Below are 72,089 nucleotides of genomic sequence, written 5' to 3'. Positions count from 1 at the left end.
TTATTGATTTTTCATAATTTTTTTCAAAATTTTTTTTTTAATTTACTTAAAAGAATTTTTTTTTTTTTTTTTTAATTCAGGGTATGTAGGTTTATAGCCCATTAAATTATTACGCAATAAAGTACAATTCTGATGTCGCTCAAAAATCGCGTTGATTTTTGATCATTTTTTTTCAAAATTAGTTTAAATTGTCATCAAAATTTAAAACTTGTTTTTAAACATTTTTAGAAAAATACAGGGTACTTAGCTTTGTAAGCAATAAAGTACAATTCTAATGTCGCTCAATAATCGTATTGACTCTGATAATTTTTTCAAAATTTTAAACTTTTTTGTAAAAATTCAGTGCATGTAGTTTTGTAGCCCATGAAAATTGATGCAATAAAGTGCAATTTTGATGTCGCTGTAACCCATTTTCTTCCAACGAGTGCTCAAATATTTTTTATATGGAGAGAATGCACAAGACCGCAGGTAAAAAAACAATGCCAAAAATCATCGCGATTTCCAAGCCACTTGAAACTTACACTTTTTGTTTTAGGCAAAATTCAGTTAGTTATTGTATAAAATTGCTTATTTCAACTTTTTTATAAGACGCTGATTAAAAAGTAAATTTTTTTTAATTTTATACAAAGTTTGAATCTTTAAATTCATTTTTATAATTCTCGATGTAGTATTGCATAAAATATATTTTTATAAAAAAATATAAATGTTTATTATATTTGTGTACTGCTATTATTGTGAACACAGCTGTATAAAAATTTCTGCAAATTAATTATTATTATATCTATGTAGGCAACAAGAGAAAGAAAGCACGGAGAATGCTGTATGCTTGTATTCACGGCTTCATGCACACGCACATACATGCATCCTCACTCACATAGTAACAGCACTGTATTAGTAATACATATTTAATAATCAGAGACGCTGTACTTTACTCAAAGTTTCCCAACGTAGCAGATCCTACTTGTCTAGACTGATCGATTCAGGCACTTTTCCTTGGCACAAATGAATTGTTTGCCTTTCGTTGGCCTGCAGAGGGCTGCAAGCAGAGAATCGCATTGCCAGCTCTGTGTTGGTGTTGTAAATTACAAGTAACCGCTGTATTGGTTCTAGTTTGAACTGCAAATCTGAGAAAAAGAGAATAAAAAAGGGAATAAATGGAAGGCATCCTCATAATCTCATCAAAGGATAAATGATTCCCTATTGAATATTAAGCGCATTTTAAGACTCGTCAGTATAAGTGGTTGGGCAAACGCTTGAGCAAATAAGGCACTCGGGTAGTTAGTGCGATAAATTAATCAATGAATATTCAATGAATGCAATGTAGCAGTGATCTGTGGATAAAGTAATTACTTGACAGCCTTGAAATGAATAGATGGAGTTGAAATGTAGCAGTTGTTTTAGAGGTAACTAGAGAGTTTTCATTTAAAATACAGAAACATTTTTTCTTAGACGTATTAGTTTGCGAATTCTATGTCATTAGTTAATCATGCCATTAATAAAGCAAAGTGTTTTATTCTAACGCCTCAGAATACGCTATAGATTGTTATTATTTTCTCCCATCTATGGAAAAAATAAATAAATTTTTTGGGTTTTCCATTCAAGAGCAAGCGATATGAATTGATCGCACGGAAAGTGCGGAAGGATTTCTAATAATGAGCGCCCAAGCCAGTGACAAACTTCCGAGTGTATTTTTGTCATAAAAAAGCTCTTCAATATAAACGATTTGTCGTTCGGAGTCGGCTTAAAACTGTAGGTTATTCCATTTGTAGAACAACATCAAGACACACACACTTCAAATGTCAAAAGTCAATTGTAGGCTTGAGTGCAACAGGAAGTGCTGAAGTACCTATACATCACAGGGGCTATGAGAACTACCCCAACAGCTGGCATGGAAGCACTCCTTAATCTCTCACGACTTCATATAGCAATCCAAGAGGAAGCAGCTACGCAAGCACTCATGCTACACATGAAAGAAAATTTCAAATTAGGCAACCTCACCGGTCACCTAAGTATCCTAAATAAAGTCAAAAACACCATAAGCATGGCTCAAGTTTCAGACCCTCTGTTTCACAAAAGGATACATAGTTACCTTTCCTGAGAGGAACGAGTGGAAAACAAACCCAAAATGGATGAATGATGATTCACAAAAATGGTACACTGATGGATCAAAAACACCTTATGGTGTAGGAGCAGGAGTAGTGAGGCCCAGAATCCACAAATCATTCACTCTCTCGAGGGACACCACCATCTTCTAAGCGGAATTATACGCAATAATGGAAGCAGCAAACATCATGCAACGTAGAAACCACAAGAGAGTAAAGATTACAATACTCTCGGACAGCTAATCAGTTCTAAAAGCTTTAGATAGCTATACCTACAACTCAAAAACTCTCTTAGAATGCCACAAGGCACTCAATAACCTGGCATCCAAAAACAATGTCTCATTAATTTAGGTACCAGCACATGAGGGATATGACGGCAACGAAAAGGTAGACTTTCAAGCCAAAAAAGGGGAAGACGTAAATTTCATCGGGCCTAGTCCCATGTTTGGATTTAACAAAAACAGCCTAAAACAAAAAGTAAAATAATGCGCCAAAACTCTAATAAATCAGCATTGGAACAACGTAGATGGTCTTAGACACTCCAAAAAGTTCTTAAGTTTCAATGCTAAAAGAGCTAACGTGGCCCTCACGTTAAACAAAAAGAGCATTCCCCCTCTCGCAGGCGCCCTCACGGGTCACTTCACCTGCAACAAACACTTACATAATTTAGGCATAACTAGCACCAGCACTAGCAGATTCTGCTGCGAAGATGAGGAGTCTATAGAACATCTCATCATCGAATGTCTGGGGTTGACGCATAGAAGGAAAAGGTTTTTAAACAAGTTCATGCTTATAGATGAAGACCTACAATCACTCCCTCAGAAGGAGCTGGTACAATTCATAAGCATATTTAATAGTCAATAGACAGCATAGGGTGCACAATAGATCAATATGGTCGCAGTCCTAAAGGCCCATACCTTAACCCTTTACTACCATTAACAATTAACCATTACATAATTTCAGATTAAAAAAAAAAAAGTTTTTGAAAAATGTCTTGGGACACATATGTACCAGCAGTAGTTTAATAATGGGATAAATATATCCCAGCAGTAAATAATCAGAACACAAATTTAGGTATTCAAGAGTAAAAAATATTTATTTTTATCGAAACTGTTACAGTATGTATGGAATGGTGTGAAATAATCAATACATAAAGCTACTTGACATTGTTGGCAAATGATTTTAGTCCGTTTTTCCTAGACTGGCATCTCACGCATCTATTTCGGCCACCTTTTTCAACTGGAAGTTGATCTCCAACATTTGCGAAAATTGTGATATTCCTACCCTGTCTTCTGGTTCATTTGTACAAAGATTCTGATCGTCCTTGACTAATCAACTCTTCAGCTAAATGTACTACTCGTATGAAATCGATAAGTGGAATTTTTTTTACGAGTGACTTCTTGATACAAAATATACGAATTATAAACACTGGTCATCTATATATATAATTGGCGCGTACACCCTTTTTGGGTATTTGGACGAGCTCCTCCTCCTATTTGTGGTGTGCGTCTTGAAGTTGTTCCACAAATGGAGGGACCTACAGTTTCAAGCCGACTCCGAACGGCAAATATTTTTATGAGGAGCTTTTTCATGGCAGAAATACTCTCGGAGGTTTGCCATTGTCTGCCGAGGGGCGACCGTTATTAGAAACTTTTTCTTGATTTTGTTGCTTCACCGAGATTCTATCATTAGCAATCTAAAAATGATCTACGCCACCCATATATTTGTTGTAGAAAATCATAGCTTCAGGACACTCTATATTAGCAGTACCATCTTTCATTTTTCGAAATGTGGCATCGATAGTGGCATTGTGGCAGTTGCTCATAAGTAGCATGTCTTTTGTGTCTTTCCACTTGATGGCTTCATCACCTTCATCACATACTGCTATTTCACATTCATCTCTTTCTTTTAGTTTAACTTGAAACTTAGATGTTTCGTAATTGTTTCTGCCAATTTTAGAACCACACGCTCTCAAGGTTCCACCAGTAACTTCAGTTTCCCGTCCACTATATATGTTTGTGTCATAAACATACCCGGCTTCTGCATCGCATCTTGTCCAAAGTTTGATTCCTCTTTAGACGGGTTTCAGAGGGAGATACTGCTTCAGACTGGACCTCCTTTTGAACTTCGTCATTGACTCGTCAATGGATTGAAATGTGCTGTCAGTTCTCGCTTTCAAAAATGTATATTTCAAGCAGGATAAAACTTCTTTAATGTAATACGTTTTTGATGCATCTGGAGGTTTTTCGGAGTCACAGAAATACAATTTTGATATCAGTAGCGTACCATAAAACGATCTCGGGAAATGCAATCTGATATTGCTGCGTTCCGGAGGGATTTGTTGCGAGACCAATACTGATGCATTCGTGGTACACGATTATATGACATTATCAATGAACAACCCAGAATAATTTCTATTTCTCCTGGTGATATCACCTTTGCATTATTGAGCTTCTGTAGACGCATATTTGTATAATGACTTATCTGCATTATGAGACTCATTGGAAAAAGTTTATAAAAACAATCAAGCTTGATGGAACCGCTGGTTAGGTTAACCATTATAATTGACTGGCCCTCTTGAGGCAGTAACATTTTTGGGGAAAAATTATCAATACCGCCATGCCAAATAAACTTACTATTGCTTGTTGATTGTGCAGGAGCAGTATCAGTGAAATTTACATCTGCAGAGTTGTTATCACTATCTTCATTTACCGTTTGTACATTTTAATGCATCTGTATATCTTCATCATCTGAAGAATCCGTGCTATCTACTTCAGAAGATATGGAGGCATCAGAGCCTTTATAATCTGTGTCACTGCTATCGTCACTGTCGTGGTAAGTATCCACCTCCATATCAGATGAATTATCAAGCTCGTCCTCAATTTTTTCGTTAGTCAGTGTTCGATTCATCCTAAAATTATTTCAGTAACAAAAACTAAATTCGTTTGATAGACAATTGCTGGGACAATTACATCCCACACTACAGCACAGCACTGCCGGGGTGCATCTGTCCCAATGCAACAAAACAAGGTAAATATGCATACAGATCAATTTATTTATTACCTTTTCCTTTCACTAAAATACGTAGAGAAAACTAAAAATATTGCTTACACGTGTATGCATGAAGAACACTCTTAGGGGGCATCCATAAATTACGTGAGATGTTTAAGGGGGGGAGGGGGTCGAGTCAAATCTCATCTAATCTTACGTTGGAGAGAGGGGGGGTCTCGGCAAATATCACGCAATTTTTTTCTGATTGAAACAAAAAAATTGTATATGCTTAAGATTTAATCTCAAGCGTAATCGTAGTATGATTAAGATCATTCACTAATTCGTTCGAAAGAAAATAATTTCATTCATACTTCGACGTTATACATTGCTACTGTCAAACCACCATATTTGTTTCATACCAAATAGCTCAATTTAATCTGAATTTGCGGTACAGTGTAGCCCGTCGGTTGTTTTCGCGCCACTATGAGCCGAACGCCCTATCACTCAGGTTGACGTTTGACAATTCCGGACTTTAAAGAACATGACGGAAAATCATTTGCTCCATTTCTAATACGCGTACCGATTCAACCGCTGAATGCCTTCATCAGCACGCGGCTTAGAGTGGCTAGATTAGAACGAAGTTGAAGGAACACATGATTTTACTGAAAATCATATGGACATGTTGGTCCCAATAGTCTCTCTTGAAACCGCGCATGATTCTCCATGGACTGAATTAGAGTAGATATTCTTTTTTTAATCGCAGTAGTTACGATTTAAGTCTTCTATTGTTAAATTTTTATTACACTTATAACTCTCAGCAATATTGATGACTAGTCTTAACTAGTCGTAAATAAAAGCACGAAGCAATTTTTTTTTCTTTTTACAATAACAATCCAACGCGTTTACATAAGAAACCCACATTTTGAAAAATCTCACGTGAGATTGGGGGATGGGGGAGAGGGTTGAATAAAATCTCACGACATCTAACCAGGGGGGGAGGGAGGGTCAGAAAATTGAAAAAAACACCTCACGTAATTTATGGACGCCTCCTTACCCTTATGACCGTATATCAAGTACAAATTAGTTGGGTTATGTTAACCGAAGCACGCGTTGTGAAGTACTGTCTGCAATCTACGGTTTAATCCCATCCCAGCGCTTTTAAAGCAAATATTTTTCGCTCCAGTAATTTAATTTTAATTTAATTTAATTTAATTTATTTTATTTAATTTAATTTATTTAATTTAATTTAATTCAATTAATAGTCTAAAAACACAGTATTTTTACAGACTATGAAAACAGATTAATGCTAAATCATTAATCAAAGTAAAACTAGCTTCAATTGTAATAAGTAAAAGAAAAAGATAACATTTCTTATAACTTAAAGAGGAGGATTATTCATTTTAGTAAGACAAGAAATACAAAGGTTCTTACAGACTACATAGAACTAAGAGTATTTATAGAAGTAATTAACAAAATTAAAGCTTAGGAAACTAAATTAACAAAATATACTTGGTAATTATTTAGAATTCTTACAAAGGAAGAAATTTTTTAATTGGGTATTAAATACATGTTTCGCCCTGGAAAAGTCTAGATCCAAAAGGGAGGCGAGATAGTTAATGTCAGACAGCGTTCTAACAAGAGGCGCTTTGGAACTATATAATGTCCTCCTAACGCCAACATGAAAAATTTTGACACGGCGAAAGTTCCTGCAAGGAACATTAAAATGTATTCTTTCTAGAAGAAACGGGCAGTCAATTAGTCCATTAACGAGATCGAAGATAAAAGAAACTGCCTGAAACGTACCTCTGTCACTTAATGGACAGAGACTAATCAAACGACAGCGTGAGACGAACATTCTTGAACATTCGCTGGGACTTATATAGGGTGGGCCATGTAAAATTTGCTTTTTGAATCAGCTATAAAAAAAAAAACTAATCAATATTTTTTCAAACTTTTTTTTTTATTTTGAAGATTGAACATTGTCATTTATGAATGAAAAATAATATCGTTCAAATGATTGCCACGACTGGCTTTACAGTAGGCCATTCGATCAACCCAATTTTTAAGCACAATTTCGATTGTTTGGGCTCCAATTTCATTGATGGCAACTTCGATTTCGTGTTTTAAAGCATCAATCGTCTCTGGATGGTTCGCATAGCATTTGTCCTTAACGGCTCCCCACAAAAAATAGTCCAACGGGCTTAAATCACAGCTCCGAGGCGGCCAATTGATATCGGAATTCAAAAACGGTAGCCAAAAGTTCGAGTGTATTTTTGGCAGTGTGACAAGTGGCACCGTCCTGTTGAAACCAAATGTCGTCCATGTCATCCTCTTTAATTTTTGGAAACAAAAACTCGTTGAGCATGTCACGGTAATGCTCGCCATTTACTGTAACCGCGGAAGAAGAAGAAGACTCACCACTTTGGAAATAGATTTTCAATATTTCCCAATTTTGTTCAAGCGTATAGCGTCCCATTTCCTAAATGTCAAACCTTTAAGTAAATTATGAACACATTTGACATGTCATTTGTGTTACCATTCTCAAAAAAATAGGTGGTTCAAAAAGCAAACGCTATATGGCCCACCCGTATATCCCCGCAGTATTGAAAGGGTTAAAGCAAAATATCTTCGGTTATTTTATACATTTTTATAAATTTTTTAGATTTTTAGAAATATTCCTTTTATAAAATTTGTTTGCCAAAAAATTGTAATTTTTCTTTGTCAAAATTTTTGAAAAAAAAAAAATATAAATATATTAATATAAATTTTTGAAAAACAATAAATGCGAAATTGTAAAAATACTTTTAAAAATTACTTGAATGAAGCAAATCCTTACATGTTCGGATTGTTTTTAATTGATATATATTTGATTGATAAAAAATAGAAAAATAGCAAAACCAAATATTTAAAAAAAATTTTTAAAAGTGAAAATAAATTATAAATAAATAAATAAAAGTAATTTAAAATAACCTCAAAACTGGTTAAGCTTAGACATCATTTCACAAGACCAAATTAATCAGATATTACCTAAGTCTTAAGACCTTAAGTCTTTTCAGCTAACTCAAATCGAATATTTCACAAAAGCTTACACACGAAATAATTAAAAAACTTCTTTTCAACTGGTTACCAGAAATATCTTGGCAGGTGTTTTATAGATAATTGAAAATCCCATATTTGTATTAATAAAAATCTATAACTCACCCTAAACACTCGCACACTGCCTCGTAAGCCTAATACAAAGTTACACTGGTGTGAAATACTCAAAAAATACTGATTTATAAAACAGCATTTAAACTCTCGCCAGTTGACATTTACATCTCACATTTACAAGCACATAAAGACCTACAAAAATTCACATCTTTAGCAGCAAATTCCACATAATTTTCACACGCCAATACAAAGCAATAGTCAAACCGCTAGAGCTCACATATACCCGTACACTATCAAAATTGTATTACACACCTAAAAGCATGCAAATTGTATTGGCAACGTGACGTCACGTTTTGTACCAGATTTATAGAGGAAATTGAGTTTTTAAGCCATACATATTTATGTGGTGTTCTCATAACATCAACGCCAAACTGAAAAAAATAAAAAATTGCAAAACGCAGAAGGTGAAAATTGGGCGTCATCAAACTGGTTTAACCAAATCCATGGATATATTTTCTGTATTGAAAATAAAATAAAATAAAACAAATTTAAACTAAAATGATATTTTAGCTCCGTGAACGTATGAAGAATAACAAATACATACTATATATTCAGGAAGTCCCAAAACTAGAAAATTGGATTTTATTCTATTTGGTGTGTGTGTGGACCAACACCGATTGGACTTTGATCGGTGGCCCTTTAATCATGCCGGCCACAAACTCAATCCTCCTGTACGGCAGCGAAGTATGTGAAGATGCGCTAAACTGTAAGCCAAGTGTAAAGCACTGGAAGCTTTGTATACCAAAACATACAAACTAGCATTTATAGCCAGCTGTTTTATTTCCACTTTTGCCACAGTGCTAAACTCTGAGTGCCGCTCTTCGTTGCGTCAGCCTACCACTCTGTCTCTGGCGCTGCAGTCTTTGTGATCAGTAGAGAGATACCCGTCGACCTCATGGCCCGGGAATGAATGGATGCGTTGTATTCCAAAAAGAAAGACGTCAGACGTAGCGTGTCACGGACCGGAGATGTCAAACCACGCTGCAGTGGTAAAGCCGATGGGACAATGAACTGAGTGTCAGATGGATGGTGAAACTCATTCCATCAATAGGCAAATGGGTCCAAAAGAAGAAGAAAAGAAGAGATACTTATACCGTGTGGGCAAGGAAAGCGATCCCAAGTGCAGAAAGTGGTAAAGAGATACATCGAGGTCGTACAACGGGAATGAAGATAGACCCAGTTCAATAACGCGATTTGCACAGATAATGTCACAAGAAGACAAACCCATAGCAAGAAACCTGGCTACAAGTACTGTGGACCCAGACGTGGATGAATAGAATTGGTCCTTTATGGATGCCGTTCTGGGCCCTCCCGAAGTAATGCAGAAAGTAGCCCCGGTAAGGGTGTATTCGCAGAAGGAGAGGCCACTCCGCTCGCCACAGTAGACGACAGTCGCTGTAAGTGCGAAAGCATTTTAAACCCTACATCACCCAGCCTACCCAAAAAAACATTCCTCATATTTGTATCGTTAATAGTTTGTGTTATCGAATAGTAATCGATCCGAGTAGTTTTGGTCAAGTAAAGAGTTTTCCAATAAGAGATGTTATTTTGATATTCAAAGAAAAATGCTATTTTTTAATATAAATGATTGGATGTTTATTTCCTTATGAAGAGGTAGGTATGTCGTTAATAGTGGAAAATAGCATCAGACAAATGGCCACCACGACCACGCTTGCAGGACAATATCCTTTTCATGAAATTTTCCATAACCGAATTGCAAAGTGGCTGCCCTATGTCCTCAATAGCCTCACGAATTCCATCTTTGAGGTATTGAATCGACCCTGGGCTGATGGCGTAGACCTTCTTTTTCACGTGCCCCAAAGAAAAAAACACTCATAAGGTGTTAAATCACAAGATCTCAATGGCCAATTGTGATCACCTTTTCGAAAGATATCACGGTCCGGAAACTTTTCCCGTAAAAGATCAATAGTTTCGTTGCTTGTGTGGCACGTAGCGCCGTCTTGTTGAAAATAAACGTTGTCCAGATCAATACCATCCAATTCCGGCCATAAAAAATCGTTAATCATCTCTCGATAGCGCAATGCATTCACCTGTAACACCTGTTATTGGAAAACCCTATATATCCTGATGTCACACACCGAAAGCTTGAGTGTAAAAATGTGTAATCAGTAGTGATGACAACTTTTCTCTTGATGGCAGTCGCAGTGGACGAAGTAAACGTAATGAGTTGAGTTCCAGTAATATTGAGGCAATTTCTTCTGTTCAACTTTGAGATTACCTTATGAAAGAGTGCGAATCGAGTTTATTATGTGACAAATGTCACGATTTTTTTTTTTTTTCTTGCAGTCATGTTCAAATTGCATAACATTAGCGTGATTGGGGTACATCTATATGTTTCTAAAGGCTGCAAATCCTATGGAAGTGAAAGAATACTTAAGCATGTATGTGGGTTTTGACGTTCACCTCCTATTCATTGACTTCAAACGAACTTCGACAGCATCCATAGATAATCCATTGCCAATTCAACGCATGAATTAGGAGTTCCATCAAAGCTGGTTTGTTTGACGATACTTAAGCTGAAGAGCACGAAAGGAAGAGTTTCTATGCAACAAAATATAATTAGCTCGAGCAGATGAGCAGGTCACATCATCCGCATGGATGACGGTAGGCCACAAAAACCTCTACAATCGTTTATGCTCAAGACCACGTGGCAGACCAAAAACAACTTGGCTACATAACGGCAGCGAGAACCTAAATTAGGCGTTAAACACTGAACATCATTAGCGCTGGGTCGTGTTGAATGGAGGGATATTGCTGAGGCAGCTAAGTCCCACCCGGGCGGTAACGCTAATAGATTAAGATAATGATGTGTGTGGAAAGAGTACCTAGGCCTGGTGTTTTAGTAGTTCACCGATCTCCACCAGCACGGTGTAGTCACCAACCGTCATCGCCTATCTCATCTAACAGTAAGCCTAGGAAATACGCTGTTTCGACGTGTTGGATTAATTGTGTTGGAGTAGCATGCTACAATAACCAGTACGTAATTGAGCCAGTACGCTCCGGCTTTGAAAATATTCGATGCGGTACCAGCTGGTGGTAGCAGAGGAAGAGGACGGTCTCCTCTGCGTTGGAAAGATCAGGTGGAGAAGGACTTGTCTTCACTTGGTGTGTCCAATTGGCGCCGGTTAGCACGAGAAAGAAACGACTGGCGCGCTTTGTTAAACTCGGCCAAAATCGCGTAAGCGATTATCGAGCCAATTAAGAAGAAGAATTGAGCCAAAGTTATGCGAGTCTCACAAGGTAGCTGAAACGCTTCGTCGACGTTGGGTAGTAGTTGAACTCCGATGATGGCATTTGGGGGTCTGGAGTTTACTAAGGTGGTAAAAGACTCTCGATGAAAGTCGTTTAATGTCTGTTTGTACTGTCCCGTAGTTAAAGTCATGTTTGATCCTGGATTTCGTCAATATAGTATGACGACTCGCCTGACTCGCCTGAGAGGTGGATCAGCCTATAGATAGTGCCTACAGAGGTGACTCCTGCGGTAACACTGAAGCAAGAATTGTTTGCTGAGCATCTTACTGTGCTCTTTAACAGGGGGCATAGAATAATCGTTGTGGAGATGTTGCAGAAGGCATCCCGTGGCTGTTCAGATGACAGTTTTCTGGCAGATCTGAGGCTTCTTCCACTGCGAATCACTAGTGCCAGGTAACTAGACTGGTGCAGCGTAATTTAGACCGTTCACTTGCTTCAAATGTCGCCACCAACATTTCTTTGTCTTTGCCCCATGCACCGCCAACCTTGTTGCGGCTTTGGATCTTAGTGGCGAATGCGGTTGGGTGCTCCGAGAAGCAGAGCAAACTTTCGTAGGTGACCCACAAAATTTTGTGGTTGTTTACGGTCAGTATTGGTGTGGCGTCGACTTTCACCTTTAACTGCTATTTGGCCTCCTTCGTCCAGGTGGAAAAGAAGGTCGCTGTTGATTTAGTGGGGTATTCGGCGCAGTGAAAAAGCAAAAAGACATGCGAGATAATCATTGACTTTGGAACACAAACCATCTATGACATTGCCGGATGCCATTATCGAGCAATTGTCAGCATAGAAGGTCATATTCCTCGATTAAGCGACTTCTCCGAGGCCTAGGTATTCTTTCTTTAAAAGGCTTAGATGTGATCGTCATAAGATTAGCACACCTGCCCCTAAGGTAAGTAGTATTAGATTTGAGAAAATATTTTTTCCGTACACGTCTCACCCTCTTTATGAGCCAGCCGTCTAACCCTAATCAAGCGCAGCTCTTAAAATATAATAAATTTTATAGTTCCGTTGGATGTTTGGCCGAGCTCCTCCTCCTATTTGTGGTGTGTGTCTTGGTGCTGTTTCACAAATTGAGGGACGTACAGTTTTTAGATGTTTCATGCACAGGGATTCGATCCTACGTACTCCGAATAGTAGTCACTCGTCAACCTATTCGGTTACAGCGGCTGCCAACTGTGTATATTACGGAGAAATTAAGGCACGCCTTTCAAAATCAGCATATTTCCGTTTTATTTTCAGTATTTGAATTTCGTAACTACAGCCCATGAAGGTCTCATGCCGATCTCCGATCCCAACGAAAAAAATCTGACGGCCATAAATTCCTTTTTCGTATGCAGGCTGCACACTTTGGAAAAAAAACGAAATAAAAACGAACAAGCTGACAAATTCAGAATCAAATAAAACGTTACAAATTTTATTCTATTGCATTTTATTTGGACAATAAAAATGTCGACAAGCGAGCACGTGCTGCACCAGAACAGCGGAGCACACACACATTTACAAAGTCATGCATTCATTTGAACATAAATTTATATATTTTTGCGAAGAAACATTGAACGAAAATAAAGAGGCAGTGAAGAGTTAGGAAAATTGACAAATCAAGAGCGATTGACAAAAAGAGTGCACATTTTAGCGCTGGGCGCAAGGGGGCAAATATTCTAGCACAAAATAACAATGAATGAATTGAAGCACGGCGAAAACAATCACGTACAAAAATTTAGAGTGCCGAAAAAATGGGAGAAATAGCTGCATTTTGTTGCAAATTTAAACTTTACTCACAGCCATACATTGCAAAAATTTGGCTCTTTTCTTTTTGATTTTTGCTTTGTATATTGACTGCGCGCTTTTGAGCAACGCAAGCCATGACACGCAGCCACCTGACCTATAGTTTTTAAAACAAATTGCACAAATTCACTTTTTTCATTTGCTTGCGCTATTTTCAATCGAAATAAAAAAAATCTGTACATTTTCGGAACGTTTGGAAGTGTCGATTAATTTACTGTAATATTTTTTCAAACATTTAGTTACACTATGGTGCAAAATTGTATGCATTTTCTGTTATGCAATAATCTAATAATATTTAATATTTTATTTTTGTGTAGGACTAGTATCTGGACAAAGCTGCACTCATGCCGTTCTACAGCCCTTCGGTTCTGCCACTCCCTTCTACAGCCAACAAAGCCGCGGTTAGCAAACAGTAACCCGTTCCCGTCAACCTTCAAGCGAACATCTGGACAGACAGCTATGGTGATGGCGACACTGATGCAAAAAACATGCGCGGAGAAGGCGGAAATAGTTTTTAGACTAAGCGCCCTTAGAGCTGCCTGTGCTGACAGTGTCCTATGAAGCGGTGTGTGTCATATTGCGTATCATGCCAGCAGAGATAGTGGCCTCCGAACTGAGTAGAGTGTACGACAAAGTCAAAAGCCTAAACAGCCGACTAATGGGGGAAGGGCGCAAGGAGGAAAGGCAGGGGAGCTAAGACCTAGCGACTAAAGAGAGGTGGACACAGAAATTCATCAAAAGTGTGCATTCATGGTGACACGGATTACTACCTGACACAATTCCTGATGAAACCTGAATGATACAAAGAGTATCTTCAAAGACTCGGTCACGGCGTCGCTGCAGACTGCTCGTTCTGCGGCAGCAGTGATGAGAACGCGGAACATATTTTATTCTCCTGCCCAAGATACATATCTGAAAGAACGTCGATCGAAGGAATAATAAAAAAGAGAGTAGCTCCATGCAACATTGTAAATCACATGCTGCAATCGAAGTTGGTGTGAGCCAAAATGAGAGACTGGTCCGCGAATGCGTTACAGGAACTACGGAAAAAATAATGGCGACGCAGTAAAGAAAAAAGAAAAACAAGTAACGAAGAGTAGATAGAGACAGAAACATATATGAAGAGCCAGTAGCCAGCTTGGTACTGTGATGCAATCTTTAAACGGCGGTACCGCAGGGTACGTAGGTGCACTGTTTCGCAAGTCCAGTTTAGTAAGACTGTGCGTGGTCCCGAATGAGGTGCACCTTTATCGAAAAATATGAATCGTGCATGCCGTCTATGTTGCCGGCATGGGCGCGTTCGAGCTTCAATCACAACCGCAGTGTTGCACGAATTGTGAAAGTATCACGTTCGATGTAAAATTCTAGCAACGTTGTCAAAAGCATCACGTTCGAATTGTCAAAAATTCGGCAAATGTTGCGCGCGAATACAAATAAATCGGCATCAAACATTTTTTGTTTGCCGAACATCAGAAAAGTATCAGTTAAGCAATTGCAACAGTGTTGCAAATTGTCATCAGTGTAGCAATATTGCCGCTTTTATTGCATGCCTCGAACAAGCCCTATCTATGTAAGATACCCCCTTCGGCTAAAATATAAAAATAAAAAAACACAATCGAACTTGGCAGGCTGTGAGAGATTGCAGATGGATAATGTTACCTGTCATGTCCAAGCGACTGTCGCAGATATTCTTATCATTAAGCAGAAGGGGCTGTAGGCAGTTGGTTGGACTGATAACGGGCCACTTTCTCCGACAGTGCACTCTGCCCATTATGTGAAGAGAAGAATGAGATGGCAGACCACTCTCTACGCGTTTCCCCGGCCTTCGCTCGAATCAGGCTTCAGGTCTTTGGCCCCGATCTCAGCAAAATGAAAGTCAGAAATCTTCTGAAGTTTTTGGTCACTTCATATTGGTTCAAGAACAGATCGGCGCAATTTCCTTATGTGGCATCACAATGTAGCATAAACCTGAATGTATCCCATAGTGCACAAGCGCTACAACTTAACCTCAGGTACCGTTGCACTGTGATATTCGGTGACTCTGTAAGCTTTCGAAGTCTGAATGCTCTTATTTACTATACTGTGCAACAATTTGAGCGTCATTTTCTGGGGGCAGAATTATTCGAACTATCGACGAAGGCTGAGGAAAAAATTTTTAGACTAATCTTCGGTGCAGTCAAAGGCAACGGCGACGGCAACGAAAAATAATTGACGCTAAGCAAGAGGCATACCAAGATCAAACGGCATGTGGAAACTCAAGGTCAACAACTGGAAGGAATCAACCAAGGATCGGGGCAAATAGAGACATTTTGCGCAGCAGGCCAAAGCTCGCACAGAGCTATAGCTCCAAATGATGATGATAATGGATGACAGGCGTACACCCCTATACAGTAAAATCTGAAATTTTGCATTCTTTAGTCAAATTTCTTTTCCATGGGTATTTTAAATGTGCAATATTTTGCCAGTACAATATTTTTTGCACAAAGATTTCGTCTGAGGGGATCCCAAGTGAAATTTTATGCCAAATAATTTTCTGGAACATTTTAAACCTCTAGCGATCTTCAAAATACCATTTTATTCCCATTCTCTAAAAACGAGCCCAAAACGACCCTTTGGTGGGAGAGCTAATGGGTTAAAATATTGTACGAAATTATTCCTTGCAAAATATTAGGTACTATATGCACGTTAACAAAAGATTTCTCCTCGTTAACAAAATATTTCTCCTGGGCTAAAATAGCCCTTTTTTCATTTAAACTAAAAACAAAATATTGCAAATTTAAAATGGTCATGGCAAAGAAATTTGACGAAAGAACGCAAAACGGTTTCGAGATTTTACTATATGGATCTAGGTTTTTCACCCTGTTTTGGTGTTACAGTGCCCTTAAAAATGCTGTTGCACAGTGTTATTTTTCTTTCATAAAATGTTTAACGAACTCTCAATTGCTAAATCGATGCTTACGTATCGCAGGTGGCGCAAAATTAATGATCCAATATGGTTTTTTTAATATATTTTTTAAAAATAAAAAAAACTTTTGTACGCGCCCCATTTGTATACTGCTCACAAGTGTCAAATGTGGTTAACGAACGACGCCATTTGCAAGAATTATAAATCGTCCAATAGGGTGATTAATTTTGTACCACCTGGTATCGAGTGTTTTTTAGCTGCATCGATATCGATAACTATGGTTTGACAGCTGAGAATGGACCACTGTTCAGGTAAGTTTGGTAAGTCATCATGAATCGTTTAACACCAGAACAACGCTTCCAAACTATGGAAATTACTTTGAAAAAAACTAAATCTGTTCGCGAAGTTCATAGAGCGAAGTGTTGAAGAAGACTACGAGATGCTGATTCCTCGTAGGTCAACTTGTTGGCCTTTATCCTTCGACTACGTGGAAAATTTTACGTAAGAATCTTGACTTCCGTGTCTATAGAATACAACACTTTCAAGAATTGAAGCGAAATCACCATCGTTTGCGTCGCATTTCTTCTAATTGAGCTCAGGAACTAATCCAAACACCTAACAGAAGTGTACGCGTCAAATATTTATTTTTTTATAATAAAAAAAAAAATAGCTTCAAACAATATTTCTGTTTTGTATTATCATTTTAAATTCTCAAGCTCTTAAACAAAACACCCTTTATATCCCTAATTTATCCCTGGAGCTTAACTTGAGATATTTCCACAGTTGAGCATGCAAACCTGAATGCAGCGGGGCTTCAAGCAGATGTTCGAATTTAAGTTTGTGATGTTTACTCTTTTTATAAAAATTGTATAAAATTATTTTAAAACCCAATTTTTTAATTTAAAAAACTAATGTCTTGACATTTACGATCTCCATCTTGCTCAACATATTCACGCTGAATTTGAGAGGAAATATTAAAAAATTATTGAAATTCCCGTATATATTATATTATATTATTACTCTTGGATAATTCTTTTGCATATATTTTGAATATAAAGGAAAATATCAAAAATATTCACTGGGTTTAGCATTTTTCTTTTCTAAACAAAACTCCCTTTTTCAGGGCGCTATTACTCCCCTTAGAAGTTATGTCAGAGGTAAACTTCCTAAATTTCATGGCGACTTACTTTTTTATCTGATTAAAAATATAATTAATTAATATATAAACTCTTCCAAAATTCCAAATATGCAATTTCTATTTACATTTCTTTCTTAAATATTTGATTTGAAAACAGTTCAAAAATTTTAGAAATACTTAGTACCATTATGATAAGTCGAGCACGATATTCAGAACTTTATACTGGTTTTCGTTTAAATGAAGTCGTAAAATTTACGTAGGGTTAAGGATGTTGATCGAATGCAATGTTTTCAACAGAGGTATAGCTTTTCTAGATATTCCAGTAATTTTTGTTCGTCATTAACTCATCCAGAAGAAAACAGTATATTGTGAAAACATAATATCTAACTTGAATTGAATTCTGAAATTCTCTGGTATGATTTTGTACAAATTTCTCCTAAAAGCCATTTACCGTTCTACCCTCCATTTGTGGGGCAACATTCTGAAATACTCACCCTTTAAGAAAACGTTTATTTACGATTGTAGTGAAACCATCGCTTATACGATGCTCGATACTGTACATATTTGCCTCGCTTAAATGCTAAAAAGTATCATTTTTTTTTGCCAATTCACTCCTCGAAAATACTCAATTTAATTGACAACAGAATGTCGAAGGTCAGGCAACTGCATCATAAAATAAATTTAAATCGAAGTCTTTGTCTGCATGAAATTTATTTCCCAACAGAGAGAAGAGTTTTTTTCGAAACTGCAGCTTCAGGTCGTTAAAAAAAACAATATTTTAATTCGAAAACAAACTAATGTAAATGGTTATTTTCCAAGGTAGTATATAACTACATATGTACAAACAAATACAAATAAAGTGCAGGTTCTGCAGCAAAAAAATATTAAAGCGAACTGAAAGAATTTTTCGTATTTTAATTTTGTACGCTCCTGGTCGGCTTAACTTTTTTAGTTTTAACTATTGAACTTAAAATATAGAATTTAAAAATCTCTAAAATTCTTGAATTAACAAACTGTTAGTAAATAAAGAGGTAGTAGGAGCACATTAGGAATGAACACTTTAATAAATGTAGCCTACCAAGAGTGAAAAAATGCAATCGGAGATATTGGCGAAGTATTCCAAAAACCAAATTCTATATTAACTAATAAAAGTATATAGCGGCGCTTCAATCGACTTACAAATGGGTGTAACATACGAATTATAGATGGTGAATTTTCACTGGTCTGCTGGTCTACAATTTGTGGGAATCTTACTGTGAATCCTGCAGAGATTACTGGAAGTAAAAATAAGGAAAAAGTCTTACGGCGTAGAGTTTTTCAAAAATAACCAAAAAACATTTCACAAAATTTTCAACAAAAATAAAAAATTAAAAATAAAAATAGAAAAAAATCTTAGAGGTAGAATTTTTCAAAAATAACCTTAAAACCGTTCCCAAAAATAACGGGTGGTTTTTTAGCTATTATCTTTCGAAACAGTTGGTTTAAACAGCTGACGCACGTTTCGTGTTTTGTTTCACTGTCAAACATCTTCAGTTTGGTCTATAATTTAACCATGAATCGTCTTGCAAACGAACAACGCTTGAAAATCATTGAATTTTATTATAAAAATGCGGGTTCTGTAAAGAAAGTTTATCGCGCGCTTCTTCCATTTTATGGTCAGTTTAAGGGAGGGGTCTAGGGTTTGACTTTCAAAAAATCGATTTTTTGGAAATAGCTTTTTCTTATAGTAAATCATCTCAAAAATATTGTCCCAAAATTTCAGCTCAATCGGAGCAAAACTTTTGGAGTTATAGACGTTTTTGTCCCCACTCCTCTGCGACAGCTGCGAGCGTTTGGAGCGGAGCGTTTTTTTCAAACGCGTTTTTCTCGAAACCACTTTTTCAAAGTCCGTGACTATTAGAACTTCAACAATATTTAACCGATCCTTTTCAAATTTGGTATACAACTTCTATATATAAAATACCTCCCCCCCACTGAGAGATTTTTCACTTTTTTGTTTTACATTAAGGGCGGTTTCCACTTATACAGCGAAAAAATCAGTGAAAATCGCACTTTTTGCTTCAAAAACGCGCTGGCAACGTAAAAATGAAAAAAAAAAAAAAATCGGAGCCAGTGGGGGGAGGTTTTGGTGATAATTTAACCAAATAATTCTGTTTTTTTATTTCAGGTGATTCTACAACTAGATACGATAGTCACCGCAAATCACCTTTTGGAAAAGGCGTTTTCGGAAAAGTTACCTCACCGGCTTATTTCCCGATATTTTCTTACAAAAATTTAGTACAATATTGTTGAAATGATGCTTTATAATGTACAAAAAGTTTAAATACATTTTCACTATTCATATCTCTAAAGCAAAGTCTCAAAAATTCATTAAAAAAATGCTCAAACCCTAGACCCCTCCCTTAATCGACCCACTGAAGCGGCTATTCAAGCTATTGTGACTAAATTTAGAACCAAATTTACATTATTGGACATCAAACCACCAACACGCTTACGTAGAGTGCGAACTGAAGAAATTATGGGCTGGAGGTATCATTGGACCGTACTTCTTCAAAGATGCTGCGAATCGTAACGTAACTGTGAATGGGCAGCGCTACCGTGAAATGATATCCAACTTTTTTTCCCCCAAAATCCAAGAGCTTGACTTGCATTACATGTGGTTTTAGCAAGACGGTGCCACATGCCACACAGCACGCGTAACAGTAGACTTGTTGAGAGGCGAGTTCAGTGAACATTTTATTTCACGTTCGGGTCCTGTCAATTGGCCACCCAGATCGTGCGATATAATACCTTTAGATTGTTTTGTGTGGGGCTATGTTAAAGCTCATGCCTATTCAGACAAGCCTGCTTCAATTAACGCATTGGAAGACAACATTAAAGCATTTATATGTGAGATACCGGCCGAAACATTGGAAAGAGTATGCCAAAATTGAACTAAGCGGATGGACCATTTGAAGCGCAGTCGCGGTCAACATTCGCATAAAATAATCTTCAAACATTAAATTATATGGACTGTACTATCGATTTAAATAAAAATTTCATGCATTTTTCTGAATTTTACGTGCGTTATTTTGAAAAACTTTCCTATAGATCTTAAAAAATCACCCTTTATTTAACAAAAACTAAAATTTGTCTGCTAATCAAAAAGTATTGGGAATCATGTTGTGAAATTTTGCAGAGATTACTGGCCCTTGGGGGAGCCTGTTATCCCTAGAGGGCGCGTCCACGGGTGGTGGATAGGGGAACACCTCCCAGATATGGAAGGTAGGAGAGTAGGTCTCCCGCGAACCACACAGGCCGAAGACGTAAACATCGTTAAAAAAACTCCCTCAACCCAAGGTGTGATGCGACCCGTGCCTATTGGGTGGGCTTGGCAGCCGGGGGACTAAACAAGGCTGTCTTCGAACGGAGCCCTCCTGATATCAGGCCGCCTCAGGCTGTAACGGCCTTGCCATAGTATGGGGCTCTGCCATGGTCGACCGGTTATTTCCCCTAATTCCTCTTTGGCCACCGCACATGGCATGGCCCCTGGGCGGGGCAGGTGACCGTACGAACCAGAAAAAAATGAAATCAGACAAAAAACAAAAATAGGATTAATCCTAGGTCATGTATTGTAGCCAAAAATCACTTAAAGATATTTTTAATCTCATCATATAGTTCACAGGATGTGACGGCCGTTGAGGTAGAAGCCGCTGACGGTGTCAGCATCACACTTGCATCCATCCATATGGCACATGATCGGCCAGCACCGCCTGAGGAGGCTTGTAGGCTTGTGCTTGAAGGAACCAGAAACAAAATCCTGCTACTCGGATGCGACGCCAACGCGAGGCATGCGTTGTGGGGAAGCTCTGAGACAAACGACCGAGATGAGTCTTTATATAATTTTATTATTAATACTAACTTATCGGTATGTAACAGGGGTAACTCTCTCACTTTCACCTTTCCTAGTACGGAGTACTTCAGAGGATGGGAGGAAGTGATTGATGTTACTGTACTGTCTGAAAATAGCTCAGTAAGGGTAGATAATTGGAGGGTATCCAATAAAAGGCCTTTTTCTGATCATAGTTGGATCCTGTACGATTTGTATCTTAAGGTAGATCCACGCTTACCGTATCGAAATCCTTTAAGAACCAACTGGAAGAGGTTCAAAAATGCAATAAACAAGAGGATAGGAGAGATTCCTATCCCTCAAATCACTCCCACGGAAAACCTTGAGAGTAGGGTCATAACATTGGAAAAGGCATTTAGTAGGGCCTACAAAACGTCCTGCCCCATAAAATTTAGTAAAAAAACTCACCCTCCTTGGTGGAGCAGTGAGCTCTTAAAACTAAGGGAAAAATCTAGATCAACGTTTAACCTTAACTACTCGACGGGAAATTGGGAATTGTACAGAGAAAGTCGGAGAGAATTTTGTTCGTCAATCGAATCCACCAGGGATTCTGCTAGGCTCAGCCATATTCTTTCCAAAGACCACTCAATGGCTTCTTGGGTTAAGAAACCTGATGGAACTTGGACTACCACGGCAGAAGAATCGCTAGAGCTTCTGCTAAACACGCATATTCCGGGATGCAGCGCTCACGAAAGTGGGATGGGAAATATTAGGCGGAGCCAATATAATCCACAGCATCTTGCAAATGAAATTATTACCAAGGAAAAAGTTGCATGGGCAATCAAATCTTTCTCACCCTTTAAATCTCCGGGGCCAGATGGGATCATTCCAAAGATGTTACAGGAAACCTTGGACTGTATCCTACCATGGCTAGAAGAAATTTTTAAAGAGTGTTTAAACTTAGGCCATATTCCAGATAGTTGGAAACTAGTCAAGGTCATCTTCATACTAAAAGTAGGTAGGAGGGGGCATGAATCAGCGAAGGACTTCAGGCCAATAAGTCTTTCATCTTTCCTGTTAAAAACTTTTGAAAGACTTTTGGATATGCACCTCAGAAGCTCTTTGGAGGGATCTGGTATATCAACTGCACAACACGCATACCTTAAAGGCAAATCTACGGAGACAGGGCTTCACGAGATAATCCGAACATTAGAGGGCTCTCTAGAGAGCAAACATTATACCATGGCGGCATTCTTGGATATAGAAGGCGCCTTTAACAATGTTAGTACAGATGCCATCCAACGGCCGTTGATAGACCTAGAGGTGGACAGTTGCTGGGTCATCTCCATGCTAGAAACCAGGATCATCAAAGCTAATATGGGTAATATCAACACAACCAAGAAGGTCCACGGGGGCACTCCACAGGGGGGAGTATTATGTCCACTTCTTTGGCTATGTGTGATCAGCAAAATCTTAATAAAACTTAATGGAGGTGGGGTAAAAGTGGTGGCGTACGCTGATGATGTGGTGGCAATGGTGTCAGGACTGTGTCCCAATACGATCAGTGGGATCATCCAAAGGGCGTTAGGCGAGCTTAACTCTTGAGCCACAGGATGTGGCCTAAGTTTAAACCCGCGTAAAACAGAACTTATGCTTTTTACCACCAGATACAAGGTACCAACTTTTACCCTTCCGAATATCAACGGTCTTGAACCTAAGCATACATTATGGCTGTATAAGGCGGCCTATTTTATAGTATGGTTCGGTAGTTTGGTGGAAAGCTCTAGGGAGAGAGTACAATTCCAAATTACATATCTGCGTATACATATTTGTATGCAAGTACGAGCATGTACATAAATTAGCTTACATTTTTTGATGATAGTCCGATTCAGATCCGAATCAGTTAGAACTCGAGGAACTATTCGAAAATCGAATTTTTATTACTTTATTAAAAACTGCAGGAATTTTATTCAAAAAAGGATACACTCCTCATATAAGAAGCAAACAGAAGGACGTTTTAGAATCCTTTACTTTGTTGTATATCTAGTTTAGAGACAAAGCAGCAATTAAATACGAGGCAAATATTAAAAAAATTAACAATATAAAAGCCGAGCCCAAAAGACAGACTGTCCAGGCTGGAAAAACTCGATTTGGACAGAAGAGGATAATCCTAAAAGGGGGTATGTGGGCAGCCTATGTCGCCAACTCGATACGCAAGTTTCCTTAAAATCAACCACGCCTCAACTGTGTCTACAAATTTCGCTTCAGTGGAAATAAATTTTATGTGAGCTCCTTTGGCTACCAAGTCACCGAATGCTGCCCGCTCGCGGCACGCTACGGCTGAAGTGTTGATTTTTTTCATATATTACCAACACTTTTCTCAGTTTTTCATAAACAAACCACTGTTATGACCGCGGTGGGGTTAGCCAATCAACTGATTTTTTCAAATTCGCTGAGAGCCGACTCTGATCTTGGCCGTATCTCCTGAATTCTTTTCGCCATGGATTTGCCAATCTTCTCAAAATTAGGGTTTGAGCCAATTGCTTTTCTAATGAGTTCCTTTTCATCACCGAAATATGCTAAGAGGTAATGCACAAGCGGCTCATCGCTTGAAATACAAGCATTTCGTAGCAAATTTAAAGAAAATTAGTTTTCTCTTTAAAATTATACTGCAACATATTTTTTGCCGGAAAAAATATATAAATGCAAATAAAATCAGTAACAAGTTTTATGTATGCGGTCAACAAAATGGCATTCAAATTTCGCCTGGTGCATAAATCATATTGTACAAACACTACAACGGCCAAAAAGAAAACACACGAAATATGGAATTAAAATAAAAATTTTACACTACTTTTCAAGGACAGTTCGGCCATTTGCACGTTTTTTGCTATATCTGAACAAACTAAATGCCTAGTCCTGGATATGTTGCTTATACAAATTTACGTATATATGTAATGTTGTACATATCCGTATATGTGGCGTATTTGGACACAGATAAAGGGTGAGTCTTCTTATGTCACTGGAAAATATTACATTTTTGCAGAGCAATCAAAAATTATAAAATTACAAACAAAATAACTTTACAAGTTAAGGCTTCTCCAGAAGTGTTTCAGTTTCCTCTTTCTTACTCTTAGTAGTATTTGAAAATTGCTGGAAATAATATTTATGGTTTAACTGCTCACTGGGTCAATTTCTAGCTCATTTAACCTTAAAATTTCCTCTCGAGTATTAAAGCAATTTTAAATTTGATTTAGGTCTAATTCTCGACTGGAAACTAAATTGTAACATCAATGTAGAGGACAGGGTAAAGGAAGCTACTGGAGTTCTATTTTCATGCAAAAAGGCAATAGGACGCAGCTGGGGGTTTTAACCAAAGAACACTTACTGTCTATATACTATAGGACCGTTATCAGACCTATCCTCCTTTACGGGATTACAGTCTGGTGGCCGACTGTCGTCAAGACTACGATTAGTAAAAGTCTCCAGAAAGTTCAACGTATAGCACTTATATGTATCAGTGCTGCTCTTTGAACCACACACTCTGATAACCTGAATACTCCTTTCTTCTTACCTCCCCTTGGTATATGGAATGCAGGTAAAACGGCTGGTTGGTTCAAAGACAGAAAATAACCAGTTCGTCTCTTATTTCTTTCAATCCACATTCTAGCAAATTTTGATATAGCGAACTCGTTTTTACGATAAAAAAATTGTACTATCCGCTTTCAATTAATGATTGGCGATGGTATAACTCTCCACCTTTATTCAGCAGATGTATTTATTTGTATATCTAAGCAGTTTTAGATACCCACGCTTAACGAACTCCTTCGACTGGATTACTATTAAAAAAATCCTTGCTTCAGTGACTTTATTCAGAGAAGGTTCCTGGTTGGAAGGGTATGCATTTTGTCAGGAACTTTCCTCTATATCTCATATATTAGACTTTATAAAAGTAGACGATCGCCACTACAGAAGCAGCGATGAATCAACTACAGGAGCAGGCGGTAAACTTTTATCAGTGTCCTAACCAAAAGACTGGCAGAGCGCTCGAAAGCAGTCGGAGAACGCGTGACTCTTGTCCTAGTTGCTTCTCAATACTTTCTTATCAAACCCATATAGGTAAGAGCTGAGAAACGAGCTTTAAAATCAAATGGTTTCTTTAATGAAATAGCATGTGAAAGCTCCTTTGATTATCTACTCTATGACAAGCAGACTTCAAGTCCGCTCTGTAAGAGCTCGGCGAAATCCAGAACATGAAATGTCATAAGAATATTTTGACTGGAGTGGTTGCTCTTGAAGAAGATCTCAAATTGAAATTAAGGCAACTCTCAACAATTTTGTTGAGGAAAATGAGTAACGACCGATAAAAATACAATCGGTGTGATTCAACATCTTTGAAGGTTTCTACTGAAGTAATGCTGTAAAAAACAATGACGTGAAATTACTATATCATATTTTCTTTGTCCTTACAGTCAGTTAGTTACCGAGTAGTTTTAAGCACAGTTTTAATGAATCGAATGCCTTACTTATAAAAATGTATGTTGACCTCATCAATGCAGATTTTTTTGCAGAAGAGCCAATCTTCAGCGCAGACCACCAATACCTGCAACATATTGAGTAGGGAGCCGACATTTAAGGTAGAGGGAGAGTTCCTGGTAAAATACGTAATATACATTTCCTGAAACCTTTCAAATCCACTTTAAATCACCTGCAGACACAAGGTTTGGCTATTTTCTTTTTTTAATTAAATTTTTTGTATTTTGTTATTTAAATATAATTCATACTGCCACAAAAAACATATAACTTAAAGCTTTAAACTTTGTACAAAATTTTAAACAATTCAACAAAATTTCAAAATTTTTTACCAAATTTTAAATTCCGAATATACAGATTGTAAAGTCGTTTCCAGTTCATGTGGATTTTTGATATAATTCTTTTTTTTTGTTGGCGGTGTTACATACAATATTTTCCTCCATATAACGATTTCTCAAAATTTCTTTATATGGACAGATATCGATGGTTTTCGAGAAAAGCGGCACAACTCAAAATTAACTCAAATTCGGAGTTTTGCCGTTAAAAGCAAAAATCAACTACAGAGTTTATATATTTTTATCTGGAAAAGCGTCATAAGCGAATCTTGAAGCAATTCTGATAGATGGCGTTAGTGTCGTTTTGTCAGGTGATCGAATTGGCGCGTCACTTATCTAGAAAACTGACCCAACTCAGTATTTTGTATTTTTGAGTTGTGTCACTTTTCTCGAAAACCATCGATATGCTCTCACTTGGAACTCCTCTTTAAAAAATCATAGTAGACATCTTTAGTGGTACTTGGGCAGTCCCAGAGTTGTACTTCAACCATTTCACCAAAGCTCTATTAACATCGAATTCTTTGTCAGCCACCGAAAACCTGCAACATTTCATTTTGAGATTTTAGACGAAAAAATAGAAACTTGAAAGATTTTTGGAATTTTATCAAATTCAGAATTACTAAATTCTTACGAAATTCTCTACAAAGCCCCAGGAGCTCTGAAGCGGTTTGTATCTATAGTCTAAGTTGTAATGTAGTGTTTACTTCCGCTGCAACGGTGTATGCAAGCGCCATATGCAAGTATATGTTTTGTGCATGTAGCGTACATAAGCACACACACACACATTTAAATCTGTGTACGCTTGTATTTTTACATTAATGCATACATGCACCGTTTCGGCGTGAAACTAAATTTAATAAATATTTATGAATGCAAAGGAGAGCAAAGGCCAAAATCGCGCAACCTCCCATTTTGGATGTGTGACCATCTACATGAGGGCAATAACAACAACAAAACACACATATCAGCACATTACATTTACAAGGATTGCACCATATGCAGAGGTGGTCTAACACATACTTCACATATGCCTCCCATTTTTCATTAGTATATGTATTTGGCTATGTGTATGTGTGTGCGTGCATTGCTACATATTTATTCGCGCCATGCGCTGCTTGTGGTTGCACCAGCTGTGCTCAATGCACTTTGTGGTCAATACCATGTTTGTATGTATGTGTGTATGTTATATGTATGTATATATGCAATCTTTTACAATTTTAGTTGTTGTTTTTTTTTTTCAACATTCACATATTTTTATAGCACATATCTTTGTGTGTTTTTTCAATTCTCTTTGCTTTCATTTTTTCTTTATTCTTCCCATGAACTTCCCCTTACCACAGATTACCAATTGTTCGCTTTTTAATTGCAATGAAAGAAAAAAATAAAATGCTTGTTTTACCTATTTTATTTCAAGTTTTTGTTGGTAATGTGTGTTTTGTGCTCGCTTTTTACCTTTTTCTCTCGTTATTTTCTATTCGCCGCTCACTGTTTTCGCCATGTCATACTACTCTCCCTCTACGGTCTTTACACCTAAATACTAGCATATGTGCATATGTGTGTTTGCATGGGGAGTGTGAGACTTTGACCCTATGGTGCAATTAAATTTTAACCGCAATTCACTATTCTTTCGCACTTATTTTTGTGACTCCTCTATTCAACATTCGTTTGCTTTGTATTGTATGCGAATACTTTAAAGCTATGGTGAGGGTAACTATTCGAGAACAGTGATTGAATTTTGTTGTAAATTTAATTATTTCAATGCTTAAAAAAACAAAAAAAAAATAAAGGAAGTTTAAATAACAAATTGTTTTGCTGTTTTTATCGACTTTTGCCGTCTAAGAACTCTCTCTCTCTCTATGGAAAAGCTTGTTCATGTCTGGGAAAAAATAGTACTTGCGTAATGAATGTAGGTGAGGCGATAGCATGTCCAAAACAATTATTAAAGCTGCATATTCAGTTCAAAATTCAAAAAACAAATTAAGTTTCTAAAACTTTTACCTTCTGCGTACTGTGCAATATGATAATTTTCAGGAAAACTCTTTTGCTTGAATTAAAAGTGGCATCTTATCGATTTTTACGATCTCGGAATTTTCGGGATCTCAGTATAGCAATTTCGGGATCCCGGTATTTGTTCCAAGATTCTAATATTCATTATTTTGCTGCAAATTCAATCATGTTTTTTGAGAAGCTTTTCCGCCACATAATCAATAATAAATAAATAATTTTAAAATATAATTTTTTTTATTTAAAGTGCAAATTATTTCAACCCTTAATAACCAAAGACAGTACTTAAATCTTTATGCATCTAATAATACTTAAGCGGATATATATCTGATAAAATACGAGGGTCGTTTGAAAAGTCCGTCAAAGTCAGAGAGATGGCACTTGTTCGCAGCAGCACTAATTGGCATCTTCGGTATTCGCAGCAGCACTAATTGTCATCTTCGGTATTCGCATCACTAATTGGTATTTTTAATTATTTGCATCACTAAATGGCGTGATCATAACTGCAACTGTAATGTACCAAAATTCTTTGTATTTCCTTTTACTTCTTTTTATATACATATACATGAGTATGTACCAACATACATAAGCGTAGCTTAAAATTATATTGCGACAACTTAGAAGGTCACTTCTACCGCGATCGCCAAGTAATAAAGTTGTTAACCAGTCGTTAGCGCTTGTCTTTTATTTCGAAGCTTATTGCGTACACAGGGGGTGCAAACCAGCTCCTCCTCGAAACATTGGTGACCCCGACGTGATCGGGTTAGAAGTCTTTTCGCGTTATAACTATTCGAGTTTTAACTAAATAAAATTTTGCTCATTGCGTGCAAGTCCTTTCGCGTTATAACTATTCGAGTTTTAACTAAATAAAATTTTTCTCATTTCCGCGCAAGCAAAATTTGAGTGCAGTTATTGAAACTGTAAATCAATTTAATTCGTTCGTCAGTACATAACCGCATAACGGAGGTATCTGCTGATAATACAGCTACTCCTATTTTTTCGCATCTGTCGTGCTGCACACATTTAATTGTATTGCCAAAATGCCTAAAGGCAGCAAATCGAAAAAGGGTATCGACAACACATCATCCGATGCAACGCGCAACAGCTCCGATTCAATTTCGTTTAATAAAAGGAAAAGTGCGTCGATTAAGCATCAATTAACTGCGTTAAACAAAACATTGTCGTCGCATCGTCTTGATGAACTTGATGAAGCTGAACTTTCTGTCCACATGGAGTACGTTGAAAGTATTCACGACAACTTTGACCACGTGCATTCTATTCTCGAAGAAGCTGATCCACGCGAACTAGATGGAGTAGGCCGAGCAGAATTTTTCGACGTGTACCTAGAAGTCAAAGCAAAGCTGTCGCGTCAGCTCAATTCGCATCGGAAGACAAACGTAAGACATTCATCGACTGCTAGGCATTTCGCATTGGAAGAATCGCCGGCAACGTTATTCTCATCGCAAAGAAAGTCTCGCCTTCCTGAGCTGAAAATACCGAAATTTAGTGGAGCGTACATTGACTGGCCTAATTTTTTTGCCATGTTCAGTAGCGTTATTGACAAGGACCTCGAGTTAAGCAAAGTGGAGAAACTCCAACATTTACGCACTAGTCTACAAGGAGCCGCTTTGGAAACAATTTGCTCGCTAGAACCGGTTGAGGAGAATTATGACAAAGCCATTGCCCTATTGAAAAATCGATTTGATAATAAATTACTTATTTTTCAGGCTCACATTAGGGCGATTATCGAGTTGAAGAGTGTTGATAAGGGTTCAGCCAATCGTTTGCGCGAATTGTGCGACAATTTTAATTCCCATCTTCGTGCACTTAACACCATGGCAACACCAGAACAAATATCGGATGGTTTGCTCATACATCTTGTTACTAGAAAGTTCGATCAGAAGACGCAGGAGAAGTGGGAGGAGGACTTGCCCATGCAGACACTGCCAACTTTGAATTCAATGACCTCATTTCTGGAGAAGCGGTGCCGAATTATGGAAAATTTGGAAGGTGCTACGCAAACACTTAGCAATCAGATCGGTAAACATTCGAATGCAAATAAAGGTATGAGAAACGCTTTGGTAGCATCCTCAAGTAGCTCTAGCTTTTGCATATTTTGCGATTCAAAAGAACATTACATAAATAGCTGTTTAAAATTTTTAAATTTGTCGCCGAATTTGCGCTACAAAGAAGCTAAGCGATTGCAACTTTGCTTAAATTGCCTACGCAAGGGTCATAGTTTACAACGGTGTAAGTCTGGGCATTGTCGTCATTGCCCAGGCAAACACAATTCGCTTCTCCATATGAACCCGCATACCCCGTCTATATCCCCGTCTTCAAACCTACCAACAATTGAGGCTACAGCCCCTTCACAGCAAACACTCATTTCATCGTTAACTTCAAGTACAGTCGCTCAAGCCCCAAATTCGGGCGCCAATAGTAATGTGTTGCTTGCTACAGCTATACTTTCAGTCAAAAATCGTTCAGGTGACTTCGTTCCATGTCGTGCTATTCTCGACTCGGCCTCTCAAATAAATTTTGTAACCGCTCGCTTGGCAAATATGCTGCAACTTCCATTCAAACAATCTGCAATTTTGATTTCCGGTATCGGCGAATCAAACTTTGTTGCCGACAAAGAGATTGACGTTTTCGCACAGTCGCAAGATAAAGGCTACAACACTTCGTTCACTGCTGTGGTCACACCCAGTATTACAGATTATCGGCCTAACTTCAGCCTTTCTTCGGAATGGATAATACCGTCAAACATCAATCTAGCAGATCCATTATTCTTTAAACCCCAGCGCATTGACTTGCTCATCGGCGCGGGTTTGTTTTTTGATTTGATGTGCGTTGGCCAAATACGCATTGCTAGTAATTTGCCATTACTGCAAAAAACTCGACTGGGCTGGGTTGTCGCTGGTGGCGTTTCATATACCAACAAACAATCATCCTCACTCGCTGCCTGCAGCAAAAACGTATTTGAACATCAACATAATAACTCATTGAATGATATCGTAAAACGATTCTGGGAAATAGAGAATTGCTTCGACTCTGCTCCCCCTCCATCTAAAGAAGATGACTGGTGCGAGCAGCATTTCAAGAAATATTTCTCTCGACTTACTTCGGGAGAGTATTCAGTGCGTTTGCCAACAAAAACAGGCTTTAGCGATCTTGGCGACTCATACAATCGTGCTCTTCGCAGATTCAAAGGCTTAGAGCGAAAATTGGAAAATAATCATAACTTAAGAACTCAATATATTCATTTTATGAGTGAGTACATATCGCTGAACCACATGTCACTGGCAACACCTGGGCCAACAACAAAAACATTTTTTCTACCGCACCATTGCGTGCAAAAGTTTGACAGTACAACGACAAAACTTCGCGTCGTATTCGATGGCTCCGCAAAAACAACAACAGGCTACTCGTTGAATGACCTTTTGCTAGCGGGTCCAACTATTCAAGCAAAGCTGTTCAAAACTCTCTTACAATTTCGTTTTCGTAAATTCGCTCTGTGCGGAGATATATGCAAAATGTACCGATGCGTACGTATGACATCTCCAGACGAATATCTGCAATGCATTTTATGGCGCGAGAACCCACTCGATGAGGTAAAGGTATACAAGTTAGACACTGTAACATACGGAACAAAATCTGCCGCCTTTCTTGCAATACGAGCTATGCATCAACTTTCGTACGATGAAGAAGGGTCATTTCCAATAGGTGCAAAAATCGTGAGGAGAGACTTTTATGTTGACGATCTCATTTCAGGCGGAGATACTATAGAAGAAGTGGTTGAGATCAGACGTCAGGTTAAAGGTTTACTTCAGCGTGGAGGATTCAACATTCGTAAGTGGTGCTCAAACGAGGATGGCGCGCTGCAAGGTGTTCTTGACTCAGATTGCGAAAATCTTCTTAAATTCCACGATGGAAGTGATGTTGCAAAGACTCTTGGCCTCATCTGGGACCCTAAAACTGATAACTTCTTATTCTCATTTTCGCCTATTGATAATAACGCACGCACGACAAAACGCACGATACTTTCACATATTGCTAAAATTTATGATCCGCTTGGCTTGGTTTCGCCAGTCATTACGAAAGCAAAAATTTTCCTGCAAATCCTTTGGAAGGAAAAACTACAGTGGGACGAAAGCTTGCCTCAGTTGCTGCAAACTACCTGGAACGACATTTGTGTACAGCTTGGTCTAGTAAGCAGTTTTAAATTTCCTCGCTTTGTATTGACGCCTAATTCTAGTTGGGAGATTCACGCATTCTGCGACGCAAGCTTGGCGGCGTTTGGTGCATGCGTATACATTCGTTCGGAGTGTGATGGTATTTTAAAATCATGCTTACTTTGCGCAAAGTCGAGAGTCTCGCCTCTGAAGAGTTTAACTATTCCTAAATTAGAACTGTCGGCAGCCTTGCTGCTTGCGGAATTGGTGGCACCCATTTCACTAGATTTTCCACATTCTCACACCGTTCACTGCTGGTCAGACTCAATGGTCACTCTATCATGGCTTCGCGAACAACCAACAAATTTCAACATTTTTGTGTCAAATAGAGTTAGCCAGATACAAACACTAACCAAAGGTATGACTTGGCATCATGTGCCTACTTCTTTGAATCCGGCAGACATTCTTTCGAGGGGGTGCACTCCCAAAGAATTACTAAATTCTGAACTTTGGAGAAGTGGTCCACAATTTTTATCAAGAAGGCAATCGGATTGGCCTAATCTCCTGGATTTGTTAACTGATTTACCCGAACGGCGACGTAAAGTCTTAGTTGCTTCTCAACTACGAGACATAACACTCGATTGCAAGTACCACAACTCCTTTGAAAGGTTGCAGCGCATCTTTGCCTACATTTACTATTTTTGCCAACCGCACCGTACTCGCGTTGATGGTCAACCGTTGACTCCGCTGAATATTAAAATGGGTACACATTTGCTAATCCGTAACATTCAACAAATTCATTTTGCAGCTGAGCTCAAGGCGCTAAGATTTGACAAGAAACTTTATTCGTCAAGTAAGCTACACTCATTAAATCCGTTTATCGACTCATTTGGGCTTCTTCGTGTTGGAGGACGTCTGCAAAATTCTTTATTGGACTTTGAAGCAAAACATCCACCTTTGTTGCCAAAACATCATCCGGTCACAAACGCAATAATTGACCACTTTCATCGCAAATATCTACACGCTGGACCGCAGAGCGTACTGGCTTCAATTCGGCAGCAATATTGGCCAATTGGCGGACGCAAGACTGTTGCTAGCGTTATAAGTAAATGCATTCGTTGCTTCCGTTTGAAACCAATCATCTATGAGCATATCATGGGAAGCCTTCCAGCCGACAGGGTTCAGGCTAACAGAACATTTTTCACCACTGGCATCGACTATTGTGGACCATTTTACTACAAGTCGGAAGTTCGCAGCAGGCCACCCATTAAATGCTACATATGTGTTTTTGTCTGCTTCAGCACGAAGGCTTGTCATCTGGAGCTTACTCAGGACCTTTCTACATCATCGTTTTTGGCAGCTTTGAAAAGATTTATTTGCACAAGAGGCAAACCGCACACCATTTGGTCGGACAATGCAACGAACTTCGTTGGCGCTAAAAACGAGTTGCAAGAGTTAAGTCAATTGTTCTCAAGCAATTCCCATAACACTGAAGTCACTAATCAATGCAACTTGGAAGGCATCTCTTGGAAATTTATTCCGCCTCGTTCACCACATTTTGGCGGATTATGGGAGGCGGCTGTTAAGTCAGCGAAATTTCACTTTCTCCGCAGTGTTGGCCTCTCAATCCTGACATTCGAAGAGCTTCGTACTCTTGTATGTGAAATCGGAGCAATAGTTAACTCTCGTCCACTTTGTCCAATTTCAGAGAATCCAGATGATCTCAACGTGCTCACGCCGGCTCATTTTCTCATAGGTGCGCCATTTACATCCGTCGTTGAACCAGACGTAACCGGCCTCGATATCAGTCGCTTAAGCCGATGGCAGCGTGTTTGTCATATGCAGCAGGTATTTTGGAAAAGGTGGAGCAGTTCTTATCTCTCACTGCTGCAAGAACGAGTTAAGTGGCGAAAATCAACTGGAATTGTTCAAGTTGGAAATATGGTCATTTTGAAAGAAGAAAACCTTCCACCACTAAAATGGCGACTAGGACGCGTGGAGAGTTTAATTCGCGGCGCCGATGGTGTGGCTCGTATCGCCATCATCTACACTGCCAATGGATTAGTCAAGCGAGCTGTGGGAAAAATTGCTGTGCTCCCTATTGAAACTGAAGCGGTTGGAGACTTACACCTTCCAACGGGGGGAGGATGTTCGCAGCAGCACTAATTGGCATCTTCGGTATTTGCAGCAGCACTAATTGTCATCTTCGGTATTCGCATCACTAATTGGTATTTTTAATTATTTGCATCACTAAATGGCGTGATCATAACTGCAACTGTAATGTACCAAAATTCTTTGTATTTCCTTTTACTTCTTTTTATATACATATACATGAGTATGTACCAACATACATAAGCGTAGCTTAAAATTATATTGCGACAACTTAGAAGGTCACTTCTACCGCGATCGCCAAGTAATAAAGTTGTTAACCAGTCGTTAGCGCTTGTCTTTTATTTCGAAGCTTATTGCGTACACAGGGGGTGCAAGAACGAGTTAAGTGGCGAAAATCAACTGGGATTGTTCAAGTTGGAAACATGGTCATTTTGAAAGAAGAAAACCTTCCACCACTAAAATGGCGACTAGGACGCGTGGAGAGTTTAATTCGCGGCGCCGATGGTGTGGCTCGTATCGCCATCATCTACACTGCCAATGGATTAGTCAAGCGAGCTGTGGGAAAAATTGCTGTGCTCCCTATTGAAACTGAAGCGGTTGGAGACTTACACCTTCCAACGGGGGGAGGATGTTCGCAGCAGCACTAATTAGCATCTTCGGTATTCGCATCACTAATTGGTATTTTTAATTATTTGCATCACTAAATGGCGTGATCATAACTGCAACTGTAATGTACCAAAATTCTTTGTATTTCCTTTTACTTCTTTTTATATACATATACATGAGTATGTACCAACATACATAAGTGTAGCTTAAAATTATATTGCGACAACTTAGAAGGTCACTTCTACCGCGATCGCCAAGTAATAAAGTTGTTAACCAGTCGTTAGCGCTTGTTTTTTATTTCGAAGCTTATTGCGTACACAGGGGGTGCAAACCAGCTCCTCCTCGAAACATTGGTGTACAGCTTGGTCTAGTAAGCAGCTTTAAATTTCCTCGCTTTGTATTGACGCCTAATTCTAGTTGGGAGATTCACGCATTCTGCGACGCAAGCTTGGCGGCGTTTGGTGCATGCGTATACATTCGTTCGGAGTGTGATGGTATTTTAAAATCATGCTTACTTTGTGCAAAGTCGAGAGTCTCGCCTCTGAAGAGTTTAACTATTCCTAAATTAGAACTGTCGGCAGCCTTGCTGCTTGCGGAATTGGTGGCACCCATTTCACTAGATTTTCCACATTCTCACACCGTTCACTGCTGGTCAGACTCAATGGTCACTCTATCATGGCTTCGCGAACAACCAACAAATTTCAACATTTTTGTGTCAAATAGAGTTAGCCAGATACAAACACTAACCAAAGGTATGACTTGGCATCATGTGCCTACTTCTTTGAATCCGGCAGACATTCTTTCGAGGGGGTGCACTCCCAAAGAATTACTAAATTCTGAACTTTGGAGAAGTGGTCCACAATTTTTATCAAGAAGGCAATCGGATTGGCCTAATCTCCTGGATTTGTTAACTGATTTACCCGAACGGCGACGAACAGCTCCTCCTCGAAACAGCACTATTTGCGCATATAGCGGTTATGTTTAGTTAGTATCATCTCTTGAGAGAACACACATCGAATTTCAGCTAAATCGGTTTATTTCTTTGTGCTTCGCATTCATTTAAATCAAACAGGTCGAGAGATTCTCCGTTTCTATCACGAGAATGCACCAGTTCAACCCTTAACAAATTTATGAAAATAGGATTCCAACTCCTTTCACATCCCTCCTTTAGGCCAGACTTGGCTCCCTCGGATCCATCTCCCCAATTTGAAGAAATGGTTGGCGAAAAAAGATTTTATTCAAACGAACAACATTGCAAGATACGTGTACTGTAAAAAACGTTATGACCATATTTCAGTGTTTGCGAAAAAAATTGCTTCCTTATCCTTTTACGACTTGCTTAGGTTTAAATGTTTAGTTTTACTACACAAGACCATAAACACTCAGAAACCCAGATACCTCAAAGATCGACTTATGCCTTCAAAGTCCTGCCGTTCGTTAAACTTAGTCCCGATGAAATACAGTTGTTTGGTGACTGAACGTCAATACTTTGTGTTCTCTGTCCGTCTTTGGAATACCTTACCTTACAAAATTAAATGTATAAAAGAAAGCTGGTGTTTCAAAAATAAATTGCTTCGCTATCTTGCCGAAAATTGCTGAATGTACTTTAAATCTCTTCCTATTAATCCCTACTCCTACTACTACTATTTTTACCTTACTTTCCTTTTAATACTTTCTCCAACTTATACTTCTTTACTACTATCTGTAATTTTAATTTTGATTTTACTGTTAATCCTTTTATGTAAACTATTCTTAAGGTCAATCATTGTAAAAATGACCTATGGTTGTATGTTTTGACTTTAATAATAAATAAATAAATAAATGTTTTTGCGTGAACAGGTGGTTGCAGAAAGGAATTGCTATTTTTCATACTTGAACAAATGCTATTTTCTTTTACAATTTTTTTAAATTTAAATTTTGAACTATATTTGAAAATAATTCGCGGTCTCTAGCTGCTTCCAAGAGGAGACCCACACGTTGTATACCGGTCCACTGCCTTACGTTCCTCAACCAAGAAAACTACGTCCGATATTTCTTCTTCCTTCAGTGTTGCCCTGCAATATGAGTTGCAAGATTTAATTTTTCGGATTTTGTAGAATATGCCCCAAATATGAAGTTTTTCGTCGCAGTACTCCATTATTCGGAATGGATCAACAAACTAGAACAGCGTTTTATTGAAACGAGCAGGTGATTGCAGAAAGGAATACTAATTTTTCATACTTGGAGAAATCCTCTTATTCGGAAGGGATCAACCAACTAGGACAACGTTGGACGAAATCTACAGGCCTAAAAGGAGACTATGTTGAAAAAAAAATTAAGTATAGTAATTTTTATTTTTGCACGGACTTTTCAAATGACCCTCGTAACTTAAGGCATGTTAGAGTAAGCAAATGTATTTAGTAGTTGAAAGAAGCTCATGTATCGTACAATTTAAGCGAAGTAAGCGGAAAGAAGCAGGCTTTAACGGGTATTCATTTATGCTAAAATAAAAAATCGAGCAATTTAATGTAACTTTTTATAACAAGGATATGCATTTGTGCCCATAATTTAGAAAGTGATCTGAATCACTATGTAAAACAAAATAATTTTTATTATTAATTTCTCAACACATTACCTTAATCTGGCTACGATCCCTAAACTCTTTACATTGATGTCGAAAATAAAGCCGCAAACAGAGGGAAAGTCATCCCATGATCCCGGAATTGACAACCCTAATTTGAAATGCTTAAAATTTATCAAACTTGACCTTAGAAAGCAATTACTTCATCGAATTTAAATTTTAATATATTTTTTTCTCTTTATTTCTTCCTAAAATATTGTATATACGCCTGGTAAACTAGTAAATCAGCTCAGCCTTATAGCAAATGGATGGACAAGAAACCGAAAAGAAAAAAATGCAACACTAACATAAAAAAAACTGGAAAAATTTCAAAATTAAATCTGAGATCACAAATACCACAATTCAACAAACCGATAAAGTCAAATACCTCGGCATATACTTAGATAAGTTCTTGTACTACAATCACCACATTAACAACCAAATAAAGAAAACAACTAGAGCATATTATGTTTATAAGAAAATGTTCTCGACGAAATTTCTGCATAACAGGCTAAAATCAATTATGTATCAGGCATTGGTAAGACCTATACTCACATATGGGTGTCCTATTTGGTATAACTTGTCACCATCTTACATGGAAAGGATAAGAAAACTGGAAAGAAGGATTCTAAGATCATGCACTTCCTTATAAAGGACAGCAATAAGCAATTACACCAAATATGTATCGAATGCAAAAGTATATAACACAGCCAAAGTACCCAGAATCGACTGTCATATAATAAATCTAATCAGGAGACACATAATGCGCTGTCTTTACAATAATAATAACACTCTAATAAGGGCACCTTACCATGAAAGCGATGAATATTTCCTGTCAACCATTAAAAATGGATTTACACCACCGGAAACATTCCTCTATCTTGATAAGAACGGTTTTATACAAAATAAGGACCATATACCGATAATTTATCACATTCATAGAAGAGCCAACGTTACAACAGTCACGACAAAAGCCCTTAACAGAGAAAACCAACGTTTTGATACATACATCTCCCCCAGAGACAAAATAGAAGCCCTTGATATTAATAAAAAAAAAAAACACCAGTCTAACGGTTAGACGCGATAGAAGTGAAACCTTCCGTAAAACAAACTGAGAGAGAATAAGACGAAAGCAGCATTAGGAGCAAGATAATTATAGGTTCATTATAATATTGCTATAAAGTTCATATTTTATTTTCTTCATTTTATTATTATTCATCCTCAATGTTTTCAATTTCAACAAATGATACGAGTGGCTTATGATAGCTAAAATATGATACAAATGCTTTGGTTTCGATGTTGTCAACATGTCTTTGAAATACCGCGTCAATGGTTGTTTTTGATCGTGTTGTCGATTCAGTGCGATTGTTACACATTTTTAAATTGAATATTGTATTGAGAACGTCAATTAAAGGAACCGCTGTGTCCAATGCAAAATTTACGTTAAAATCGCCACTTAAAATCATTGGAACTTTATTGTAATCTTTTCTAAGTATCCGCGATACTTCTGGTGTATACTTTATTAAATTTTCGTGGATGAATTCCGTGATGCTATTTATTGATTTTTTTTTCTGTCGATATTCACGACACTTTTCTGCATTATTTTTCGGCATAATTGCGGTAAATATTTAAAAATGAAAATATTTACGAATATAAAAATACACACGCGGTTGCTATTATGAGCGTCCCCAGCAAAACCTGCGTGACCGAAACTCTAACACAATTACATTTTTTTGAATGTTATTGTACAAACACATATGCACGCAGGTTTTGCTGGGGCGTGACCGAAACTCTAACACAATTACACATATGCACTCGTATTTGTTTGAAAATCGACTTTTTTTTTGGTTCTCCGTCACCTTTGGAAAATGTGTAAACAGTAAGCAAACTTTATTCATATATTTTTCCTCATTTTTGCATCAGTAAAATTAAACAAACGCCGTAGCCGAATGGGTTGGTGCGTGACTACTATTCAGAATTCACAGAGAGAACGTCAGTTCGAATCTCGGTGAAAACACCAAAATTAAGGAAAACTATTTTTCTAATAGCGCTCACCCCTCAGCAGGCAATGGCAAAACACCGAGTGTATTTCTGCCATGAAAAAAAGCTCCTCATAAACATATCATAAAATAAAAAAATAAAATAACTGTATAAAAAAATGTTTTTCTTGCGCTTCGAACCAAGGATTTTGGATCGGAAGCTCACATTGCTAGCCGCTCGGCTATCGCGCCATGCTGTCGGCGCTGGCCTAAAAGTTATTTAGTTCGTCGCTACGTGTATATGTAATATTCGTAGCCAAGTTTCGCTTTTTTCGTTTCACTTTTTCTCAAATCGCTCCCAACGATTCTAAAGAAGTTTTCACTTCAAAATGCTGGTGGCTAAACAATACACAAACGTAAACACTATTTCATGCCGAATACGCGACATAACTTCCTTTTAAACCATTTTATCTTCTATTAAAAAAACTAAGCATGCACTGTTTTTTACAGGTTTTTTTTCTTTGCAATATAATCATAAAATATTATAAAAGCTTCAAATTAAAGCAGACACATCTAGAGTCATTGTACAATCATATCATATACTTAAAACTATTGTTTATTTTAGTACATAACATTATTAATACCAAATAAATAATCAACTTAAAAAAAAAACCGAAAAGACTTCTTCCAACAATCCCTTCTTGTATTTCGCAGTATGAAATAACTAAAACAGCTGAAAATTTCCATGCTTCGTAAACTAGGCATTGTAGTACCAGAAAAATGTAAACTTTTCCAAATAAGTTACTAGTAAATAAAAGTGGCGCAACATACAAAAAACACGTCCTATAGCCACATAATATATTAAGCTTTTATTTTAGTGAAGAAGAAAACACTAATCTTAAAAATTGATTTTCAGTAGAGACCTTTTCGATACTGCACAGGGTGGGCCAAGTAAAACCTACAAATATTGTCTTTGATGGTCTTGCTGTAAAAGTGCTAGCCCAATTTGAATTTTTTATGAATTCATCTTAATATCTGATAATACCCAATTTGCCGGAACAACGCACAATAGAGACTTTTCGACAAATATTGTTCAATAATCCTAGATAAGACAGTTTTAGAGTGATTTTAATCATTTTTTTCTTAAAATGCTCACAAATGGTTTTACTTCCAGATTGTGTAGGCCTGAAATTCAATTTTTTTTAATTTTTTTTTTTATTATATCAAAACACACCCTTGATTAGGGGTATTTTTATGAAAAATTCAGAAGAACTTAAAAAACAAAAAATTATATGTATTCAAATTCGTTTTGGCATCTTTTTATTGCGGCAAGCACGCAAATTTCCAAACCCCTTAGGGATGAAATCATTGCCTAAATACCTAAGGCTTTAAAATAATTTTTTCTAGTACAAGCCTAGAATATTCACCGGAAAAATATAAAAAAGTTAATACGTTTTTGAGGTTGCTGAATCCGAATTTGTTGTCCATTTCGAATGACGGTGTCAAATTGAAAGTCCTTCCGAGATCAAATATACGCATACGTTTTTGGAGTTGCTTAAACCGAATTTGTTATCCGTTTGCCAGTTGGCTACATCTACGGGTACTAATTAGAAGCGGAATAATGTTGGCCTTGATTTACCTTAAGGTAAACGTTCCACAAAAACAAATCGCGACGACAAATTGAGACAGATTATTTGAAACACTCCGCTGTACGGCATCCACGTTGTCTTCAGTGCAAATTTTTCGATGAGTACTTCTTCCACGTCAGTCGGTCCTACAAAACGACCGAACGAGCTCTAATCATGAATTAATCTGAATGAAAGTATTAGCGATAATTTAGCTGTCACAGCAGTTGATCGTTGAAAAGACTAGGGACGATCGATCATTTTAACGCGCTGTTGTGTACTGTATGCATCCATTCAAAATGTTCAAGATTTCAATTGCAACCTGCAACAATCCCATCCAAATCTCAACTTATTTGCTTAGCAAGGACTGGAGAAAAAAAATTTAAGAGGGACCAAAAACTAACTCATTAAGTTGGTAACCTTGCTTATTACAGTTATTTATTTATAATATTATTCTTGCATAACTATAAAAATATCTACATATTGCGGTACCGGTTACAATTTGGCTAAAATTTGGGAAACCAACAAAAAAACGGTTGCGTTTGGTTAAAATCCCTTAAAACAAAAATTCCCTACTTAAACTCGCTTATACTATATAACTACAAGTAAACAAAAACGAATGGATTTAGAGTGCAAATGAAAGATATTGCCTTAGTTACTTGCGAAAACGTTTAGTTAGATGAGAGGAAAGCAGCAAAGTGAAAAGCAACAGCAACTCCAATGTACACAACTGTCCACTGGAAATAATACTTACTATTTTGCACTAAATGCAAATGGAATAAAAGAAATAAAAACTTTAGCAACGACTAATAACGGATAAAAACGTAAGTAACAAGAATTAAAATACAGAATATTTTGTTGCTAGATTAAATAAGAAAAAACAACCAAATAAAAAAATAAAACAAACAGAAATACAGTAATAGCTTAAAGCGAAATTGCTTTCCTTCCGCTTTTCCTTCCGCCTGTAAGTCTGACCACGCGGCAGCCGGTGCTGGCGACTGCCGTCTGGAACTACGTAGCGCATACGCGATTTTTGCGGCTTGTTTTTCTCCCAATTCTTACTTATAATGTGTACGTATTTGTTTGTTGTTATTGTACGCAAATAAACTCTTTTTATTTTTTATTTTATTTTTTTTTCATTACCTCCTTTCTGTTGTTTCGTGCGCTTTTTCGTGTGAGTAAGCTTTTTGCTATGGCAGCTGCCATATACATACTTATGCGCATATACAGCACACGAAAAAACTATAGTACCCCAGCATTTTGGACTGCTTTACCTAGTTCGCTTTTAGTTTTTTAATTTTCATTAATATTTCATAAAAATATGGTTAAGCTTCACACTTTATAAAAAATTTAGTAAACTACCGAATATTTTTAATAGCAATTCACTTTTCATAACACAGTTTTTAATTAGAATTTCCAGAAATATTTTTGGCATGCAGTTTTATTGTTTATGAAGTTTTAATTAATAAAATGCAAGTCTGAAGTGGCTGAAAAATCGCGCTGATTTTTAGCAATTTTTTTTTCTATTGGCGATATTGAGAATTTTCTTCCATATAAAGCATATGCTCAGAAGTCCTTTTTATAGAAGAAAATTATCACAATCGTGCGCAAAAAACATTGTCAAAAATCAACGTAATGTAGACCGACCTCTAACTTATGCTTTATTGTGAATTAGTTATAATATTAGTTTCTTGATATTTTTCCACAAGCGTTTGATTTCCCGACGATTGTTTCCACCAGAAAAAATCAGAAATTTTGCGAAATTGTATTCTTAAAAATCGATCGTCTTCATAATAAGTTTTAATGCGTTGTTCTATAGCGTAAAATTTTACAGCTATCTACTTGACAAGTGTCAAGGATGACTGAACAAAAAGGTACCGTCACTACTGACATCTAGGTGGCATTTTTGAAATACTCTTTACTAGAATTAAATTATTCAAAATCTTTTTATTAGTTCTGATTAAGAAAGTGAAAGTTTTGATGATAATTTTTTTGAAATTTGTTAAATTTATTAAATTTTCGTAAATTTTATACAAGGTTCGGCTCTTCGCTTTATAATGTATTTACTATAAAATGAAGTACGTTTTTATAAAGAAATAACAAAAAAAAATATAGCATGAAAAATATTTCGATTATTACAAAATGATGAAGTGCCTTAATTATGTGAGCACAAGTGTACTTATATACATGCATATATGTATATATGCTTTTTATATACACGTGTATATGCTTTTTTGCTTTCGCTAGGCCAACATCGGCGTTCATTGCTCTATAACAAGCCATGATTACAGGGTAATTATCTTCATTACGGGTACGCGTTCACTTGCGTGTCAGAAGTAAAGCAGTAACTACAACTGCACTGTGGCACAAGTAAAAACAAACAAAAACAGCGGGCAATAAATGCGTATTTTTGTATGTTTCTGTATATAAAAACTCCTCCGCCAAAGAGATATATTTTTCTAGGTAAAAAAGTGATTTTTTTCCTATCGTTAAGGTCGCTGATACTCACAACTTTCATTGTTAGCTTCTGACTTTGGCTTATATGATATTTCAGTTTTGTGATCTTTAATTTTCTGAGTTGAAATTCCAAATTCATAGTTGTATTTGCAAAAAAGTGATAAGAGACATACAACCAATTTCGTGATGAAATAAATAGTTTGCTAATATGGTTAAATCAGATAAATTTGTATCATTACCCGTACAACTTATGTGCTCGCCAAGCTTAGTAGTATTAGAAGGTAAACGTAAAAGTAAAAGTAAAAGTAAAAGTAAAAGTAAAAGTAAAAGTAAAAGTAAAAGTAAAAGTAAAAGTAAAAGTAAAAGTAAAAGTAAAAGTAAAAGTAAAAGTAAAAGTAAAAGTAAAATTAAAATTAAAATTAAAATTGAAATAAGAAATAAAATTAAAAATAAAAATAAAAATAAAAACAAATTTATAGCTAAAATTAAATTAAAATTAAAATCAAAATTAAAATACAAAAAAATTAAAATAAAGTTAAAAATAAAGCTTTAATTAAAAATAAAAATTAAATTAAAATTAAAAATAAAAATAAAGTTAAAAATACGAGTAAGTATAAAATTAAATCTCTAAATACGTTGCTTCACTTGTTCCCTATCGATCTGACTGGCAAAGCGATTGCAGCGAAGGCAGCGACACGCATGAATGCTATATCGAAATGGAATAAGTATCTTGGCCATTCGGACATACTGAACAGCAACACTATTATCTCTTCCGACATAGACTATCATGTAAGTCTTCCATCACCATCCTTGCTATTTTCCTGTTCACTCCCAACTAGGGAAGAACGGAAGACAAATCTTACCGAAATCGATTGCCCTCTGATTATACCTATATACAGATGGTTCAAAACAAGACGGTAAAGTGGGATTTGGAATCTTTTCCAATTCCCCTCACATCAATCTATCATTTAGATTACCCGACTACTGTAGCGTATTCCAAGCGGAAATATGCGCTATCTGATATGCTGCGAAAACTCTCTTAGAAAATAGAATATCACTAGCGGATATCCGCTTTTTCACCGACAGTCTTATACCCACTCAGATGTGGTTCGATCCTGTCTCTTATCTCTTAACGAAATAAGTGTTCAGAATTCTGTCCAAGTTATCTGGATACCGGGTCACAGTGGATTCGAAGGTAACTGCAAAGCTGATGAGCTCGCAAGAGCTGGAGCTGCACAATCAAATGTTAGTAACTTACCCACAATCCACATTCCGCTCTCAACATATAAAATGCTCATTGATCGAGAATTTCCCAGCATTGCTGATCGGAGGTGGCAAGTGGAAACTACTTGCGTTACGACCAGACAAATCTGGCCATCCTACAATCTGAAACAGACAAAAACCCTTATAAGTCTTTCGAAACACGAACTAAGGCATATAATATCTCTTATCACCGGCCGCTGCCTTTTGGGCACTCACGCACGTCGGCTCGGGGTTCCTCAAAACGACCTGTGCAGATACTGCGAGGACGAAGATGAGGAAGTATCGAGCAGACATTTGCTGTGCAGTTGTCCCGGTCCCGGACTCGCTCTTCTAGGCTCTCCAACAATTGACAACCTTTCTGTACTCTCGAACCTGAAAATCGAATCTCTCATCGAAAAATAAAATTAAAATTTAAGTGAAAATTAGTATTGAAAATAAAATTTTAATTAAAAATTAAATTAAATTAAGGCGGCTCATCTGTTTGACCGTAGAAGCGATTAAGGGGCACTTAGAGTAAAAACAATTGTGTGGCATATCTAATATGCATATCTAAGTAAAATTATAAATACAGGCTGTGAAAAACTTTTCTGACAGAATGGAAATTGTCAGCATGTGAGTCACCGCAAATGAACGAAATGGAAAGCTCGAGATGAGTCAAATCTCAAAAAAAATCATTTTTCATCTCAAAACTCAAAAGTAAAATTAAGACTGCTTTTGTGTGTTTTTACAATTTCAAGGATTGTGTTTGACTAAAAATCGGCAATGCAGGAAGTCAGCATTCATGTCACTGACCGACACTTGCAACACACTTTTGTTTGCTTAAAATCACAATTTAGCTATAAAACGCGCTTCGCAATAAAATTTGTACTGCAAATAGGTTGACGCCGTGCGAGTTTTATTTCACGGAAATAAGCGTTTGCTGATGAGCGGGAAGTGTTTTACGAAAAGGCTTATAACAACATAAATACCCTGGGTTATTAAAAGTACTTATAAGGTATTAAAAGTGGGTTATTTAGAATGTTAAAATCGCTGTGTTGAAAATAAATTCTTCATTACTGGTGGAAATGTATAAATTTTCTTTAAAAAAATTTAATATTCTCGTACCCGAAAATTCTTCTTTACTTTTAAAGGCAGCCCTAACTTTGTAATACTCGCCTACGAAGTAATATCTTAATATTTAAAAATTTAATCAATTTTATGATCAACAGTAGAAGGACAATAGACCAAATCAAGTACTTATTAAGCTATTTTGCACTAACTGTCGCAACAGGCAAAATTCTACTGCCGGACAAATGTGTCTAACCAAAGCTAATTAAAAAGTAATTTAAATAAAATAACTTTAAAGTTCTTCAACCAAATCACAAAGGTCATGTCAGTGTTTCGCATTCAATTTAAATTAAACAACCACAAAAAGGAAACCCAATAGTTGTTGTTGTTGTTAGTGAAGCTCATACAAATTTTGATTTAATCCCAAAAGCAACAAGAGACACACAAAGCAAAAGCACAGAAGAGATACGATTTTCTATTCATCAACTCCTTGCTGCACCCCCGCACTTTACACTTTCCATTGTGGTGGACAATTGAAGACCAAAAGGGAGGTAGAGAAGTAGTGAAGGGAAAAATCACCAGTCACAAAGTTCAAAACAATTGCAATACACAACAGTTACTCGCCCACTCACTTTTAATTTTTCACTTTTCGTTTAACAATTTGCATTTTGCACTGTAGTAAGTGTATGGGTATGTATGTATGCACAAAATGTGAATGAGTGAGTGAGCAAAAGTTAAATCCAGAGTTATATCCAATGCAAAAACATCATTTCACAAGAGAGCGTTGTGGAGAATGAAAAATATTTGCATTCCCTGAAGTAATGAACTCACCTTCATTTCTATGTGTGTGGGAGGGTGTTTGTGTGTGTGTATGCCTTTGTACCATTTGCATTCACTTCCCCATTATCACCTGGCTTGCCCTCCAAATCCACTCACTAAATAATACTTTGACCCATATTCCTGCTGTTGGTGTTTGCTGCGTTGCATTGCGTATTTCGCCGAAAAGTATGCAAAGCACACTAAGTTTTTACTTAAATCAACATCAAATCAAATTAAAACTTAATTAGTATAATTTAGTATACAAAATTTCAATGAAGATGATAACACAAGAGAACACCTATATGCATGCAAACTACAAATTTATATATTTAGCTACATATATATATATATATATATATATCTACATACACATAAAGAGATACATAGTTTAGCTTTTCCATGGTAATTAGCTGTGTGTCTGCTTGTTATTCTTCTGTGGAAAAACGCCTTGGATGTTGTTGTAAGTTTGCGTTATTGTTTCCAACGTCGATTTCCTCTGGCTCACATTTTGCATTTTCGGTAAAGTAGCAACTTAGTTCATAAACCTATTTATCTTACTCAATTAAAAGGCATTGAAAGAAGTCTCCACGGTAATTATTATGCAACAGAGTTCGCCTATTTGGTCAAACTGTATGGGTTGGTATTAATGTCCAAACAGCAACGCCCCACTCACTTCTAGTACTAAATGCAGTGGTATGATTTGGACAAAATTGTATGTGTAAATTCAAATAAAATTAATAAAAACAACACATCGGCTAATTTATTTTCATGGCTGAAGGCACTGTAGCGACGGAAAAGTCAAGCCGAACAAGAAAATGAATCAGAATAATAAAAAAAACTTCTTCAGTGTGCCTGTCAATGACTACAAATAAATAAATAATTGGCGTGTACACTTCTGTTAAGTGTTTGGCCGAGCTCCTCCTCATATTTGTGGTGTGCGTCTTGACGTTGTTCCGCAAATGGAGGGGCCTACAATTTCAAGTCGCTCCGAACGGCAGATATTTTTTTTATGAAAAGCTTTTTCATTGCAGAAATACACTCGTATGTTTGCTATAGTCTGGCGAGGTGTGACCGCTATTAGAAAAAACGTTTCCTATCATTTTGTTGTTTCATGCAGGGAGATTCGAACCTACGCACTCTCGAATGGTAGTCACGCGCCAACCTCTTTTTTACTCCCAATACCAAAATTGAACATTTTATTTATTTTTTACAGAAAAATCTGCAATTCGGGTGTACTGCTTAACAGTTTCTAAGCCTTTATGCTCTGCGCTTTCTTCAAAATCTCTGAGTACCAAAAGTTTTGACAGTGCAAAAATCTTTGATACTTCCCAGCTGACGCATTTTTCTAAGCAGCTTATTCGTTCCCGATGTTTAATCCCATTTGTAGCATCGCCTGTATGAGTAGTGGAACGCACATCATCGTCATTTTCTCTTTATCCAGAATTTGTAAAACCATCAGCCCGATTCCACTCGTGAATATCCGCGATTTCAAATAAACTAAATGACTCCACAATATCTCCTTTAGTTAACTTCTTTTCATGACATTCTTTAAGAAGACGTATTCCGAAGCGTTTTTGTTTTTTTTTTTACTTTAGTCATCCAACTAACGTTGACAGAAAATAGTGTCCGTGTAAAATTTAGAATGAAACTTTTTCGCCATTGTCTTTAAATCGACACAACTAACCACTGACTCACTAACAGGATCAAACGTTGAGTCATACACCACCTGTACAGGACCTGCTGCATTCTAGGTAATAAGGGAACTGGATATGGATGAGGTACTGTGAAGAGTAGAGAGAACAAAAGAAGTGGGGTCGAAGACAAACCTTAGATCTATCATTTTTCTATCTATATATATAATTGGCGCGTACACCCTTTTTGAGTGTTGGCCGAGCTCCTCCTCCTATTTGTGGTGTGCGTCTTGATGTTGTTCCACAAATGGAGGGACCTACAGTTTTAAGCCGACTCCGAACGGCAGCTATTTCTTATGAGAAGCTTTTTCATGGCAGAAATACACTCGGAGGTTTGCCATTGCCTGCCGAGGGGCGACCGCTATTAGAAAAATGTTTTTCCTAATTTTTGGTGTTTCACCGAGATTCTATCTAGATGTCAATTTTCTATCTATTTAAGGAAATTCACTTTCTTTTAGGAACTTACGCACTAATTTCTTTCCATGCGTTTTTTTACATATTCATCGACTTTCAATTTCAGTTTTTTAATAACACAAACCAACGACTTCGGAACTCCATGCTTGACGGATATGATCTTAACTGAACGCTTTTTATGAGATCCTTCAAAATCTTCCTTTTAGTTTCCAATGACAGCGTCTTTCGATTTGTCATTGCTTCTTTTTTAACAACACATGAAATAGAGCCGCTTACATGAAAAATTACTTTTAAACTTTAGGGTTCACTGTAAAATTCAACATAAATTCAATTCATATTTGGCACTTGTAAACTGGCCGCTGTAGCATACAAACAGACCAGAAAAAAATAAAGATTTCCATCACTCTAAATATTTTTTTTTTAGTAAAACAATTAGATGATTCATTTTGCGCCAATGATCTGAACGACAAGTTGATCCGGTAAAGTCCTGCCTGTCTGTCTCTCCGTTTACATAGCTTCCATTCATCTGATTGCTCAGGTAAGACATTTGGCGTTAAAGCTCATCCATTCTTTCTGCTATTAACATGAAATTTCACCTTTGTTTTTACTTATCACAGTTTACAGAATTGTCAAACAAATCCCATGTTTGTTCAGATAAATTCCGAATTGTTCAGTTATGAGATTTTTCTTTAAAACTCATTTATACAGTTAAAGCCGTGAAATCGTGGGAGCTAATTATAAAAAAAATCCTATTAGTCAAACAAAGAGAGAAAAGGAAATCATCATATCCAAAATCTGAAAGGTATATCTCAATTGCTACCGATAACAAAAAAGAAATTCTTTCTTTATTTAAGTTTTCAAAAAATAATACTAAATTTCTAAGCTCCTTTCGATATTTCGCTCTTCTTGCATTTCGGCTGGATACGATTTCAACATTTTCCGCTTCGACAAGACATGATTTCATGATTTTAAAATTTTCTAGGTTTCAACATTTTTATTTTCAATTTATCGTACAGATCCCAGTTTTATACCATCATGCCTGAATTCGCTCACAAGAAACTTTCTAAAGCACCCAAATAGATGAAAGTGGTGAAATTTTGTAATAATAATTTATAATTTTCTATAATATCAGGGCAGTCCATAAGTTCGTGCGTTTTTTAAAGGAGGTTTTATGATTAATAAAAAAGATGTTTAAAGTATTTATTAATCAATAATATACCTTCCTTCATTATTTACAATGTCTTCCCAACATTTAGGCTAATTTTTAATTCCTTGCTCAAAAAAATGTTTATCCTTGGAGCCAAAATACGCTGCGATATCTCTTTTTATTGCTTCTTTTGAGGAGTAGTTCCTGTTACTCATATGGAGTCCACGGAAAAGGTGATAATCACAAGGTGCAATATCCGGAGAGTATGGGTGATGCGGCATTAGCGGCCATCCGAGCTCGTTCAGCTTGCCTAATATTTGCCTTGCGGTATGAGGTCTTGCGATGTCGTGGTGAAACAAAACTTTACGTCTATTCACTAAAAATTGTCGACCTTTTTAAGTGCCTCATTCAGGTTTGATAGCTGATGGGAATAATAATCAGCAGTTATCGTCTGGTTTGGTTCCAGAAGTTCATAATAAACAATGCCGGTCATATCCCACCAAATAGACAGGAGAATCTTCTTCGGGTGCAGGCCATCTCTAGGGGTCGGTTCTTGTGTTTCATCTTTACCTAACCATTGGCGTTTGCGAACAGGATTATTGTAAAGAACCCATTTTTCATCACCAGTAACGATACGGTTGAAAAAACTTTCATTTTCAAGCCGTTGCAGCAACTGAGAACACACATTCACTCTCTGCTGAAGGTTTTCGACGGAATGTCTATGCAAAACCCATTTTCCCAGCTTTGAAACCTTTCCCAACTGAACCAGGTGCCTGTGAACTGTTTCACGCGATGAATTTAACCTCTGAGCTATCATATCGACTGTCAAATTTGGCTCAGCTTCCACGAGTTCGAGCAAGACGTCGGAGTTAAAGACTTCAGACCGACCAGGGCACGGGGCATCCTCCACGTCGCAGTTACCACTTCGGAATTTTGAAAATCACTTTTGCGCAGTCCTTACACTCACGGTATCCTTTCTGTGAACAAAGTTTATTTCTGCAGCAGCAGTTGTTGCATTTCTACCACTTTTATAAAAAAAATACAAAATATGCCTCTTATACGCGTTCGAAGACTCCATTTTATTTTTTAACAACACGTACTTCCATCCGCGATTAAAATCACTCGTTGAATGCACAATATATCAAAGAAAATATAAATAGTTCCGTTATATTCCGCGAACAATTTTTTGTAAGCAAAAATTGGACAAAAGTGAAATTATGGGTGAAATACGCACGAACTTATGGACTGACCTGATAAATATAATTTGATTGCAAGTCTAGCGCTGCTCTTGTGATGCCATCTTAGGGTTTACGCAACTTATGCCTTATCCATTTCCACTTACGTCGCTAGATTTCTATGGGGAGAGGTTCTTGCTTGGTTGCATTCCAAAGGTCAACATTGCTTATACCCTCGAGCCAAAATATCCGGATACTTTTTTATTCGGCTACGGCAGCCGCTTACCGCTTGTATTTTTGTTGATATATGCTACATCAGACAAACATCATGGTTTAGGCCTTGAAGGCGACTGCTCAAACTCCAAAATGTCTCTGTTAACCGCATGAGATTGTCGCTCTACTAGGTCCAGAACTAAGTGAACAAAAGTGGGCATAGTGTACAGCTTGTCTGACACCGATTTGAACTTCGATGCCATCACTTCAAACTTCACATGGCAGGAAGCGCCAGTGTACAGCTCTTTTATGAGGATGATAATTTTTCAGGCACTCCTTTGCATGCAAACGCTGACCAAATTGCTTCGTGTTTAAGAGTGTCGAACGCTTTTTCACAATCGATAAAGTAAAGGCAGAAAGGCGTGCGCCATCGACTCTTCCACATGAACAAAGCGCGCCGAAGTCATTTTGCTCTTTTCATGACCCCTGCGTCAGCGAATTGGACAACCTTTTGTAAATGTTGTGTGCTATGGTTTTATTTATCCTGCTTAGTAATGTAGTTCCTCTCTAATTTTCGCACTCGGATAGGTTATTCTTCTTCGGGAGAAGAGTTTTGATCCTTTCTTTCAGCTCAAATGTTTTTAGTAAGGGTAAACTGAATGGGTTGCGAGGGTGACGCTGAAAGTAGTTTTTTTTTAATAGCGATTTGCTGCTCCTGGGATGTTGTTAGCTTGCCATCTTCATCTTTAAACTGTTGGTTGTAAAATCGGTGTTCGCTAATTGCCCTACATTGAGATAAAGATCTCGAAAGCTAGGACTTTCCGCGGCAGCTTGTGCTTTAGTCACTAGCTTGTCACTCCAGGTTGAATAAAAAACCAAAAATAGTATTTTTCCACATTGTTTACCAAATTTTCCCACTATGCGCACTCCATAATTACGTAACTGGCCGGCATTGCTTTTTCGTGCTATTTAACACCACTTCATCTACATACATACGTACATACAAGAAGTTCGTTGTAAAAGTGGAGATTATTATGAAAAGTAGCAAAATGTGAACTGATGGACGCTCACCACTCCATGCGAGCCACAGAGCTTGCAAAAGCAGCAACAGAAGAGGTAAAATAATCCTTATATATATACTTATGTAAGAAATTATGCACACACACACACACACAAATATGTAGAAGAGTGAGTTTATTTTATATAATGATGCTACACTTGGCAACCTCTTGCTACTCTATGAAGTCTGCTCCAGATGTTGCGTCGACAAGTCGGAAAAGTAGGACAAGACTTTACGCCGTGAGCATCCCTCGAGAAAATTTGGCGTTTATGCCATTCTTAAGCGTTTGTATTCTGCTAGCATAACATACATACATACATACATATTATGCATAACTACATACTTGCATTCGAATTTTGTTGAATTTGTCTACCGCGACAACAACTCCGTTGGCGTTAAGCCTCTGCATAGCAACCTTCGACACTGAACTGGCCTAGGTTTATGCTGCCAGCGACAACTGTGTGGTATGTTGGGTTTTCTTTTTTGAGTTTATTTTAGAGAGGCAACATTTTTATGACAAATTGAAAAGTTAAATGCAGCTCGTTTCTCCGTTAGCCCAAGGCACATAACACGTAGATATGTATGTCAGATGAAACCATAGTGGAGATTGGAAGGGGGGCATAGGAGTGATATGAAGGTGTGATCTTCTAATTAGGTAAAGCTATGTATGTTTTATGATTGTAAAGAAATTAATTCGCACAATTAAAGGTTACCTCTTGAGCATGTCAAATATAATTTGCCTTAAACATAAATATTACTTATACGCCCCAGCAGTAGAATGTATAAGTATACTTATGCACTTGTATACACACTTAGGCGTAATGAAAGAGTGCACTTCCCTCAAATAGTTATTTATATACAAAGCCAATTTATATTAATTATTACCCTGGAAATATTTTAATGGTTTCACAGCCATTGAAGTGCGAAGATTTCTTAGCCTACATATTTTTCATATTCCAAATCATGCTTTGCATCTCTTATCTGTTAAGTGATAAATATTTAAATGTTAACCAATGGTAATAAGAATTTATTCTAAGCCAAGGTGTTAACGAGTTGAAAGTTGCTATGTAACGAGTTGATTAAGATAAATGGCTGTGAAAATTGCTTCTACAAGTAATTTGTTCGTTTGTAAGGTTGTGTATTACTACTCAAATATTCCTTGATGATTTATTATTTTAGTGTTATTTGAGTGTTGCTTATTAGAAAATCTCATTTCACTTCTAAATGGATTGCTAATTTAAGCGGATATGCCTACTTGGTAATTGTATTGTATGTGCATATGTTAAGGCGAGTTAATTTGTAGGGAGCGATTTTTTCGACATTGTTTCTAAAATATACGGATTCTACATAACATTTTAAGAAAAGAGTTCATTAGACTAAAGCCCCAAGGTCAATTACAAGAACCCTCACAAAAAAGAACCTCTCTTTAATTAATACGAAAATATAGAAGAAATTTTAGTAAAAAAACTTAACTGTCAAATAAAAATAATAATTAAAATAAAATAATTAAAATTAAAATAAATTAAATAAAAAAAATATATAAAATTTTTTTTCGGAAAAATCAACAATACTAATCACAAAAAAAATAAAAACTTAAAAACTTTTTTTTTTCTGAAAAAATTAAATTAAAAAGGATCTAGCCAAAAAATAATTTCGTCGTTAATTGTAAAAAAAAAAACATTATTATTGTAAAAAACAAATTAAATTAAAAGAAAAAATTTAAATATATTGTATTGTATTATAATTAAAAAAATAAAATCAAAAATTACAATTACAAAAAACATAAAATAAAACAAACAAAATTAAAAAAATTAACAAAAAAATTGTTTATTTGTTTTGTTTTATTTTATTTTCTAAATGAAAAAGTAAATTAAAAAGGATCTAAAACCAAAATAAATAATTGTGAATACGTCTTTAACTGTAAAAAACAATAATAATTAAAAAACACAATTTAATAAAAAAAGTATTATTAAAAATAATGTTATAAGATAAATAATTAGAAATAAAAAAATAAAGTAAACTAAAAATTTTATTTTTCGGAAAAAATTTATAAAAAATCGAAAGAAATTAAAAAAAAAATTGTGTTTCACATTTTTTTATATGAAAAAATAAATTAAAATTAAAATTGAAAGGAATTTAAAATCAAAATAAATAATTGTGAATACGTGCTTAACTGTAAAAAAACAATAATAATTAAAAACAAAAATAAATCAAATGTATGTAAATAAACTTTTGCTTTTTTTCGGAAAATGTGTATCAAAAAAATTTTTTTACTTAAATTTATTTATTTTAATACTATTTTTTTTTTACAAGGACGCAATCTTTTTTCCAGAAAAACTTTTTTTATTTAATTTTTTTAGTTTTTTTATTTAATTTTTTATTTTTTAATTTTTTTTTCTGAAAAGATTAAATAAAAATAAAAATTTTGTTGTAATTTTTATTTTTTGCTTGTGAAAAAATTTTTCTTTTAGTCCAAAAGAAAGCAGTGCCGTCACCATTTGAAAGGCCGTTAAGGCCGCAGATCAATTGGTGTTACCCAGGGTGCAACTTTTGTTTTTCCAAAACAAATATTTTTATTTTATTTTTTTATTATTTATTTTTTTACAAGGACGTATTCATTTTTTCAGAAATATTGTTTTGTTTTATTTAATTTTTTGTTGTTCAATTTTGTTCATCTAAACAATAAAAATTTTGTATGAAATTTTGATTTTTATTTTTTGTTTTTTTTTTGTGGAAAAAAAAATTTTTTTAGTCCAAGAGAAACCAATGTCGTCACCGTTCAGGCTTGGAAGGCCGTTAAGGTCGCAGATCATTTGGCGTAACCCAGGACGCATGTGCGGAGGCAATCTGCTCTACACCGACAGCCACAACTTCTTCACTATTTCCGTATTAATTAAAGCGAGGTTCTTTTAAAATTTTGGTGGGTTCATAAAATTTTGTTTTCAAATATTGTAAACATTAATTGTTTTAGGTTTTCACAAGTTTGAATTTTATTTACATATGAAAAAAATGCGTAGTCACTTTTCCTATAACAATATTTAGCAATTACGTATATTTTGTAATCACAATAACTCGTAAGCTCAAGCAGTTGAAAACCGCGATAATTCGCAACGAAGCTGGGTCCGTTTGATAGCTCGAACAAAATGCATATAATTTGGTCCCCTCGATAACTCGTATTTTTTTCCGAGGCGAGCGACTTCGCCAATTTTTTTTCAGTAGTTCATGTGGGACAAAAATTATTTATTTGTATAGCTCGTATTTATTATAATAATAATTATTCATGTTACTCTTGAATCATTAATTGACGAAATAGTAAAAAATTACAAATCGATTTTAAATGTCACTTTTGCTTTTGATTTTGACAAAAGCGCCTTATAATTCGTAATCTCAGTTGATAGTGTTTTATAATTCGTAAACAAAATTTACACACCCTAATGTGTGTATATGCACAGCACATTAATAATTACCACATATGCAAAATAGTTTGGGAAAAGAAATAAACGGAGGCATATTTTTTTGCCTTCGTGCCTAAGACACCTTCTGCTAGAATAGACTAACCTGTCAAGATTTAAGTAGGTTGGTACCTAACAGATGCCAAAAGTTACTAGAAACATTAAAAAATCAGCAACAATGTCGAAGAACTTGATGATCTTTTAAGTGAACTAGAATGGTCCTTTGTCACAAACTTTCTATGTACCACCGCATCCGAAATTATCTTCGCCTGAACTTCTGCGCTTTTTACAGTCAGCAAGCATCTTAAGACCCTAACGCTAGAGGTTTTTTTGTTTATTTTTTAACTCACTATAACGCCCGTATTCAACTTTCGTTGCCCCCATTCTAGGTATATAGCCCTGTAAATACTGGCTAAGGGGAATATATGCTTCATATACTCAGATATCGGAGAACTAAGAGTTGACCATAATTTTACGCATTAGCAGCGATTGTTTCTATAAACATCCAGCTATACCTCTCTGTGTATTAGGCGCACAATTTTGCGAAAATTTACAGCTAAAATATTCTCACCCGAGTCGATATTAGATCTGTGGAGGACGCTATGTGAGAGGCGAACAATCCTTTGATATACGAGGTGTGTTGAAAAAGTATCGCGAAATTCGATTTTTTTGTGGCGATATGTTGGTACTCATGTCTCTCACTGATGCTTACGAGTTCGGCCATTTTGAATGTTCAGATTGTTGTTGTCGTCTTCGACTTTTACCTATTCAACTTTTTACCTATACTAAAAAATTGATAAAATGAAGAAAATGGTATTGGCAAATCGTCGAATCACCGTTAAAGAAGTTGCTGAGGACCTAGACATATCGATTAGCTCGTGCCATTCGATTTTTTTCAATGATTTGGGCATGAGACGGGTCGCCGCAAAATGCATACCAAAACTCCTCAATTTCGACCAAAAGCAGGATCGCATGAACATTGCTAATGAGATGTTGGACTCTGTCCGCGACGACCCAAATTTACTCCAGAAGGTCATAACTGGTGACGAATCGTGGGTTTATGGTAATGACGTGGAAACCAAACCTCAATCAGCTCAATGGAAGCTGCCGCACGAATCAAGACCGAAAAAAGCGCGCCAAGTTCGTTCGAATGTAAAAGTTTTGCTTACCGTTTTCTTCGATTGCAGGAGCGTTGTACATCATGAGTTCTTGCCACAGTGTAAAATGGTCAATAAGGAATATTACCTGCAAGTTATGCGCAATTTGCGTGAAGCAATCTGCCAGAAACGCCCGGATTTGTGGGAGAACAAAAATTGGCTCTTGCATTACGATAACGCTTGCTTATCGTTGATGCAAGAGCTTGCATCACGTTGCTTGTGCGCGACACACTAATGATGCCACAGCCCCCGTATTCCCCAGATCTGGCCCCCTGTGACTTTTTCTTATTCCTGAAACTGAAGTGGCCCATGAAAGGACGACGCTACGCTACGATTGACGAGATAAAGACGGCTACGAAGGATCAGCCGAACAAAATAAAACAAAATCATTTTTTGAAGTGTTTCGAAGATTGGAAAAAACGTAGGCACAAGTGCATAATATCTCATGGGGTTACTTTGAAGGGGACAAAATGCGTCTATACTTAATTTATAAGTCAAATGATCTAAATATTTCGGACATGGTCTTAAATTTTCCTAAAATTTATACATAATATACTTATATATAAGTAATATAGATATTTGAAACAAAGTTAAAAAAATAATAATAATTTTTATGATTTAAAAAAAATTAAGGTTTTAAGATTTTGTTTTTTAACAATTAAAAAAAATACTTTCAACAAAAAAATATTTTCAAGGAAAAAAAAATTTTTTTAATTATACTTTTTTCTAAAAAACTAAAACATAAAATTATATAACCATTATAAAAAGACAGATGATATCTGAGTTCGCAAAATCCATACCAAACTCCTGAACATTGAATAATACTCAAAATTATTAAAAATATTTTCGTTTTACTTCTTATTACACCATAGCCCACAACAGCCCAATTATCAGAAAAAATTAATACCACGTTCAAAGCACTTGGATCACCTGGATTAAAGTTACTCATTGTGTTATAATTTTGTTTTCCACTATTTTGAACCAACCGAGTTATTTGATTACAAAGTAAAGAAAACTTTCCAAAAGCACAACAAATGTATAATCCTGTAATGATGGCTTCACAAGTCATAAAAACTTGCAACTAAATATTTACAATTATTCGCTCACATGCATGCAATTGCCATATGCACGACGTCCTTGAGTAAACGAGAGGATATGGCAGGTAGGAGCATTGAGTTTTAAGTGCTTTTTTACAGTTGCCGGAAGAAAGTTGCCAACAATTCATTTTCATGAATTTTTTCTCAAATATGAGCGGAAAAGAAAATAAGCAGCTTGTTAAAGGCAAACACAGACGAACTGACAAGTACACGAAGCATGTGAAGGAGCAGGAACAGCCCAACCCACCAACGCCCACTGCAGAGAATGTATAAGGCGAAGCGCTGACGCTGAGCTCCAACGACAACTTCAACCCAATGCATAGCAGGCTACATACTCGTACAAGGATGTTTCAGTTTTGGCACTGCGAGCGTACAAAAGCATGCCTCGAAATATGCGGCATACTAATAAATGAGTACATTGCAACTGCAACTGAGTGTGTGACTTCATATGGACGCATATTCATGTACTTCCGTTACGAATGCCGGAAACGGAAGCTCTTTATTTTAGTTTTATGCGCACAGAGTTTTCAGTGCCGAGAAATGGAAGCAGCTAACACACATACATATAAGAAGCTTTGGATAGCGCCAACGCGTGGTGGGTGTATGTGAGAGCAAGTTTAAGCAGAAAGGGAGTGTGTGTGTGGGGGGCATTGAAGGCGACGTGTGCATCGTACTGTACTATAATAAGCGTTCAGTGGTTGTGCCAATATTTACATTTTCCATCACGAAATGAATTGTGAGCTGGAAAGCTGCTGAGCTGTTGAGTCGCTGGAGACGAGGAAGTACAGAGAAGTGCGTAGAAAATATCGTTCCCGCATACTGATTCCAATGCCAACTTTTTGTGAGAATGTATGTGAATTCGGTTCCGTAGTATTTTTCTTATTTCTTAAATTTACGAGTGTACAAATGAAGAGTTAAACAAAGACTTTCAAGTGGCAATATGCGATATGACGAAAGGCAAATATTGGCAATGGGAACAAGAAGCATGCGAAGATGTTACTAGGACTATATTGTACCTAGCATCGCATATGCTTAACAAGTTTCTTAATGCTCGCGAGAAATTGCTTAGAAAATTCACAAAGTCAGCTTCTTTGGAATTGGGCAAAAATATCTTGCCAAAATTTTAGAAACTTAGACAATGATGCACTTCTTACATTAACGCGTAAAACAGGTAGATTGTGTGTCATGCATCACTTATTTATAACTTAAATCCTAATTTTTTATATTACATCAACGGAGATTTAATACAGTTTGTCAAAAAATTATTTTGATAAACTAAAATATGCAAATAATTTGCACTTCTTTCACCAAAATCATCGTTGTATATTGAGTTTGGAGAGTCTTTCAAAATTATTTAATTAACTTACATATTTAACAGGGGCGGCCGCCGTAGCCGAATGGGTTGGTGCGTCATTACCATTCGCAATTCACAGAGAGAACGTCGGTTCGAATCTCGGTGAAACACCAAGATTAAGAAAAACATTTTTCTAATAGCGGTCGCCCCTCGGCAGGTAATTGCAAACCTCCGAGTGTATTTCTGCCATGAAAAAGCTTCTCATAAAAATGTCTGCCGTTCGGAGCCGGCTTAAAACTGTAGGTCCTTCCATTTGTGGAACAACATCAAGACGCACACCACAAATAGGAGGAGGAGCTCGGCCAAACACCCAAAAAGGATGTACGCGCCAATTATATATATATATATTTAACAGTACTAGATTAGATTGGATAAGATTTGTTAACTCATTAAACTTAAGATATAGCTGGGTTGGACTCAGCGTATCTGCCTTTCTTCTGGCTGCAATTGGCCGAGATGTCCCAACCTTCTCCGCGCTACAGTGCTGCATTCAATGAGAGGGTGTGCTGGAGTCTCCGGGGATTGGTCCGACAAGGACCGGCAATGACCTGTGGGAATGCCCGTGAGCCCGTCTTAGCTTATCCCTGGGGAGGGTTATGAGTATTCTAAACCTCTTTGAGTTGTACCCGAAACACAGCCAGCGCACAGTGATTTAAACAATAGACAAAAATCAAAAAATTAAAAGCAATATTTTAGAAAAACTAAAATGGAAATAAAATCTTCATTATATTGCTCAAATAAAATCACCTTAAGTTTATTTTTATTTTTTGTTTCCTTATCAGTAAAATTATGATAAAGTCTACCTAAATAAAATCCTATTTCTTTTTTTTGATTTGATCAACATTTGTTATTTTATGGTAGTTCGTTCTGAACGTTTCGATATTTTATAGTTTGACTCGTTTATTATGGCAAATATTCAGCAAGGTATGTAAATATTTTAATATATGTTTGGTATTTTTCTTAATTTTTTTCGTAAAGTAGTCATTATTTTTAGTAAACTCTATTTTTGGTAAAAGGTCCCAAAAGGTGCCTTTTCAAATTTGTTGTTATTTGATATTTTAAACTGTTCTATTTTTAAAGGTATAGGTCTTTTTTGCGCAAAGTTGTACTTTATTCCGAATTTTTATTTTTTAGGTACTTTGTCAAATATAAAAAATAAAGATTTGGTGGATACATGGATTTCATTGCCCAAAAAACAAAGGAAAAATAAGTTAGTTGAAAAGGTTCTAAACCTAATGAGACTTCAGACTGTCACGAAAGCAACTAAGCGGGAATTTGAAAAATCTGTTGGCATTTTTTGTGGAAAAATAAATATTAAATGGCGAAAAAAATTTCGCAGAAAAGAACAGTTTTTAGCCAAAGAAAGCAAATGGATGAACTCTGAAATATATATGACCTCGTCACTAAAAGCTATTTTAAGAAAACCAGCTGTTCCAGGTAACACTTTGCTGAACAAAGCACTTCTCATGGAAGACCTTATGTAGCTTTTGGGGAGTCAAGTGAGAAGACTAAAAAGAGGCGAATTGAAGAACTGGTCTCAAAATACACCTTGGCGGAGCTTTCTTTTGCGGTAAAAGAATTATCTAAAAAAAGTAATAGTCAGGTTGAGTTGGCAAGTAAAAGGCACAGAAAAAAAGCGTTATTTGATATTCAAAAAAAAAAATTCAAAACTTTAAAAGAAAATTAGGCTTAGTTGTGGATAAACCTAAGCCAGGTTGCGGGTCCACTAATGATGGGAATACGGCAAGAAGGTTTTTTCAAAATCCCAAAATAAGCTCTGAAATAACGGGCATTGATGAGAATTTGATTTTTAAATTTTCTCAAATATTACGTGTTGTGTCTTCTGGAAAGCAAATTAACATCGACAATTTTCGAGAACTTTTAAATAATACCAGAGAGCTTTACATTGAATTATATGACTGGTTTTATATGCCTTCTAGTGTCCATAAATTATTAGTTCATGGCGAAGAGATCATTAAACATTTTGATTTACCAATAGGGCAACTGGCAGAAGACGCACTTGAAGCTAGGCATAAGGAGGTACGAAATAGTCGTATTTATCATACACGAAAAAATTGTAGAATAAACACTAATAAAGATATTATGACATATTTACTAGTAACATCAGACCCCTTTATATCTTTTCTAAGAAAGACTACCACTTCGCATTATTTTAATTTTTCGGATATTAAAACCTATATTTTAGAGGAAAATGTAAATCAATTTGATTTAGAAAATATTTCAGATAATGACTAAGTAAATAATTTTCTTTTTCTGTAGCCTCTCTTGCCAATGTGTCCTAAAATCCAAATTAGCCGGATCCGATTATAAGTTTTTAACAGATTCTAACAGATTGTGTTTCTCGATACAGTCCAAATTATTACCGTATTTTTTCTCCAATTTGGCTTACACTCGGAATATAAAGTCCGCCACAAGTAATTGGATCTGAAAATGTTTCCCAATATTGACTGATTTTTTTCTAATTTTTGGGATGCTCATTTGTAGAAGATTGGTCATTGTCAAATAAAAACCATAGAAATCTAAATACCAAACTTTATACAAAAATTAGAAACATTCCACAAACTTCTCATCATCGGATTTAGTTAGAATTTATAGAAAATGTTTGGTATGCAGTTTCATATCCTATTTGATTGTAGTATAAAAAGTGCATATTTGAAGTTGCTAAGAGGTCCCGTTGGTTTTTGATACTTTTTCCTCCTGACAGTGTTGCGCATTTCTTCCACATAGAAAAAGTGCATTCACTATTTTGACAAAATGTTAAGGAAAAACTTATCAAAAATTAATCATCATTATCAATTAATCAAATTAATTAATTATCAAACTTGTACTTTATCGCATTAAAATTAAATGAGCTATGAAACTGCATATCCAGAGATTTTTAAAAAATAGAATGATTAAAAAATGCGAAATTTTGATTCAAATTGGATGAATGTTTAAAAATTTTGCACAAAGTTTGAAACTTAGATTTTTCTGGGCTTTGTTTATAATGAGATAATTTTTTATAGAAAATCAACTAATATAAATTGGAGAAACTATAGTTAAAACTTATCACCCTATCTATTAATTATGTCAAAGTAAATGTATTTGGAAAAACTTTGTCTGAGTTTTTTTGGACCCATTAGGTGGCACTAGACTCGAGATATGAGTAGAAATCGTAGTAATAATCCGAATTATCTAAACTCAGAGTCCTTTTTTACATGTTCTCTGAAGAGTTGTGAGTTTATTCTCTCTTGGACATAATGAAGAGTCTTTCAAAAGACGCGCCCAGATCTTTTTGTTGTTGTTCTAAAACAAAACATGTTAAAAGTTAGTTTCTTAGAGGGTTCACCATTTTTATTCTCAATAAGAATTATATATGAAAAATGGCATCATTTAAATTTCCACCGTCTACAGATAAAATCCGCCAAAAGCGCGTTTCATGAGAGCGTTGAGATAGCGATGTTGAAGGTTGTTCAGCAACACTTTGCGCTACAGCAGCAATATTTTCAACAGAAAGTCCAATTTTTGAACGCCCAGTCTTTTTTCTATCCTCAACAGAACCATTTTATTGAAATTTGTACACCAAATTTTGAATTGTCAACTCATTCGGATGACTATTTTCATCAAAAAATCACGAATTTCGCGATAAGTTTTTCTTAAAAACCGACCATTTTCGTAATAAGTTTCAATAATTGTTTCATCAAGTAACTTTCGATACAGTCTAAAGTATTTACAAAATTACAAATTTCATTTCGGGCTCGATGAAAGTGCCTAGCCTAGAAAATGTAGTGAATTAAAAAAAAAATGGAATTATAAAAAGAGAAATTTTCCAAATTTTGGTTCATAATAAATAAACTCAATGATGTGTAGTAAAGCATCAAAAACAATAAAAATCCAAATGCATAGCCGAAGAGGTGCTAAGACAATTTCGATTGTATTTGTAGGATTCACTCAAAGAATCGGCATTTAAGTTGCATTGATCGAAATGAACTTTTAATTTGTCACATGCACTTTTTTGGTATTTCTACTTAATTTTAAATTCCTAAGGTGGAAAACAGGTGTAGAAAAAGTTGCCTCCCATTATTTCTTTGAGTCAGAACTTAATATTTTTTTTATTATTATATAGCAATTTAGAATGAAAAACTATAAGCTACATCTAAGACTAAGCTGTAGCAGCAGAGGCCTTCAGCATCTTATTATTGTAATATATAAAACAACAAATGAAACTTTATTTAAACTAAAACTTTAAAATATGTTTTTTAAAACTAAAAGTTATGATTTTATGGAAAAAGACTTGAAAGTAGTCTCTTCAATGCGGTGAACAAAAATCTCCCAACATCAAGAAACGGGCTATATTTGCCCTGGCAAAAACCTAGTCGATCACTTTTATTTATGCATTCACATTAAGGTAAACGACTTAAGTGTTTTACTCCAGAGGCTTAGCAAGAAAAAAGGTTTATAAAGATCCGGAGAATAAAGGTTGTAATCACATTCTTTATTTGGCGTATACTGACGATATGATATTGTCGGCCTGAACAACCGCACCTTATGTTCAGCTTACTCCAGTCTGGAGAAGAAAAGTGAAAAAGTGGGTCTTACGATTAACGAGAGTAAAACAAAGTACCTGCTGTCAACACACAAAGAGTCCTCGCGTCTTGGACAACACGTCACTGTTGGTGAAGGACTTTGTTTATTTAGGAACCAGTGTAAACAGCCAGAACGACGTCAGCCTAGAGAATAAACGAAGGATAACTTTTGCCAATAGGTGTTACTTTGGGCTCAGTAGGCAATTACGAAGTAAAGCCCTCTCACGAAAAACGAAAACAACGCTGTACAAAAGCCTCATCATCAACAACCTTGGACGATGGCGACAGCTGATGAGAGAGCACTGGGAGCGTTGGAGAGAAAAATTTTCCGAAAAATCTTGGGGCCTCTTCGCGTAGGCGAGAATGAGTTCCGTATCCGTAGCGAGCTCTAGAGCTATACCGAGATGTGGACATAGTGAAGCGTATTAAAATACAGCGGCTACACTGGCTTGGTCATGTCTCGAGGATGAACGAAAATGCTCCGGTACGGCAGTCCTTCGAGAGGGAACCCAATGTTAGATGGAAGACGAAGGAAGACGAAGACCCAATATCCGTTGGGGAGATCAAGTGAGGCATAACCTGGCAGCACTCGGTGTCACCAACTCGTGGCACTTAGCAGCGAACTGGGTTAGATGGCGCAATGTTTTAGATTCGTCCAAAACCGACATACGATAGTAGTGCCATCTAAGTAAGTAAGTGTCATTATTGAGATATTTTGAGGTACAAGGAACATTTTAGTTAAACCAAAAATTTGCACCTGCGGCACCCTGTATGCTATTTATTTTTAATTGAGAAATAAAAACAACTAAAGGGTGCATAAAAACATTAAACAGCAAAAACACAACTATTGAAATGGCGCTGAAAGCATAGAAACAACAAATCTTACCAACTGGCAGAACGTAGGCGGCATATACCTATGTATGTATGTATTATATATGTGAAAATGGTACACAAACTAACACGAGAACTATTCTCAAATTCATAGATTTATAATTTTGTATGCAATCGTATATGCACACATCAAAGACAATTCAACTTTTTCTAAATCCCTTTGACATTCCACGTCGCATTTGCTCGTCTCGAAAATATTCACATTTTTGACAGCTTTATATGACACTAGCAAATGCAAGCGCAACACTACATATGAATTCTGACTTTTCAATTTGCTGGCACTGTGTGCATGGATGAGCAATTTTATTTACGATTTACATGCGTCACATTTTATACGAATATGTCGGCATACGGGTTTCCTGCACACACACAGTGTAACAGCTGTTATCAAATACTCTTATAGACGAATTTTCTGCTCGCATATCTAATGATTTTTTTCTGCATTTCATGCTTCAAATAAAATAGTTTTTAATGCGAAAACATATACCGAATTTCCACTTCTCTGCGGTCTTTTTATGAAAAATCATATAATTTCTGCTCCGAGTTATTAAATATTCAAACTTATTAAAGAAGCAAGATGGTGAATTCAACAATTCCACAGAATTTGCTTTAAATATTCAAAAAAAATGAAGTGCTTGATTTTTTTTTTGTAATTTATTTTTAATTTATAATCTAATGATATTTTCCGGGTAGCCGTAATGTCCAAGCCAGTGGTATATAAATAGATAGAATATTTTCAAAATTACTACAAAGTGGCGCAAAATTAATCATCCAATTTTGGTCTTGAATGATGAAAATCTTTATTTTGGCTCTTACATGCTCCATTGCTGGTCTGTTTGTATGCTGCAGCTGTCTAGTATATAGGTATATGTCAAATATGATTGACGTACGATGACATTTCCAAATATTATAAATCTTTCGGTAGGGTGATTAATTTTGCGCCACCTTAGAGTTTCTCTACCGAGTAAAGTTATGTAGAGCAGCGATGCTAAAACGAGGGAATTTTTCCCTTTTGTAGTAATTTTTGTTAAAAGATTAACTAAGAGAGAAAAGGGATTTTTAATATAATCGTAGAATTGTATAACTTTTGAATTTTTGTTTTTGTGTCTCAGTGGGCCAGAACGGTATTTGACTTTTCGGAAAGCACGAATTCTAAAGAATCTCTAATTGCCAAAAAAACTTGCTTTTAAAGAAATACCTCCTGAGTATAAAAACATAGCAGTTTTATTTAATGATGGAAAAAGGCTACTTTGAGAAACCTTAAATGGGAAACTGTAGTTGGAAATCTGAGTAGTAAATTTCTCTCTCGAAAAACCCGCTCGCCATGCCCGCCCTAACGTATGGCGTAAAAGCTTAGACGATGACAATATCCGATGAGATGTTCCTTGGAGTGTTTGAGAGAAAGATTCTGCGGACGATTTTTGGACCTTTGGACGTTGTCGACTGCAGGCGATGGAAGAATCAGCTGTACGAGCATTACGACGACGTAGAATAGCGCAAAGAATAAAGATCCAGCGGCTTTGTTAACTGGGTCATGTCGTCCGAAGGGAAACAAACGCTCCGGCTCTGAAAGTATTCGATGAGGTACCAGCTGGTGGTAGCAGAGGAAAAGAAAGGCCTCCTTTGGATTAGACAGATCAGATGTAGAAGGATTTGGCTTCACTTGGTTTGCCCAACTGGTGGCGGTTAGCACGAGCAAGAAACGACTGGCGCGCTTTGTTTATCACGGAACTATGAAATTTAATAAATTAAAAAGTTTAATAGAGAGTCTGGATTTCCGAATATAAAAACATCTTTGACATTGTCTTTACTCGACCCCACTCAAATGCCAACACCGAGAGATTTTTATTATAACAATGTTTGTTAACATATAACAGTAAACAACGAATGTAAAAAAATCGGTTAAGGCCACTCATACTAAACTGCATAATAAAAACCGAGGCTCTTGTTTTGAAAAATATTCTAAATTATGTATTATATAATTATATATTAATCTTAGTTGATGTAATTGAAAAAGGTAAGATCTGAGTTATAAATGAAAATATATGTATGAATCTATTTATCTATATACATTATATAAACTTGCCTTGTTTTTGTTTCAATCAAAGAGAAAAAATAGGATAATTAGTACATATTTTTCAACATTTCATGGCATCCCTGGTATAGCGATGGACCATCTTGAATAAAATGTATCAATCATGCCAAAGTCTCTCTCCAGGAAAACCAGCACACGATGTAAAATCATACAGGCCCATAACTCGCTTACCTCTGTTTTCAAAATTACTGCAAAAATTACTTGCCAAGCGTCTCCATTACGTACATGAACAGAGAAAGATAATTCCTACGCTCAAATTTGGTTTTCGCGCAAAACATTCAATCATCGACCAAGTCCACAGATTACCTAGAGTTACTGAAAACGCCTTTGAAGAAAAACAGGTATGCTCCGCTGTCTTCCTTGACATTTCCAAAGCCTTCAACAAAGTATGCCTCAATAAGATTAACGCAATACTACCACCACAATATCACAACCTACTAAAATCAACTTTGTCAGATTGTTTTTTTTTTTAAGCTGACTTTTCACAGGGTAGAGTATTGTGGCCCATTACATACTTTTTACTTGCGACTTACCCATCAATCAGGAATGCAGCCACGTTTGCAGACAACACGGGAATTTTGCCGGTTGGGTGGTCAATTAAAAAACTGCAACGTCATCTCAACAACATCTCTGAATGGAGAACAAGGTGGTGAATAGAATAAAGTTTATTGAAACAGAATCGGTGCATACTTTACCTACAACAAAATCAGATACCTCCCTTCGTACACAAACGGAGTACAAGTCCCACCTCACGACACCGTGAAATATCTGGGCCTGACCTTAGATACTAAACTCAAATAGAACTAACATTAAAGAAGAGTCAAAGAGAAGAGTTGCAAATGAAATACCGAAACATGATCTGGCTTATGAGCAAGCGATCTGCTTTATCTCCATACAATAAAGATGTGCTGTTAACACGCCGTGGTACGCAGTAGCGATCTCGAACGTGATTTTGGTGTTAAGCCAGTTGTTGCGGTAATCCAAAAATATGCTTTATCCCACCTGAAGGGGCTCCCTCACCATGTTAATAGGTAAAGTTCAGCTCTTAATGATGGGAATGATTGGAAAGAAAGACTGAAGCGTAAAAAGTCACAGCGCCTCACGCAGCAGCCAACTATTCTGCAAAGAGTGTGCAGAGCAACATAACTCATTTGTACATATAGCGCAAGACCCTAAACAAATTGTTCGTTAGTTACTTATAACACATGGGATGAAAAGTCCCGGGCCTAACAAAGAACGTAATTTCCATCATGAGCAACGCAATCATTCCAGCGCCGCTCTAACATTTCAACACAGAATTTGTAGAACGATTTATCTTTTGCCTCCAAATAGAGCTCAGTTTCAGCGATAACCTCTTCATTCGAGCGAAATTCCTTACCGGCGAGCTCTGTTTTTAGGTCGGCGAACTGCCAGTAGCTGCTGGGAGCCAAATCTGATGAATACATACAGTGAATGTGGAAGCAGTTTGAAGTTCGATTCATCAATATAATGCCAAAACGTTCTTTTAATATTATTTATTAATATTTTTAGGATATCAGCAACTTCAGCTTTCGATCATTCAAAACGATTTTGTGGATTTTTTGATGTTTTCTGGTGTTACCGCCTCATTTAGATGTCTACTGCGAAGTGCGTCATAGGGATCTCTACGACCTCGTTTGAAGTCAGCAAACCATCGTTTTAATGTTGTTTCTGATGGAGCGGAGTCTCTATACCCCTTTTCAAGCTATCGCTTCGCTTTAACGGTATTTTTTCCCATCAAGAAGCAGCCGAAATTCTTTTTGATCCATTGTTTTGAAAATAACAAAAGCAACGTCACTCTTAGCACAATAACTCACGAACTAATGAAAAGAATATCTTGAAAGCTGCCTTTTTAAGGTTAGTACTAACTGAAAAAGTGGTGAATTCAATAAAACTAGTGCCATCTATGGGTTACGCCCGTCACTTTTTCACCCATGTGTTATTAGCTAGTTACAATGAAATAATACAAAAAATGTCATCTTAGTTTTCCCAATTTCTCGCCAGTATGGGAACTTTTGCGGTATAAATGCGCTCCTCACAATTTACAATTGTCACCCATATTGTGGATGAAGTTAAGCAGCTTTTTATGCAAACAACCAAAAATTTCAATTTTTTTAAATATCACATAAGATAAATTGTATGAATTATCTCCCGCTGCTTCCTTTCTTTCATTTCCTCATATATACCTATGCATATAACCACTGTGAGCGTACAAGTTAATTTGTTGCTTTTTTACTTCGAACCGCTCGTCAACATTTTAAAAAGTACTTAAGCCATTTTCATCTAACTTTTATACTGCAATGCAAACGTTGTCTTTGCAGTGTTACGACACCAGTCTGTTCTGCTACTATTTTCTCCTCACAAATTCCATCACAAGCACCATTGGTGCCGTTGCGGTTGCTGCTGTCATAAACGTTCACTATTTCCACCAAAAGGCTTCTCGAAAAGTTGGTGGCCTTACTATATACATACACACCTACACTGTCATAAAATATGTTTCGCTTGGCACCCGTAACGGCCCCTTTTGACCAACCGTTTCGGTCACTGGATAAAAGTGTACGTCCCTAATGCACACATGCACTTCAAGAGACTTACGACTTTAATACTTTATGAAAAGTGTTGTGGACATTGTTGGTAAGGAAAAAAATTAAAGAAAACTACTTTCGCAGTTAACTTCGTCTCCGAACTGGCACGGTCTTTTAGTGGAACAACATCTATACAAAAATGCACCATCGCACACTCGCGTGGTTGGCGTGTGCGGTGTGGCATTGGTTCATACCCAACTGCCATAGATACGCATTTACAACTTTTGGTGAAGTGTATGCTTATGATGGGCGTGTTGCAGCCACGCTGAAATTACGCCAACCTATTTAAGCTTACATATAAATTTGAAGAGTCAAAGTATGCTTTGCAAAAGTGGGTTAAACTCACGAATGGACAAAGTGAAATTCACAGGAATGTGACTTACACGCACATATAGTACTTACAAATATATGGTATATGCGTGCATTCGCTTTTATTCAATGCCTTTTAACTCGCCTTATACTTTAAGCCTGTAGCTGTCAAACAAATACCGTTACTGGCGTTTTCGTACTAGTTTTTCAGTTTTCTTCAACCGAAAACCTCAACTCTGAAATTCTGTAAAACTCGAAAGCTGTAAAAAAATAAAGATGCAGTGCAATAAGCCGAGAATGCTTGCCTTTAAAATGTGATTTGTTAAATTGTCTCTAAATAACTTTTCGACAAAGCAAAAATACTTAACTTCAAACTAAATATGACGTTCATGACTCACCGTACGTTTAAGCAAATTTAATTGGGGCAAAAAGTGTGTGACTTACTTTTTATTGACACTCCATCAAATTTTTACTCGGAATTCGTCAGTGAGCCACACAAATTTCTTTTAAGCATCAGTATTTGTTTTACCCTTTAAAACATTTTTTAATACCTCTGTTAACGCATTCAATGCTAACAGCGAATTACTTAACTTCAGTTTTGGGAAAGAAAAAAAATTATGATTCCAGTTCTGTTGAAGCGATGGCAAATTGATAACGTAAAATAAATTGCACACGTCTGCCCCTGAGACAATTTTAAGCCCGTTAGTTTTTTTACAAACGCACTTCAAAATATTGCAAGACACTACAAGCCTGAAAAAAATATTAAATAAAATTCGTGCATAGGAGAAGTATAAAAGTTGATCGGATTTCAGTGAGCTTTGTTACTGGGGGATTGTCAGTATGGCACTTTTGAATTTTAGAAAACTGACGTCACATTCATAATTAGTCTAACCTGAGATTGCTAATTACCTTTTTTTAATTCGAAATCGCCAGAACCGTAATTAGCGAAGCCAAAAACTCCGAGTACTCAAATTCGTGCGAACGCGATCAGTTTTTGTTTTTTAATTCTATCGCCGTGTTGAATGCGTTATTTTGGGTGCTGAAATACTGATTCGTAATCAGCTATCCCCAGTGTAAGGAGTGTCAAGCCGGAAAAAATATCTATACAAAATTTCAACTTTAACAGCATTTTTCGCGAAGGCTTGCTTATGCCCTATATGTCTCTCTTAACTCCCTAAGGCACTTACTTACGCTACTTACTAGAGTCTTAGCAATCGCATTGTTATCTCTACTTAACCACAATTTTAACAATTTTTCTATTCGCAACGCATTTACTAACGAAAATCAAATTAGAGATAAGAGAAAATCAGATTTTTTTGGTTAACAAGTCGATTATCGCAAACTTAGCGACAACGATTTCGGTGTGATTAACTCAAACGAGAACACAAGAATTAGTGGTTTTAATAAAAACGGTGAAATTACATTGTTAAAATGTTATTAAGTATTTGGCTTATAATTTATTGATTGGAGAGAAAATAGTCAGCACTTAATTTGTGGATCGACGTTTGCTCCCATTCTTTCCATTTGGCTGTAGAGGAGTTCTAAAAACTATTCCAGTTAACTGCAGACTTGGCTGACGACCTAATTTCTCAGATTGACAGTCAACATAGACCTTCCACAACAAAAGGGATTTCAAATGAAAAACAGTAAATCTTTTATCTTTCAAAGTATTCAATTCTTAATTCTGCTTTTATGTTACTAGGTTCCAGCTGCATTGCAATTCAATGCAATATTATCAACGACCCGTTGGTGGGCAATGGGTGATATTCATGAGCCAGTCGCCCGTAGTTGTAACATACATCGTTTAACCGCTCCATGGGTGAGGCTTCATTATACCTAAGTGGCGCGCTAAGTTGCAAAAGAAATTTTTTTGCTCGGGCTTTCTTCCGGAGCTTTCTTCCGGCTTCCTTTAGGAATTGTCGCTGATATTTTAAAGCTATATACAGTTTGTCAAGACAGACTCTTGACATAGAAAATAAATTCAATTTTTGGACCTCTTTATTTATCTTTGACTTTTTTTATATTGATTCATATTTATTTACAGCATTTGAAGGGAATTAA

At 36.5% G+C, this 72,089-nt stretch overlaps 1 protein-coding gene across 1 annotated transcript; it reads left to right on the top strand.

Moving 5' to 3' along the window:
* Positions 1-29,145: 29,145 nt before the first annotated feature.
* Positions 29,146-34,443, top strand: LOC128867144 (uncharacterized). The gene has a single exon (XM_054108243.1). It carries the CDS (start codon positions 29,146-29,148, stop codon positions 34,441-34,443), a length of 5,298 nt encoding a protein of 1,765 aa, XP_053964218.1.
* The last annotated feature ends 37,646 nt before the right edge of the window (positions 34,444-72,089 follow it).

This window comes from Anastrepha ludens, chromosome 6 (genome assembly GCF_028408465.1).
Source record: "Anastrepha ludens isolate Willacy chromosome 6, idAnaLude1.1, whole genome shotgun sequence".
Taxonomy (NCBI): Eukaryota; Metazoa; Arthropoda; class Insecta; order Diptera; family Tephritidae; genus Anastrepha; species Anastrepha ludens.
The sequence above is the reverse complement of the archived record's forward strand: the minus strand, read 5'-3'. Positions and strand labels throughout refer to the sequence as shown.

Bases quoted from the DNA above. Each gene is read 5' to 3' on its own strand.
- LOC128867144 (XM_054108243.1), top strand. From the start codon at position 29,146: ATGCCTAAAGGCAGCAAATCGAAAAAGGGTATCGACAACACATCATCC.